The sequence below is a fragment of the Vigna umbellata genome, chromosome 5 (assembly GCF_029865625.1).
Source record: "Vigna umbellata cultivar VRB3 chromosome 5, Vumbellata_1.0, whole genome shotgun sequence".
NCBI lineage: Eukaryota > Viridiplantae > Streptophyta > Magnoliopsida > Fabales > Fabaceae > Vigna > Vigna umbellata.
This window is the reverse complement of record NC_142169.1, coordinates 24,995,246-25,056,078: the sequence shown is the minus strand read 5'-3', so window position 1 is coordinate 25,056,078 and position 60,833 is coordinate 24,995,246. Positions and strand designations below refer to the sequence as shown.

At 29.1% G+C, this 60,833-nt stretch overlaps 3 protein-coding genes across 3 annotated transcripts; 1 reads left to right on the top strand and 2 right to left on the bottom strand.

Moving 5' to 3' along the window:
- The first annotated feature begins 18,371 nt into the window (after positions 1 to 18,371).
- On the top strand, positions 18,372 to 20,858 carry LOC124823907 (protein LIFEGUARD 2-like). Its single transcript, XM_047296230.2, has 4 exons — positions 18,372 to 18,648; positions 18,769 to 18,882; positions 19,828 to 19,985; positions 20,228 to 20,858. The coding sequence occupies exons 1-4, from the start codon at positions 18,402 to 18,404 to the stop codon at positions 20,432 to 20,434; spliced, it is 726 nt and encodes a 241-aa protein (XP_047152186.2). The 5' UTR covers positions 18,372 to 18,401; the 3' UTR covers positions 20,435 to 20,858.
- On the bottom strand, positions 20,818 to 24,709 carry LOC124823906 (VAN3-binding protein-like). Its single transcript, XM_047296228.2, has 7 exons — positions 24,091 to 24,709; positions 23,854 to 23,979; positions 22,274 to 22,706; positions 21,732 to 21,974; positions 21,591 to 21,640; positions 21,449 to 21,506; positions 20,818 to 21,355 (listed from the first exon to the last, which is right to left on the bottom strand). The coding sequence occupies exons 1-7, from the start codon at positions 24,430 to 24,432 to the stop codon at positions 21,141 to 21,143; spliced, it is 1,467 nt and encodes a 488-aa protein (XP_047152184.1). The 5' UTR covers positions 24,433 to 24,709; the 3' UTR covers positions 20,818 to 21,140.
- A 10,162-nt stretch (positions 24,710 to 34,871) lies between these two features.
- On the bottom strand, positions 34,872 to 42,031 carry LOC148197989 (serine/threonine-protein kinase Nek4-like). The gene is made up of 15 exons (XM_088116819.1): positions 41,879 to 42,031; positions 40,701 to 40,835; positions 40,464 to 40,530; positions 40,182 to 40,247; positions 39,824 to 39,870; positions 39,666 to 39,711; positions 39,474 to 39,554; positions 39,318 to 39,360; positions 39,160 to 39,209; positions 38,989 to 39,070; positions 38,794 to 38,843; positions 38,240 to 38,313; positions 37,776 to 37,827; positions 36,112 to 36,567; positions 34,872 to 35,573 (listed from the first exon to the last, which is right to left on the bottom strand). Exons 2-15 carry the CDS (start codon positions 40,784 to 40,786, stop codon positions 34,974 to 34,976), a joined length of 1,800 nt encoding a protein of 599 aa, XP_087972945.1. The 5' UTR covers positions 40,787 to 40,835; positions 41,879 to 42,031; the 3' UTR covers positions 34,872 to 34,973.
- Between the last annotated feature and the right edge of the window lie 18,802 nt (positions 42,032 to 60,833).

Below are 60,833 nucleotides of genomic sequence, written 5' to 3'. Positions count from 1 at the left end.
GTAGATTTTTTTTTCGTTTACCTATATCTCGATTCAGAAACTGCTCTTTATATACGAAAATAATTGTTATCATGTTTCCTAACTGCACGTAAATGTCTTTAATCTAAAAGGAATACCTATTTATGTTTTTTATTTTTTCATCACCGCTAATACAAAAATAATTATTTACATAGTTTAATTTGCAACATAAAAAAAAATGAAGTAACATTTTTGAAACAAGTGTACATCGGACGTTTTATTGTTCGATATAATTTGTTTTGTGTATTAGAAGTAGGTTTTCTCTTCATTCTTCATTGTAAAAAATAGTGAAAACCCTTTTCTGAATTAGCATTTATATTCGACAATGGTGTTCGAAGATTCATTTCTACATTTTTCTTGCTTTGTCATTAAAGTTTGTTTGTTAATTTTTATATTTTTATTTGTGATCATAATTATGTATTGGAAACTTAGTTAAGGATTTGTGTCAATATTCATTTTGTTTTGTTTGCTGCATTTGTTTGTAAAAATATGTTATAGTGGTAATATCCTTAATCATCTACAGGTTCAATCTTCTTTTGGTGTTTCCGAAACTCTTTAAGTTTGGTTTCTATGTATAATTATTTTTTAACTTTATCAAAATTCTTCGTTTAATATGTAAAATAAACTAAAAAATATTTATTTTACAATAACACTTTTTAGTGAAAACAAACTATTTTACATCACATTTGATAGTATCTAACGTAAATTGACGAATTTATGTTGATTTATAGTAGTGTCGAATATAAATTTATATTGTGTGTTTTTCATGAAACATAAATTTACGAGTCTGTAAAATTACGTCAAACATATCTCTAACATAAAAAGTCTAAAATAATTAACGTGAAAAAAAGCCTTCGTTGTGTTTATACGGTTATATATTATTGTATTAACATGTGATTTTGTTTTAATTTTTTTAAATATTTATTAATGAAAAACTTAAGAGAAAATGAACATTTTTTACATATATTTGATATTTTAAAAAAAATATGCAATTCAAAAGTCACTTTTCAAAAAGATAAAATGGTCATTTTTGGAAATTTTAGGATGTGCACGAAGAAATTGGGAGATGCAAGAAGTAAAAGCCTAACCTTAATTTCTTATCCTCGTCTAAGAGACCCAATGAAATCATAAAAATATTAAACTGGTGGCTATCTCAATAAAGAAAATATTGAGATATTGGGCTTGATTAATTTAACTTGTATTAATGAATAGACAAAAAGTATGTCTTTTTTTCCATAAAACAAAATAGTTTAAGTGTGGCCTCTCATTATCTTCTCTTACGTATCTCTATTGGTTTTCTGGAAATATTCATTTTGTCCTTTTGTGATTTAAATGTCCTTGAAGCTCCCAACCTTCATTTAGTGTTTGCAAAATCTAAAACCTACCAAAAACTAAAAAAAATGTTGATTGAAGGATTTGTAATATTTTAAATTATACCATCAAAAAGTCATTTATTAATAAATCACCCTAATTAGATAGAAAATCAATATAAAAATAAGAGGAACCTTGAACAACAATGAAAGAAAACTTTTATACTGTATCACTACTAAAGGTGACTTATTGATTAATGAATGTTTTAATAAAGAGATGAAATAACGATTTTCTTGTAATATTATTGTCTCTGTTCAATCGATTGCATCTTTTTTATGTGTAAGTATTTTAATCTTCTTTAGTTTCGTTTTGGTTGCCTTATTCGATCGATTATCTTTCAAAGATATTCTTACACTCATGTTAGTATTTTATTAATTAAAAATTCAATAAATATGATAAATATCAAAATATTAAATATCTTACTTACACTTCATATTTATAAGTATCTTTGTAGGTCTTTTACATAAATGACGACCTAATATCGACCAAATTACCTTTTTAATCTTATTTACTACTACAATTTTATAGTTAATTATCAAATTTATACTTTTATGAAATCGATTGACCTCATGACATAATATTGGACAACATGTCAACTAATAGAGTGGATTAATATAATATTTACATATGAAAAATAAAATAATATCTAGTTAAGTTTATATTTTATTTAAAATAATTTTACCTTTTACAGCATCATATATAATTAAGATGTAGAAAATAGTTATATAAACTTATAAATAGAGCATCATATATAATTAAGATGTAGAAAATAGTTATATAAACTTATAAATAGAGGCACCTCACCTAATTATATAAGTATCTCGTAATCAATAAAATATATAATTCATCATACTAACTAAATCTACAATTATTTTACAACAATTTAAGGAATTTATCAATTGACTTATCACTAGTGTAGAAAGGGCTTTAGATGTCTGTTATTTTGGGCTTTTAATGTCTGATCTCTGTCCGACATCTATATGGGTGACGTTAATGAGACATCAGACCCACTAGGTCAGACTATAGACGTCCGATCCATACAGGTCAGACGTCTATATAGACGTTTGCCACTATAGATCAGACATCTAAAACGTAACCGTATTTGATTGGATCTTTTTCCTCTTGAGGCCTCTTGGGTTGCTCCTGACTCATGGTGATTCGAGTTTACAACTTTATATTTTAGTTGAAGAGAATGTATTGTACGCTTTTTTTGTATTTGATGATTTTAAAAACATAGTGGAGAGAATTGGAGGAGTGCAAAATGCAAGAAATCGCCACCCAAGAACGCCTCCCAAGGACACGAGCAAAACTGCACCAAAACCCAACGAAAACGCATTTTAATCAGTTCAAATGAAAGATAATGCATCAAAGAGTGATGTAATCGGAGTAAAATTAATTTAAAATGTTGCAAAAGTGAGAAAACGAACCTGAAAAGTGTAACTCATAGAGAGAAAACGCGAGGAAGATTATGATTAAGTGCGTGTAATTGCTATCTCGCGTTCGCGGTGTTTTAATGCAGCCATATAGAAGTCGGTTTCCCCCACATCAGAAGTCTATATGGCTGGAGAAGTCGGATTGACAGGATCATACGTCTAAATGGAGTTAAAAAATGACTTTTTAGATTTAAAAAATGAGTATATAGAGTCGGTTCCCCCCACATTGGACGTCTATATGGCTGTAGAAGTTGGATTGGCGGGATCAGACGTCTAAATGGAGGTAAAAAGTAACTTTTTAGATTTAAAAAATTAGTATATATAAGTCGGTTCCCCCACATCAGACGTCTATTTGGCTGTAGAAGTCGGATTGGCGGGATCAGACGTCTAAATGAAGTTAAAAAGTGACTTTTTAGATTTCAATAATGAGTATATAGAAGTCGGTTCCCCCCACATCGAACGTCTATATAGCTGTAGAAGTCGGATTGGAGGGATCTGACGTCTAAATGAAGTCAAATAGTGACTTTTTAGATTTTAAAAATGAGTATATAGAAGTTTGTTCCCCCACATCAAACGTCTATATGGCTTTAGACGTTGTTCCCTCCAGAACAGACATCTATATGGTTGTTTTATTTACAGAAAATGCCGCCGGTCATTTTTTACGTTGGATATTTGAGGGTCGGACGTTTAAAGGGTAACGTTAAAGGTTTTGTTTTGTATAATAGGGAGAGTGGCGGAGGAACTTAATTTTTACATAAACAAAAATTAATATACAAATAAAAGTATCTTTTTCCTAATTTTATTAAATTCCATATTTTTAACCCCTTCAAATTTATATACATTTATATAAAAAAAAAGATCTCCAATATATTTTCTCATGATCCGCCATTGAATATAGATGTTCACTCGTTGAACTATGTACGGTTTGAATATACTAATTACTTTATTCACCAAAAGAAAATAACGAGTTGGGTATAACTTATACATACATACATATATACATATATACATACATATATATACATATATACATACATATATACATATATACATACATATATATATATATATATATATATATATATATATATATATATATATATTAAACTAAATTCAATGTAACCCACTCTTTAGCATATGGAATTCAGTTGGATTATTTTTATCAATATTTTAAAAGACTTTCTTTTATAAAAAAAATTGTAATTTGGAAGATTCAACCTAATTAAAAAAAACACAAATTTTACATTAATTAATTCAAAGCTTGAATTAAGTCAATAAGTTAAATCATAATAAGTTTGTCCAAATTGAAAACATAAAAATAAAATATAACACATTGTGTATGATATAACTATTAGAGTAGGTCTTAGATTGTGTTTCAAATTACTCATGCTAAACTTCTCACAAAAATCGTTTAAAATTGAATTAGTTTGAGTTTTCTCGATTTTGTTTCTATCATAAATTAAATTTAATTCAATTTAATTAGGTTGAATTGGATTATCGACTAATTCAATCTAATAAACACCCTTAACTTCTTAACTTATAGTTCAATTGTTATTTGAATGCCATACAATATCATTTAAGTGTTATATATATTTATATATATATATATATATATATATATATATATATATATATATATATATATATAATAAAAGTAAAACTATATATTACCACAAACTGATCACAATAGCTTGATCAAATTAAACCCAATTCGAAGTATATAGTTTATAAATATCACATGTATTTCTGTGAAAATAATAAAGTTAAGAACTTATACTTATAGTGTAATTAGTGGCCAAATTGATTTAAATACTTGGTGTTTTCTTTCTATTAAATTGCAATACTAAGAAATCGAAAAAAAAACAAAATTAATGTTTTATTCATAATAATATAAAAGATAATGCACGTTTTATCTGATAATTTCAAAATAAAACGAACAAGTTATCATTGATATTCATATCTCACACTCATAAAGTTGACAACGAAACACTCAAGTTTAAGGAAAAAAAAACATTTAAAAAAAAAAAAACTACATTGAGAAACATAATGTCGACCACCATTGACTAGCCGTAGCCATCACCCAACAAATGTTATTGATTTAGTGTAAACAGTGACCATTAAGGAAGCACTATGAGTGGTTGTGCCTTTAGGTTTAACATATTTTCATTCGTACATAAAATCTACAGACACTTTATACTACCACCTTTCTACTTACGGAACCCTTTTTCTAAAAACTGGAAAACAAAATAGTAATTTGTAAGAAAATATATTTCAAGTGGAAAATAATTTTTTTATGAACTATAATTGATTTAAATATTTATTTATTGAAGACATGATAGAATATATAAACAATTGTCCCCACATGATGCTGATATTTGAAAATCGGAAGTCAAATCTTCTTTCATCTTTTTAACTAGAATGAAATGCTTAAAACATTGTGATATGGTTTATCATCATAATTATGTGTGTATTTATAGAAAATATAAAATTAACTATAATATTAAATTAATCACCTGTTTCCAAAAACTAGTAAATCAGATTTAATATAATAAAAATCGTATTATATAGTAGGTGTTTAAAGTAGTGCATAATATTTTTTAAGGACATAAGTACTCACATTACAAACTATATATTAAAATTTAGGAACCACACATCTTTAAGTCATTGTTAAATTTCAACTTCATTCAACAGTGAACAATTTTGCAATTGCAAATTTATGGTGAATATCAAGTGTGCATATGAGTTGATATATCCCATTGGACAAGAAATTAGTGATATAAGTGGTCCGAACCAGTTACTGGATTAGAGATGTGATCGAATCAGAATAATGAACTTGGTATGAATAGACCAATTTTCTCATAAAATTTATAATAAATTGGTGTGGTTGAAACTGAACCTTGATCATATACTATTTAAAATAATAAAAAAGCAACAGGAATTAAAAAGAATCTACATAATGTAGGTTTTCATTTTTTTAAGCTAGTTTTTCAACTGTGAGACATTTTAAATTTTTTAAAGCTTTTTGTAGATTGATTGATAGTAACCTCTTTGTGCTAGGTTGAGCCAAAGTTAAGAGATATGTATGGAGAAGTGTTTCCTTGGATGGATGATGAAGAAAAGTGATAATAAATTGTTTAAGAACGATGAGTTAAGGTATGAATGGTAAAAGTTCACGGCCTCTAGGAGAAATTGTGGTGTTGGAGTAGTGTTTGGTGGTTCCAAGAGAGGTGGGGTCAACCCAAAGAGGAAGGTGACTAGAGGAACCTCTAAGATTGCTCTAGTCTTGATCCAGAAAATGTATGGTCAAATTTTGACAACATAATATTAATAAATTTCCAAAATAATTACAAGGGCAGAGACACCTCTTTATATAGGGAATGATGTCTCCTAAAATCCTAAAAGCAAAGGAAAATCCTAAAGCACACACCTCTAGGATAAGTGTCACAAATCATCTCTAGTGGTAGAGGGACATGTTGTCACTACCAAAAGGAAAATTTCTTCAATCCTAGAGTGTAATGTGACTACTACAAAAGATAAATCATTTCCAATAGAAGCATGACACATAACACACACTTTACACTTGGTTTGGGTGCCTAGTTTAAGAAAAACCCTACACTAATTAGGCTTTAATACAAACTTAAGAAAATTCTAATCTAAATTGCCAAATACATGACCTTAAATCCTATGCTACTCCTTCATCTTCCATGATGGTTAAAGTGAAGCAAAACTTTATTTTTTCTTCTAATAATGGTTCTTCTTGTAAGAACTTAATTATACTTATAGTGATAAGACCTACTATTATGAGTTTTCCATTACTTATATTCTAATTTTTTAATATATTTTTTTTACCTTTAACTCAAACTTCTAGCAACTTGAAAAATACACATTATGATTGTTGAAAACAAATTGTTTATATTGAAAATTAATTACCCATAGGTATGGAGATCTGTGAAATTATTGCATTAACAATCACCAAAACCATGAAAAGAAGGGAAGAACGTTGTTGACAACAAGCTCCCAAAGAAAATTATGAGAACCTCCTTATCAAAACAAAGCATTAATTATATCTAAATGAGTATTTTTAATATTTCATTTCCATCATTTTCTATAAATCAAGCCTTTACCAAAACTTAGTCACAATATTTCAATTATCTCACGAAATATTATCCTTTTAGAACTAATATTATGTCCCTCCATGTTCTTGCATTACTTTAATTATGACACTCTATCACACTAAAGATTGCACCACATGTTCCCTTGTCAACTCAAAGCCTAGTCATAAGAGAAGAATAAAAGATAAACGAAAACGTAATGTAGGATTTGGGGTTGCATAAATTTATTAATTTTTCAATTCTTTACAAAAAAATTTCCTTTAACTCTATGCAAATAAATTGAATCATGAAAAAGCTTTTAACTTACGACCACTCAGTTTGAAGAGAAGAATAATAAGTAATAGTGACGTAGGCCACAGTGTGTGCATGTTATTGAAGATGATTTTAGTGGAGGGTCCTTCTATAAAGCATGCGCTGCCATAACCTTATAATTCAATTATTGTTCTAAATGGATTTCAGCCATAACTCAGGGTCCCAGCTGCAGCAACATTTCAATGCCCTCATGAGGACATCATATGATCCTTAGTCAATGTGTTACATTCTTATAACAGCCTAAATTTATGTTCTTCTGCTATGTCTAGCTTCTCTTTATAACAAAATGGATATTGATGTCGGTGCCACCATGATTACATGCATTTTTCTATGTTACCCAAAATAGTAGTCTAGCAATAATAATGCTGACAAACGGAATCAAATCCATATTCATCAAGTCAACGCACACGCATAACTCACAGTGCAATGTATGTTTGTATGAAAAATAAATTTAAAACAGAGAAAAGTAACTTGGTTTGGATGATAAAAATATTTAGCATCCCCGTATAAAATGGCGTGAAACAGATATGAAACATATATATACAGTGTTAAACGTATAGAAACAGTGTTTAACAATGATGAGAATTGAACGTAATTAACTTGGGGGTGATAAGGTATACATGCAGTGCAGAAACTGATCAAACGCGGTTACACTTCGAATGGTTATATATGTATTAACCTGTAGCGAGTATTATATTACTTTCATATTAACATTCAATGTGATCAAAATAATAAAAATATAATTAGATAATAATCCTTATTATAATGTCAACTAGGGTTTTTGAGATTATATTGTTAGGATAAAAGAAAGTCTTATATAGGCAATAAAACAAAATATATGAATATGAATTTATATACAAAATATTTTTTTAATAAGAGAGTTTTTAAAGTAATATTAAAAACAAATTCATGAAGATTTGATTTAAAATGAAAAATATATTACCATTATATATATATATATAATATATATATATATATACATGTATGTATTTATTTACTCAAATTCTAAAATATGTCTTTACATGATATTAATATGGTTTTATATAGTTAAGAATCTCTTGAAAAAGTGATACATGCAGTCAAATATTGATTTTAAATTCATTTAAATAAATAAAATAAGATGGGATGTGAAAACGTTTTTTTTTTCTTTTATAAAAGTATATTCGTTTTAGAAAAAGTGATGAAATTAGTCATTTTTCACCCCTTACGAAATTAACATGTTGATTTGAATTTCCATAAGACATAAAATCCTAATTTTTTAGTATATTAAAACTATGTCGTAAAGTCGTTATTTATTTGATGAATTTATCTAATCTAATTTTTTTATTATATTACGATTTGCATGACGTTGTTGTTGTGAAATCTGATGTTGTTACCATAGACATCTTTAGTGTGCCTAGATGAAACTTAAAGTCATCACTCATTGGACAACTTCTTTTTCATCCTCAACTATAAGCTTAAAGTCGTTTTTCACTTTATGTTTCCACCTTTGTTAAACTTTTTATTGACTTGACTTCTTTTATGCAAGGCCACATATGAGTCATGTCATATGTAACAACTTGCATTGGATTCTACTGGTTTTATCTTCTTCACTTATTAAAACTTCTTACTGATTCCTTCATTGTACCTTTAAATTGTTTCTTTGAATTATGGAAATGACAAGATAAAAACTATTATTTACGATTATATATTTTAGATTATTAGATGTTTTAGATATTTTATATTTTCAGTTATTTATTTTTTGTTGTTTTATTGTTATTTTTTAGTTTGTATTTTAGGTCTAATTATTTCATTCATTAAATAAATTATTTTATGTGTATTTTTTATACAAAGGAAATTATCTTTGCACAAGTCCGTTTTTATGTTCAAATTTTTCTTGAACGAAGTTTGACTATCAATACATGTAATCTTTTTTTCATTTTATACATGTATATTGATTAACTACCTAGGTATAATTTTTTTCATTCGTTTTAATAATTAGTTTCGTGTTTTCCTTCATAGGCGCGTCATGCTGTATATATAAAATGCCAAAAATTATACTACATTTGTTGTTTTTCTACTTTTTCAGGTTTTGTAGAGTTGTAAAAATGAATCACTATTAATTAAAAAAAACAAAAAGAGTTGATTGACGTTGAAAAATGACAAAAAATTGAAAATTGTCATTTTTCGATGTTAATTAACGTAAAAAATTGTCTTATTTTCAATTACATAAAAAAATAATAATTTTTGACGTCAATTAATGTCATAATTTGTTGCTTCTAATGTCAATTTAACATTTCCCTATATGACATCGATACTTTTTGGACGTTAAAAGGCAAAAAAACAGAGACCTCAAAATCCTTTTTGCACTAGTAATATATATACATACATATATACATACATACGTACATACATATATACATACGTACATACATATATACATACGTACATACATATATACATACGCTACATACATATATACATACGTACATACATATATACATACGTACATACATACATACGTACATACGTACATACATATATACATACGTACATACATATATACATACGTACATACATATCTACATACGTACATACATATATACATACGTACATACATATATACATACGTACATACATATATATATACATACGTATATATATATATATATGTACGTATATATATATATATATATATATATATTATATATATATATATATATATATATATATAATATATATATATATATATATATATATATATATATATATATATATATATATAAGTGGGTGTAAACTTTATCTTACAAGCCAATTTTGAGAGTTGAGTTAAGCTTAAAGTCCACATATAAAAGTCATAGTTTAAAGTCTATGATAGCAAAATTTTTGTTTGTTGGACATAATTTTTTACCCATTATCTGACCTGTATCGGATCATCCATTAATGTTTGGTATCATACACGAGACATATGTATATATGTAGGTGAAAATCTCACCTTATAAGCCAATTCTTTAAGATTGATTCAAGCTTAAAATCTACTTATTAACATTAGTGGAAGTTTCGTATCAACTAATAATAAAATCATTTAAAAGTATATAAGTTAGTACAAATCTTACTTTACAAACCACTTCTAAATATAGGAAATCCGAAATTGTCATGCATATTAACTCTTTGCATCAAACTTCCATCATGTATGCATTAATAAAGGCAAAAAAATTTCCTTAAGAAATTGCACCAAATTGCCACATGAATTTGTTAATAAAAGTTATCAAATCTTTGTATTTCAATTTTAATGGGCTTTTTGATGCAAATAAACAATGTAACCCTAAAGAATTATTAATATTTCTTTTTTTAGTCTTCTCGTATCTTTCATATGTTTTAAAATTTTAGAATTTTATTAAACTATCCAATTATGAGATTGTTTGATTTATAAGAGAATACTTTTAAGAAACTATATAAACTAAAAAAGCATAAATGGAAGAATATATATATATATATATATATATATATATATATATTATATAATATATATATATATATATATATATATATATATATATTATATAATATATATATATAGGGGTATGCTAACGCACGTATCCCTGTTTTTCAGTTGGTACATTTTAGCAATGTGAAAATAATTTTCATTCTCAAAACAAAAAAAAAAATAAAAACCCTCAAACCCTTACTCACCTTCCTCGTTCCTCTCAACTCTTTCTCTTTCATCTCTCTCACTCCAACCTTTTCTCTCTCATCCCTATTGTATCCCCAATTGAAAAAAATCATAAACACTTGTCGTTACACAATTTGCCTTTGCCTTTGTAAAGAGTTGAGTTATTAACATATTCACCTTCAGCAAAGGTTCATTCAAGATCTCTTCAATTTCACCATCTTCACTAACCTCTCTAATTTCATCATCTGCATATGCTGAATCATCATCTCTAAAAAAAACCCTCCGGCCAATTAACAATTCCTTCAGATGTCATTATGCTTGTGAAAATTAGATAAAATTATATACTACAAAAATTATAAAAGTAAAGATGAGTCATCTTAGTCGAAGGTTGAGAAGGTTCAACTTAGATTGGAAGTAAAGATGTAGCAACTTGGGTCAAATATTTACTATCTTTTATATTTAAAATAAAAGTCATGATATGCTCATGAGATAACCTACAGGGCCACAAAGCTTCTGTAAGTATTTTGATCTTGTAAAGTTTTTCAATGGAAAGTGTCTTTTATCTTCCGAGCTTTTTCTTACCTGAATGCACATATGTCAAGATCAAGTTCTAGTAAGTTGGATCAAATTGACAGCTCTAATTATTAATGTAAGATGAATTATATATCTATACTTATTAAAATTTAATTTGAATTAGTAATTTGATTGAAAATACACAATTTTTGGTTAAAAAAAACTAACGAATTGAAAATGGATGTGAAGACTTTTATTTGTTCGTGAGAAACAAAAGTACCTCTTTCTATAGTAATTTGATGAAATTGGTGGTTTGGAGCATGAGAAAACTTGAACCAGTTAAGCACGTTGAATGGGAGGAAACAAAAAAATTGAAAGGAATGAGTAGGAAGCAAAAGAGTGGTTTGCGATTGCTGAGTGCGAAAAAGAAACAAATGTCAAAGGATTATACATTGATTTGTAAGAGTAAGAAGATTGATAAGTCCACGTGGTGAGAAACTGAACCATATAAAGTGGTGGGCCCAAACCCACCCACACCATTGCAATGGATTAATCAACAACCTCCACATTCACAAACTGCCTTTAGGAAACAAGGATTTGGTACGACATAGTATCACACAAGAGATGCCACTGTAATTACAATTTCTTGTGATTAAAACAAAAGTGGCACATTGCTAATCAGAGACTTTTGGAGAAAAAACAGATACACATTTGGTGTCGGTGTAGATAGATTCTCCCAATTGAGTCAGGTTTTGCCTCCTCACTATTTTCAAAAGCCTATCATACCACCCTAAACCAATTCTTCTCGCACGATTCAGCTCAACGCCGAAAGTATAAAGTAATGTAACATAGATTTAACTACTTTCTGTAGAAATTCCTTCCATCAAAGTAGACTGATAAAATAGTATTAAATTTATTAGCCAATTTGGTTTATCATCATTCGAGTTAGGTTAAGTTCAAATTTTTTGTTTAGTATTTTTAGATGTGTGTTAAACCGAACTCAATTAATTTGGGAAGTGGGTTGAATCATAATTTATCAATAATATTTTTTTATAATTTTAGTTTTACCATTTTCTCATCACTTTTTATTGTAATTATTATTACTTCTAATTATTTATAGATTGAAAATTTGATATTTTAAAGACTATGATATTGTTTTATAATATTTAAATGGTTTGTATGTTTAATTTATCTGTTTGTCTAATTATATAAATTAACACTTTAATTTTCAATTATTATTATTATTATTATAATAATAATTGAAAAAAATAAGTGAACCCTTTAATTATAATTTATAATTAGATCACTCAAGTCCACTGCCTTTATTGTATTTAAAAAATATATAAAATAATTAAAAAAAAACAAAACATTAATTGAGTCAACTCATCAATTCAACTATAATGGGTCAACCAAAATAGTAAAAATTCTGACTCACATATAAATCGGATTAAAATACTTTATTATTAACTTAACTTGCGATAAATCAACTCATAAGTCAGCTTTAACATCCGTACATAAAAGTATTAATATATAAAGTATTTTTTTTCTAATTTATCTTACCCAAAGAAAATTCTTTTGTCAAAACAAAATCGTCAATTCAAGTAAGAGTTTTTGTTGGAAGTTCATTAGAGATAAAGTCAAATTATAATATATAAAGTAGGGTGCAAACCTCACCGTAGAAGCTGATTTTGTAGGATTGAATTAGACTTAAATCCACTTTCTAATATGGTATTAGAGTCATAAGTGAGCATTTATGTTTCCACCCATTATGTAAGACCAAATTATAATATATATATATATATATATATATATATAAATCAAAGACGTTTTTTTTCATGGGTAGATATTTGTTAAATGATTCTACTTAATAAAATAACTTATTTAAACTATACACTGAAAAAAAAAGAGAGAATGTAAAGCAACCAAAGCAAATATTTGTGTTGAAGATACTTTTAAGAATTATATTATACACTACAATGGAAGTGATAGTGTTAGGAGTTTGAAATAGCCAAATGTGATCAATTAAATCTTTTCCCATTAACACATGCATTTGGCATCCATTAGATGTGAGTTTCTAGACACCCATAAATTCCAGCTAAGTAACTTATACATCTGTCAATTCTGTTCACGATCTGAGACACTTCGTTCTTATTACTATTTTTCTATTTTTTAAATAACCTTCACACTTTTTTATTGTTTTTTAGATAACAATAATATTAAATATTCAACCATTTTTTGTTTTCATAGAGACATTGATTTTATTCAATCCTATCATATTCCTCCCTATCCTTCCCTCTTTGTCGTACTGATCGTCTTATCCATTACAATAATTTAAACATCTCACTGTACCATAAGCGCGTATACTGTATTTTTAAATAATGATAGGAGTCTGAGAAAAAATATATTAATTTTAATGTCTCATAAGATTATTGCTTTGTTTTTCATAATTGCATTACATGCATATTTAAAATTATGTTTGGATATTGTAAAAGTTTACGATATACAAAATAGATGAAATAAACAATGTGATTGAAATTAAATATTAAAAAAAATTATGAGTATATTATTATTTTTCGATATGTTTTCTTCATTTGTGGATAAATTCGTCTTTATTCTTTTTTATTACAAATTATTTTTATTTCTTAAATTTTTAAATTTTATTTTTAATATCTAAAATCAAAATACATGCACTCATCACTTTAATTAACACTTGTAACTTTGAGAACTAATATTGTATTTTTTAACATTTAAGATATTAAAATATTCTTTCTTTTTAATATTTACAGATTTCGTTATAAAAAACACGATTAATTACGTATAAAACATAATTATTTTTTAAATCAAATATCGACTATTGATAAGAACCGAAGTCAAGTAACGAGTCCAATATGTACAGTGAACTTGAAAGCTCGTCTCTTTTTTCAATATTAAAGATAAATAAATAAATAAAATTAGATCTGCACCTAGTTTGCAGTGTATTAACTTGTAATGTTTGATTTTTCTAATCTAAGTAGAACCAACATTTAATATATTGATCAATAACTACCCTTGATCTAAAATAAGTAATATTTTTAAAAGAAAAGAAAGTTAAACTATTATTATGATGGTAATTTAACTCTATTGTGCATGCATGTAGCCTAACAATTTGCATATAGTGCTAAACTAATTATAATTAATTTGAAGGGTATATCCAATCATATTACATATTACAATATATAAAAATTCTAATAACAAATTAATTAATTGTTCTTTCGTAGATGCTGGTTACACTGTGACGGTGTGAATCACGGGATCTGTTTCGTAAACTCTGCAATGAATGAGTATTGCGGCACGTATTCACATTACCCAAGTCTAATTAAAAAAATAAAATATTATCATTATTTCATCAATTATTTAAACATTAGTTTTTCAGTTTCCTTTTCCTTCGCATTACAAAACTTAAATCACAATTCCTTTCAAATAACAACTTCTATAATTTTCATTTTTTTTTCTTCAACTTGTCATGTTGGTCACGTGATCTTGTTTTATTAGCTTTCTGATCAAAACTGGTAGTGGAACTGCCTTACAATCCAACTAAATTTAATTGTAAAGAGTACTTTCAATCTAAATACAATAATAAACACAACAGTAACCGAAATAAATGTGTGTTTAACACGGGCAATGGATTAACAAAGTGGTCATAGACAATTGTTTTGTTTAATTATACAGAAAAGGCTAAATTAATTTTCTTTAGTTTTACATTCTATATAATTATTATAAAATACTGTTTTAAGATACAGATAAAAGAGAAAGATAAACAAATAGAAAATATTCTTATAGGATGGTATCTTGGAAAAGACGTCTTTTTTTCATGATTTTTTCTACATTTTTTGGTATTGTCTTCCTTCGTGCTTACAAAAGATAAACACATGAACACTTAGATAAGAGAATTTAGATTCAAGTTTACATTAAATGTCAAAAGTGAAAATCAAATTATTATTAATACATTATTTATAGGATTATCTTGTGGGTCATGTATAATGGGTCATAGTTTAAGGATCTATTGACCCAGAAGTCTAATAACCAACTTATGAAATAAACTTCATTTTTGGTAAGTTCTGTAATATTGAAGCCTCTTCAACATGCATTACGAAATATCGGTAGCAGTGCTCGTATCCGGCATCCAGACCGGTCTTTCTTAAAGTATCTTAGGATTCTCATGTTGATTGTAAACTTTCTAATACTAGGTTTTCGGCAATCGACCTCTAATATATCTAAGTTGTAAACTTTTCAACGGTGTATAATACAGAAAATATAATGAATGAATTATAACAAAATAATTTTTATGTAACTATATATATTATATTTCGTGAAAATAAGTCATTCACGAACACGTGGCATCTTTTATGAACTATATAAATATAATAGTTAATTTACAAAAAAAAACTACATAAATACCATAATAATTCCTGTGCAGAAATATATTTTTTATGAGATGTGGCATCCTTTTAAATTTCTAAGTGTCTAGGTATTATTATGTTTTTTTTTCCACTTAAATACTTTGTTTAGGGAACGCTTAAATTTATTTGCATATGTGTTGTATAAAATACTTTCTTCCGAGTGATATTATATGTGGATGTGACGAAGTTTCACGCTTTAATCTCTGCCAAGAAAAACTCGAGTATCTATATATTTAACTCAAAATAACATTATCTTTTAAAGCTCAACACAAGTTTTTATTTTTATCACCAGTAAAAAGCGACAAAATGTAGGTAGCCGAAGCTATAAGAAGTGAAAAAGAAAAAGAAAAAAAAATAGAGATAATGATATTGGTAACACGATCCTGGTGACAAGGGAAAAGGTAGATTCAATGATCATAGTGTCGAGAGTATCAGAAGATGAGATAGGGAGTGAAGTCATAAGTCATTACCCATAACCATAACCTTACAAAGAAGAAGATGCGTGTGAGCTTCCTTCCTCTTTCTTCTAACCTTTGTTAGACAATAATCACATATATATATATCCTAATGCACCTGGTGGCCAACTTCAGCTAACACAACATTAATTAATGTTTTTCTCACACATTAATTGGCTAATTAGCATGTCGACCTTCTGAACTGTTCAGGCTCTTTAGTGGGTCTCTTTCAAACCTTAAAAAAAAACAGAAAATCTTACAGTGAATTGGCGCTGAGAGAGTTAACTAGATAGATATTTTTNGATACCAACCTTAACCCTTCTCAAAATGATGCATATCATCCAATGTTTTATGAATTCAAAAAATTCTTAAGAAATGAGAAAAACCTTATTAATATAATGATCACAATATATATCTTCATCTTCTATCTTTATATGCGTGATTATAGGAAGAAAACTAAAACATATTAAACAAAAAAAATTCTTTACAAGACAAATTTTTTGGATGACAAAAAGACATAAGATGAACAAAATACATATGTGATAATGATTCACTTAAATTTTAAAAAAATGCTATAAAAATGAATATTCTAATTAATTTATTATATAAGCATCCTTGTATATAAATGCCATTGAAAGAGATAGTTAAAAAAAAAGTAAGTATCTTCCAATGAACTAAATCAAATAACAAAACGTGTCTTCATTTTCAGTTTTTGAAATGGAACATCAAGGGTTCAATAAATCGAAAATTTAATATGTTATGGAAAGAGAGGACGTACATTATAATATTGTATCTTTAACTAGACTTTAATGAAAAGTAATAGAAGAGTGTAAATTACTATAAAATATATAATTTATTTTTCGTTAACATTGTTAGATAATATTTTAATAAATAGATTTTACAATATATTTGTAACTAATTAATATACAATAATTAAATTGCAATAAAGATTTTTAAAACACGTAACTAAATTACGATAATTGTTTTTTATTAAAACAACAAATAAAAAAAGTTAAGCGAAACATTATATATTATTAAATATTTTTTAAAAGGCCTGTATGTTTTATACAATTTATGGAAGTAACCTTTTTTTATGGTATGATTGTTGGGCCTTTGTGGTGCCCTTTCTTTTTTGTTGACTCTTGGTATGCATTATATAGTAGTTTGAAGGATATATTCGTTGACGGGAATTGAAATTTGGAACTTGAATGTTCTTCTTACTCCTTAAAGCGTTAGCTATGCTTGGGATTTTATAATATAACTCTTCTATAAACCTTTGTTAAATTATTTTTATATAAAAAGCAACAACTAAACATAATTACATAGAGACAAAAGCTAACCATTTCTCTTAAGAGCTAAAATGAAACTTTTATTTAAGAAAAAATATTATTTGACACACTACCTTTTCTATCTACCTTCATTTGACGATTGTTTTGTATAATAAAATATTATATATTAACATAATAAAAATAAATTTAAATAGAATATTATAATAAAAAATAATTTATGAAGTTGTGAAATAAGTGTACTAGAAAAATGAAAGTATAAAAATAGTATGGCCGTTTATTTAAAGTTGTAAAAATCTATGTTTAAGATTTTTAATAGATTTTTTAACCATATTTTTTGTTAAGCGAATGACTAACAAAAACCATAGAACTGAAAAACAGAGAACCTAAACATACGGACAATACACACCGACTTTGTTTTCCAACTAGTAACGACAAAGAAAAAAAAAGAAAAATATACTTTTACACATAAATCTTTTATATTCGTTTAATATTTATACTGTGTATAAAATTAAGGTGAAAGTGTATCATCGTTCTCAATCACTGTATCAAAAGTTGCAGAGTGTGAGAGTGTATTAACCGGTGAAAATAAAACGTAGTTGGCAAGAATGACGTGGGAAGGTGGTAGAGTCGAGTAGGAGGAAAGGCTAGAAGGTGCATGTACCGTACGACACACGGACACGTGTCATCCTTTCCTCACTGCAAGGGTAAGAATATGTTTCTTCATAGTATAAAACCGAAGACATAACCAACACGCACACGTCTACAAAAAGCCTTTGTTGCAGAGAAACGAGAAAGAGAGAGGGAAAAATGTTCATGAAAAGAGACGTTGAGAGCGGTGGTGGAGGTGACAGACCCCTCTACCCCAACATGCTCGAGAATCCTCAATTTCGTTGGTCCTTCATACGCAAGGTTTACTGCATCCTCACCTTCCAATTGCTTCTCACCGTCGCCGTCGCCGCCGTTGTTGTCTTCGTCCGCCCCATCCCCCACTTCATCGTTTCCACCACCCCAGGCCTTGTTCTCTACTGTGTCCTCATCTTCATTCCTTTTATCAGTACGTCTCCTTCTATTCTACCTATTCCTACATGCATGCCTTCAATCTTTTCTTTTATTTCTCACAGAAAAATTATATTTTCTAACTCTGCCATGTTATTGATATTAACATATGTTGCAGCGTTGTGCCCTCTTTACTATTACCACCAGAAACACCCTCTCAATTATTTCCTTCTCTTCATTTTTACCGTTACCATGGCCTTTGCCGTTGGACTGACTTGCGCTTTTACTAGCGGTAATCACCGAATTCTCTATCGTTTTAAATTCTTTTTACCAATGTTGATTATTTGCTTTTGTCATTTATGATTTGTGTTATATTGTTTGCTTTCACTGTGGGTGAATTCGTTCAAAATTAAACGTTAAAATGGAATGACAAAAAGGATGTTTCTTTTGTAACCTTTCTTTGTTGGGTGTAATAGTTGAAATGTTTCGATGCCGAAAAGATATCACAATATAAGAAAGAGGTAAAAATAATTATGCAGTGTGTTTCCTAAAATGTTTACTTTTTTAATTGGGGTAATAAAATTGATCATGAATCGATGGAAGCGCTTAAAGTTTGTGTTTGATTAATGTGAAACGCGTATTTATAGTAGAATGTGTGTTTTCATTGGAAAGAGCCAGTATTCAGCCTTTGTTTTAATTTACGATTTCAAAGTCTGTGTTACTTGGTATTTGTATTATTCTACTTACTGAATTCTGACATGCATACAAAAAATAATGTATTCTCCATTTTTATTATTTTCTTGAGATTAAGATAGGAACTTTATTAAGATAAAACAGCAAGAACATCATTAGTTTAGCATCAGAAAACTAGAACTTATTTAAACAAAGAAAAAGCAGAAATACTAAGAAGTTGCTGGTCGTTTAACCTCCATCGGTATGCAGCAAAGTGAAAATTTGGAACCTAGTGTTAAATTTCTTTAGTCCTTGACAACAAGATTTAATTCTGGATTCCCTCCATCTTTTAGCACTCAATTAACAACCCTTCGAGAATCAGTTTCCACTATTAAGAAATTGTGCAGGCACAATAATTGATTTCCTATATAGAAGCAAGGAAGCATTTCAATCATGGCAAGGGAGTTGAATATGTTTTCAAAATGACAAACTTTTGTCTATTGTAATGAGCATTTTCAGTGAGAACAACCAATTATTTTCTAACGAGACTAGAAACTGGATACAGGGAAAATTATTCTGGAGTCTGTGATATTGACTGCAGTGGTGGTGATCAGCCTAACTATCTACACCTTTATTGCCGCAAGGAGAGGCCATGATTTCAACTTTTTGGGCCCATTCTTGTTTGGAGCCTTGCTAATTCTTATTGCCTTTTCCCTGATACAGGTATTTTGCTCATGAAGTCTTTTATGTTTGGGGTGTTTCTTCCTGTACCGGATAAATTTTTTTCATATCTCCCTTTCATTCTGAAATGTGCTTTCTGCCGCAAAAGTCCATATCATACCGGAAAATCTATTCCAGAATAAGATGGAGGTGTCCAATATTTTTATAAAGACACAGAAAGAAAAAGTCTTCTGCTTGATAAGGTTAAGGGTTTCAGATATAATTTGTTGTTTCTTTCCTTGCAGATTCTATTTCCATTGGGTAAGCTTTCATTGATGATCTACGGGGGCCTGGCATCACTTATATTTTGTGGCTACATCATATATGACACAGACAACCTCATAAAGAGGTTCTCTTACGATCAGTACATATGGGCTTCGGTATCCTTGTATTTAGACGTCATCAACCTCTTCCTTTCTCTGCTTACTCTCGGTAGAGCTGCTTCTAGCTAAGGAGATAATTCTAGAAGCATATATTCCTTGCCTAGGTACATGTGTTTGCTTTAAGGAACTATAGTTATTCGAAAAGATAGTTCTTATCAAGAATTCCATGTGGATGGAATTTTGCACTGAATGTTGATAAACTATCTAAAAGCCCAAATTAGTTCTACTTCAGAGGAAACTAAAATAAAGAGGGCAGAAATGCTAGCAATTTTCTTTACTGTTGGCTGTACTCTATTGTATTATGTTGCATCTTTGAATATTCAACCCAAAGTTCGCAAACATCTTATTGTTGTGAACTAATTATCCACCTACCTTTTTAGAATAATAAGGTAAGAAGGAGATCAAACTCTTAACCATATCGGATGTCTATTCAGGAAACAATTCTCAAAAGCTTATGTTGAATGAAAACACGTGAATCATTTTATGTTTTTAAGTTATCCTTGACAACGTATGGAAACATTGGAGCGATTCTTGATCCTAGGGACTTGGCACATGCATTATCGCTTGGAAAAAACAATTCCTACGATTCTACATTTCTAGACGTAATCTTTTTTGTTTTTTTGCGGAAATCACCTAGTCCATTTGAGTCTTGCCGATGATGATTGTTTGAGGCTAAACACATGCAAATTACATCTCAAAACATATGTAGTTTGAATCGAGTTCAGTAGTCAGTGATAGCTAGCGACTCTGTTGGTAAGTATTAAAGATGACAGGTTTAATTTCCATATCTGTTTTGCCTCTGTGCTACAATGGAGAGTAGTCTCGAAACCCCTTGTGTCCAGATGTCATATTCTCGTTGATTTCGACACTCAAACTCCACAATCCCCCTTTGGTCCGTCTTCAATCCAAAGTAGCGTCTCTTTTCACCATCATCAAACAGATGTCTCCCTGGCCATGCTGGTAAATCCATGCAGATATCTAACACAACATCTGCATAATTTAGAGGACAAGTTATGAGCTATTGTTTATGGCTGCCTCTGACAGCAAAACAAAGTTCTAATCTAATGGCTGCTCTGTGCTTACTCTTTTTCTTTTTGGTAATTGTTCCTGCCACATGTCTGCTCTTCATTTTCAGCATTACCTGAAATGTTTGCAAGCCTTGTGAATTGTGATTGAATGGACTTTAAGGCAACCTCATACTGCAAATTCCCGAAAGGAAAATTACCTGGCCGGTTCTATGTATATAGACAGACACTATTTTCCAGTGAAGATCACCTGCATTTGTCACCAAAATGGAGTTTACTCATTTTTGCAAATGAGAGAAAGAATGAGTTAGTGCTAGCAGCATATTGGTGATTGATGTTACCTTTACGGGTGCGCTTGAGTAATTCACTGCCCTTAGCAATAAGCTCTTGGCTGCAGGCACCTAGAAAATTTTCTCCATTGAAAACTTCCCCGCTATCACTGGTGCTGGTGTTGCTAGTATTGCTGTTAATACTTTTACCACATAGTCCAATCCCCCCTATGCCTCGCTCCAGTGGCGTAACTGTGGCTATATTCCATACCTCCTTCAAAGCTCTTGCTTTCAAGGTTGCCGCTCCTCGTAGAGCTGCACATGAAAGAAAAAAAAAATACAAAAGCTGTGAATATAAAGAAGCCAAAACATGAACATCAGACACATTCTATCCTTACGGTACCAAGAGACTAATTAACAAAGAAAAATCTGGTTGATACTTGACCGTTCAGACAGCATAATTAGTCATTTTTTTATGGTTAAGCTACCACAACATATTGGTAGATCTTTCAAATGCATTTTGGTGTGTAGAACCTAATGGTCTTAATAATTTCTTGTTCTGAAAAAGTATCCATTATTAAGAAATAGATGCTTAATGAGTGCAAAAGCTCTACCTGTGGCAGCTGCAGCTGTAAGAGTAGTAATATCATCATGGGAACGGACATTCACAGCAGAGCTGATGACAGAAGCAAGGTGGTCACGCTCGGCCCCCATAGCTTCTGCAGCCTCTACACACTGTGCAGCAACTAATGTAGCTGCAGAAGCAACAGCCATGTCAGTCTTTGCCATCTTCTCATCCTTGCTGGGAGCAGACGAGCCTGCTGTTGCAGCCGCAATAGCTGCAACGGCAGCAGCCACTGCAGCCACTGAAATAGTGGCATGCAGCTGAGCAGTATGGGTTCTGTTTTCTTCTTTCTTCTTCTCTCTTCGGTCCTTTAACCATCTTCCAACAGTTTTTGGTCCTGAGCATGCTGTGCCGTTGCCAATGGTTGCACTGGCTCGTCCACCATTGAACAAAGGGTGAATTGAATTATTTGCCCGAAAGAACTGCATACACATTGAGAAGGATAACCATGACCGTTACTTGGTGCTTTACAAGGTAAAAACATATTACCTATGACTAATTTCAAACGCAACTTGCTTTTGATTTTTCCTTTTAAGAATGAAAAAACATCTAAGCCTCTCATGTTGTACTTGTATTGATAAAACATTATAGTGATGTTTCCTCTTTCATTTCGAAGTTACATATCATAGGACTGCTGACAACATTCACGGCTGTCCCTCCAGTCACTGGCACACGTCTTTTCCTCTCCACATTATGTTAGTTTTCATGGATTAGTTTCAGAAGTACAGAAAAACAAAACAAAATCACAGGTACGATAATACATCCTGTATAGTATCTCCGACTTAAATATAAACAAAACAATACCCTTCCTTTATTCTGGCCAAATTAAAACAAGTTTGCCTTCCAAGGCTAAAAGGTGAAATTGTTGCGTGAATGTATGGAAAAAGAGTCACTGCGCTGGCAATTTCTTGTCCTTTCACGAGGCAAAGCCAGGGCAAGGTGACTTGAAAAAAAATAACATCATTTACACACAATACACACCCTTTAATCATTGATTTTCCTTATTTGACACTTCAGCACTAAGCATTTTGCCGGTTTCAAAATGTTAAAGGTCATTGAGACATGACCTTCATTAATTCATCCATTTTTTTCCCTTTTCTTTCCACTCCATTTTCCGTGCTGAGTGTGAGAAAATAAAGTTGATCCCAAGTCATTGAACTCTCCCCTCAAGCAGCAAGCACCAAGTTCCAACGAATTATTTTTTGTGAACAGAGGCCTACCTTTCTTCCATGCATCCACACACACATACAGTAGGAGCTACATAACCTATAAGCGGCACAGAATCACCACCTATAGGGACACAGATGGGTCCCTCAATTCTGTTTTTGAAAAATCTTTTACATTTTTTATTATTCCCTTTGGGTGGCTTTTAAGACGAGAATCTTCTCCCATGTCTTGTATTCTAAGACTAATCAGAAAAGACAAGACAAATGCTGTATTCTCCCTATTTCAAAAACAAATTAAAATACTAAAAAGAAAAATGGATAAACCCTTCAAAGTTAAATCAAACAAAAACTATTGCAGCTGTGAAAACGAAGAAAAGGGAAAGAGAGTAGAGTTAGACAATACCTTAACAACGTCATCAAACTCATCCGAAGGTGAAATCGGAGGGCTATCTGTTCCGGTTAAGGAACCACCGCCATTCAAAGGCTCGCTGCTGTGAGATAATCTACCCGACGTTAACGGAGACACTTCCTGTGACACAGTCAACAACAATAAAACGACTTCAGAAAACCGACACCAACACTACAAACAATGTATATATTCAAAACAACGTAGACACTTTCTTAAAACATTTTACAGCACCTCTCTTGTGGATTGTGACATAATGCGTTCAAGGACAAGCTGAGAGGTGGCAGAGGAGGCAAAAGAGAACTGATTCTTAGACATGGTGGAGAAATCTTCAGAAAGAAAGGCGGTGGTGTTGGTGTTGTTGGGAACAGTTTCCTCCGGAATGGAAGTGTTGTTTGAATTAGGCATGCAAGAAGAGGAGAGAGAGGAGTGGTGATGTGAAAGAGCTTTGGAAACCTCAAGAGCAGAGGCACTCCATGAGCGTGACAGAAACTCCATGGGCACTCGAGGACTCTCCGGCAGAGGGGTCGGAACGAACTCCGAGCGGCGACAGTTTATGGTGCACTTTGGCTCCATTTGTGAAGTGGGAAGCAGTGTTATTGTGTTTTTGGGGAGTGTTGAAATGTTTGTAGAAGCGGTGACAGCATGAAGGAGCGCATGTTTATATAGTATAGTAATGGTGACAACAATGGAGAATGGAGAATGTTTAAATGGTAATGAAGCTCACAATGACGTGTCAGAAAATGATAAAGTAAGCCAAGGAATGGTCAAAGTGAAGATGTGAAGTACTTTTTGTCGTCACCATTAATGCCTAATTATCATCATATACCACTCACTTTACCGTGTCAAACCAAAAACCTTTCCAAATCTCACTCTTCCTTTTCTTCCTTGGCTAACAATATTAGTGCTTCTAGTTCTACATTTATATATTAGAATTTCTTATTTTATTTTCCGACAATTATACCATGACTTAAGAATTTTAATAATTTTTTAATACTATAATCATTTCATAATTTTTTAATAATAATTAAAGTAACCATTTTTACATAAGAACTATCAAATATTCACGTTAATAATCAATACAATTATATATATAATTCTTAAAAATATCGTTATTTGTTCCCGATGCATTTTTCATTTTCACTATACAATCTATTTTATTACTTTTATATTCAAAAATTTAATTTACATTTTAATTAAATAATTTAATATAATATATTATTACTATTATTATGGCTTAATTAGTCGGATGTGAAAAGTGTGTCAAGTTGGTTTTTGTTTTTAGAAAGGTTTCAATTACATTTAAACTTTTGAAAAAATATTTCAATTAGGTTCTTTTAAAAAATATTATTAACCGTATTAACTGTGATTATTTTTAATGAAAAGCTTCAAACTCTAAACGGAGAATGCCACAAAAGACTTATTCTTCAAACTGACAAACAGTAAAGAGAAAGGATATCTAAGTATTGTAATAAAACATGTTTTAACAAAGCCCGTCATTGAATGTCTAAATACTCAATGAATCGTACAATTTGTTACATTCGGGAAGACTTGTATATGGGAAGGTTTTTGACACTCTTATTAAAATATCTTATTGAAGATTAATCTCAATATCAATTGGAAGAGCACCACAATGGCATATGTGGCTTACAGTGGATGGTGTAAAGCATGGAAAGCCCAAATTTTACGAGCAGGTTATTACTGGTCTATGCTTGAAGCAGACTAAAAGAAAAGAAATTTGTTGATAGTATTGGATATTCAAGTATGAGTCTAGTCCTAGTCCTACATATGAGAAAGTAGAGCAATATATAAAAAATCCATTAACTCATTATTTTAAAGTTTTAGGTAAAGAGTGGTGTCGATTCCTTATATAGTTGGCTCTAATGTTATTGGGGTTTGTGTAATCTACAGAGAAACCTCCTCCTTGATAGACCCAACAGTATATAAAGATGAAAGACTCATTGTTTCTTTGCAATTCTATCATGTTCTTGTCTCAAACTTTGTCTACTACCACAGCTGAAAATGCTACAAATTCCTCATCTATAGTATCTAAAGTTGGAGGAGTTTCCTCCACGGTCACGGATAAAGTTAGGGCCTCTAGTGGACACTTGAAAATAGTTAGTCAACCCTTATCTTCCTCCATGTCTCATGCGTGTGGAGCTTTTGAAGAAGTGATCGTGCTGGGTAAAGAATTTACGATGACTTTAAAAATTGATTAGATAAAGTTGTACAAACAATGTTATTGAATTTTAATGTTTGAATGCACTAGATGGTTTTATGCATAGATTAAATAAAGTTGTACAGGAATGTTACTAATTTTTAATGTTTGAAAAAATACATATTATTGATTACACATAGAATTAGTTCTCTAACAAAATAAAATGTTACAAAAATTTATTCTTTAGCAAACCACAAAGTACAGTCTTATTTAAATAATTACAAATGCAATTAAGTTCATTAAAAAAATATTTATTTTATATTAAAAAATACGCTCACTTCGTCACATATAAAATTACATAGTGCATGATGGGATGATTTTATTTTAAATATTTGAGAGGTTGAGTTGTCTAATCAGTGCAACTTATTTTTAATGAAGTAACTAAAGATGTTAAATTTTGAATATTTAAACCTAACTAACCTACAGATTCATAAATGTCATATTTATTTAAGTAAATATATTTAAGAGTAATCATCCTAACATATTCTTAGAAAGTATAAACGTGAGAAATGTATAGCGAAATAAAATCATATTTGAGTATTCAAATTGAAAAGCAGGTGTGAGCATTACATAAAACTATCAAAAAACATATTTTTGACTATCACAAACAGTTGATTATGTGAAATAATATATATATATATATATATATATATATATATATATATAGCTATTTGAATTGAATAGTTTTAATTGATCTAATTTAACCTATATTTTTTAATATTTTTTTTACAGTTAAAGAGATTAAATACACACTCTTAGTTATTTTAAATTACTGAAAAACAAATATTAATATTCTTAAACATCACAAACATTTTTTATTACTGAAATATATTTTAATCATTATAAAATGAGTAAATTTATATTTTTTTATACTTATAAGAACATTATATTTTCAAACTCTAAAATAAAAATAATTATTTTAAAATGAGTTGATATTTATTTATAGTTAATCCGTTAACAAAGGTCGAATCACTATAACAAATAACATTATTAGTATCTCATAAAATGCTCATATGTGATTCCTCAAAGTTTTCGAAATTTCTAAACAAAAGTTCTATTTATCTTTAAATAAATGTTAGAGACAAAAAATGTAATTTTAATTTTCTTATAAACAATATAATACAAATTTACAGAGACTACAATTAAAATGTACTTATTTTTATTAGAATGTGTGATTTCAAATTTAGAAGAATAAAAGCAAAAAAAGTTAAATAAAAAATAAATTTGACATAAATTAAAAATATATATAAATTTATTTTTATTTACATTACTCATTCACTTGATGGTGGAGAACTTTTTTTAATAAATTATTTTTTATGACAAACGTGAAAACCCTTGAATCATGTTTACAACAAAAGTTTATAGGTGACGACATTTTAAACTTGCTAAAATACGGTATTAAATGTTGTTGCAAATTAATCAATAATTTTAAATGACTTTAAACTCCACCACAATATTTTACACCTATTTAAATAAATTATTTTCTCGTTACGAATATATTTTATCCTCATACTCATTAGATTAATTTATTATAATATCCTCCCCACTAAAATTTTTAAAATATACAATTTAATTTAAGGTATACTTTCTGCTAGTTATTTGTAATTTTCTTTCACCATGTAATCCTCTGGTGATATATATATATTAATTGTAGTTTGCTTATAATGCTTCGTGTTTACTGTAATAGAGCAGGTTGTAAATTACATATTTATATTTCATACTTTTGTCATTTGATCATAATTGATTTCATCAAAAGAGTTCTATGCATCAACGTTAACAAAGTTCAAAACGATCAGAATTTGGTCTATCACAATGCAGACAAGGTTTTCGTTCGAAATTAATTAATTATACTATAATCTGATTATTAAAGCAAACAACTGACACTTATGCATGCATGATTCAGATGTTGTTTTCTATCAGAGTTGACAGTGTAGTATGATGGAGCCATTAGTGAGTGATTGTGGTGACTGAGGAGTTTGAGAGTATAAATACATGATGTCATGTCATGTGATAGATAAAGAGAAGGGAATCTAACATAATTTATTTACGTTACTCGCATCCCAAAGGATTCATGAAGAAATCTGAGTTTGAGTTGAAAGCCAACATAATTATGCGCAAGAGACAAAAACATAATGCCAGACAGCCGAATGACATAACCCAACTACCTCATCTACCCTTTAACCAAACATCTCATGCTTCTTAACATACTTCAATTCCTAAACATAATCAAGTGTTAAGGAAAAACGGATACACTTGTTTCACACTGAGATTGAAGCATTTCAAGTATTTTATCTTATCTTAGAGGTTTATTATTTTTATGTATACATCCTATCTGTGATTATATTATTTTATTTTTGTTTAAAAGTGACAAATAATTTATCACAAGTGTCAACATACCAAATTTGTAAAAACATTATAAAACAAAACCTAACGGGCTAACATGTTTAATCGCCTTTTCTATCAATACAATGCATTGTTATGCCCTTCCGTTTATCAATTATTTAACCAACAAGAAAGTAACATGTCTATTCTCCTTTTCTATATATGCTTTTATGGTCTTTTTAAAAGTTAATGGATTATATCAATATATAACATACAACATTATTAATAAGGAAGAAAAATAGAAAACTTTTCCTTGATAAAACTTCTTATAAAAGATTTTTAAGGTTATCTTACGCATGGTAGAATCACATTAATATGAAATAAAATATTAGAAATCTTACATTGATTAAATATAAAATTAATTTATAATGTGTAAGTAAAAATAAATTTAATTAAAAAAGTTAATAACGAAAAGCAATAATTTTAAATATAAATTGAGATAAATTTTGAATGAATGATTTTAATATCATGTTAAAATAATAAAATTAAAATTAAGATAAGATTTGTGTCCAAATTTGGCCATGAAAGAAAGAACACATGCTCTTTCTTCTTCTTTCCAATAGAGGTTATCAAATGTTTTTATAATAAAAGTTTAAAATTTTGAGGTAGCATAGGATCCATGAATATCCTCATGATTCCATCTCTCACCTTAGGTTAACATTTTTAAAGAAAGTATTAACTTTCAACTTACATATCTAACATGGGATTAAAGCAACCAATTTTTAGTGGATTACTGATGGCACAAGATAAAATAGATAAGTTTTACCACCTTTAACTAAAAAAATACTGAAGATTTTTCTTGTAAAAAATCATAAACAATGTTTCTTTATATTAAATGCATTTCAATATTAGAATGATGTTTGAAAACAATATAAATATATATATTGATGTGAAAATATATCTAAGAGTTAAATATGTTTTTAGTAACTTAATTTTGATGTCAAATTTGTTTAAAATTTTGATATATTTTAGTTCCTAAATTTTAAAATGAATGAATATAAATTTTTTAATTCTGTTAAAAGAGATTGACATGTGAAACACATTTTATGATAGGATTTGAATTGTTTATACCATTTAATATATTTTCGTTTCAATATTAGTTGAAAAACATATTTGATATATAAAAAATATTTACAGTAATTGGATTAAATGGAGTATATCTATTCATTTTTTAAAGATTGAGGTCTAAAATGTATCAAAGTTTGTTTGAAATATGAAGGAATTATAATTTTACATTAAAATTTTGAGGATTAAAACCATATTTAAGTCTAACTTTAATTGCTAAAATATTTTAATTTTTAATTAAATTTAAAAATATATTTCCCTTATTAATATTCATGTTTATGCACATTGCTCCTTTCAATTTCAACTTTTTACTTTGTTGTGATACTTTACACCTTGTTACTCATTCAAGACAATATATTTAAATATTTATGATCATATTTACCATAAAATAAAAGTATGATATATTTAAGTGAAGACCATGTTAATTTCAATATGTTGTTAATTAATGTAATGTAATATTTATGATCATATTTAATAAAGGTATGATATATTTAAGTGAACATCATATTTTCAATATGCTGTTAATGAATGTAATGGTTATAAAGTAGGGTGATATAACATAAAAATAATAAAATAAAAATTATATTAATATTTATAATTATTAATAACAACTGAAAAAAAAACTTATATATCTAAATGATGAAAAATAAAAAATAAACTTAATTAAGATTATAAATTATAATGAAAGCAATACAAATCAATCGTTGCTCTACAATGATGTATCTTTATTAATAAAGTTCACATTTTTTTTCTTTTTAATTTGTAGAGACAAATCACGAAACACAATAACATTCAGGTTACCTATATCATGAAAGATAAAATAACAATAACTCAATCGAAAATATATGAACTTTAAATATTCAAAAAAAGAAATATGAACTTTAAATATTCAATAAAAAACATTAATGAGATCAACTGAAAATACCTAAATTTACGAGGGATTTAAAATATAATTAAGAAAAAATATACATTATAAAATCTTAACTTATGCAGAAAAGATTACAGAGGGTAATTTTATAAATAATTTAAATTTAAAAAGAAAAATGATAATATAAAAGCTAATTTTTTAAAAAAAAAATAACAAATGCAAGTGTTTGGATGGAAGGAATGTAGGGATGCGTGCTTAATGTATATTAGAAAAGCTTCATACAACTCAAACAATGTGCCTTTGAGAATGTGGACATGTGAAAAGAATAGTATAAGAGTCTACTTAGTAAATCAATATATATGTTGTGTACAAGATTGAACTGAACCTGAACCTGTTTAAAAAATGTCACAAAACTATCAACAAATAGTCACAACAAAACCCATTGGTAAAAGTTTAAAATTGGGATTAGCATATATAAGATATGAGAAATAATGATGTATTCCATTTAAATATAACCATAACTCTTATATAATAATATAATAATATTAAACAAGATAAATAATTAAGCGGGCTAGATTCATTCCCTTGAATCTGTGTATTTTCTATCTGCTTTTTTTTCTTTCTGTCTGATGACACCATCCTATCCATCAAAAACGGGTCGGATTTATTGATTTTCCTTTAAAGTGTGATGACAGGACACTTGAAAGAATTTGCAAGACTAAAGAATGTAAGATGATGTTTCCTCGGAGAATGTTGGTGAGGCCGTTATATAACAAATCGTCACTCATTGCAAACACGGGAGAACTTTAAAAGAATCTAACATAAACAGTTCTACAATTATTACTTCCAATCCAACAGAAAGGGGTATAACTAGCTTCAAAGAGTTCAAATGTAATTTGAAATGCTGATGTCAATTTTCAGCACAGTACAAAGTAGTTCAAGTAAAGCTAATTAGATATATCAAATTATTGGGAAAACAAGGATATCTATCTGTAGGTAGAGAGTATGTGTTTGCTTTGGCCATATCCACCTGAAAAAGAATCTATTCAAAGTACTTTTAACTTGAATATGAATGCATTACTAAACATGCAATAATGTTGCAGCATAATAAGTTTTGGTTTGCTCTTAATAAGTGTTGCAACATTAATGCTAAGGCTTGTTTTCCCATTCCCCTATGTAGGTTGAAGCATTGGAGTACGTATAGATGCTGCGGCTCTGACATATACAACTGGAAAATGTCAGGGTTTGATGGTGAGATAAATAGTGATGGTGTTTCTTCTTGTTATAGGTGTTGGCTATGTCCAAGACCAACATGTTAGGAAGTGCAAACAATGCCATACTCTATATATATATATATCAGAAAATTATCTATATATCTATGTCTCTATATCACACTGTGATGTTGGACACAAAAGCTGTGTTCCAGAAAGAGGGGGACCTAAGCTAAAATGCGCGTGCCTAGAGACGTCATCACCTCCTTGAGCTTTTTCAAAATTTTCAGCCATCACTATGAACATAATCTCATCATTTTCTGAAAGGCTATGACAAACAAACCACAGCCTTTGCTTTTGGATGGTATTTTGTTCTGTCCTTCAAAATAATAATTTTCTGACAAAAGACATAACCTTTATTCCTTTTGCCTCATTTTATCAATAATAATTGCTCCCTTTCGATCTCAATAGCCATTCAAATGTGCTTTCTTGATTTTTTCAAGAGAAAAAAAAAGAAGGGTCTCTTTAATTTTTCTTTTCCATCCAATGAGTTTACTTTCGGGGTCAATTTTGCCACCCTTTTGGACCACTAAGGAATGACAAAGCGCGACCTATTACAACCTAATGGCACTTCATTGTACAGAAAGAATATGGACATTTTTGTTTCTTCTATATCACAACCCCACTTTTTTTTTTGCTTTTCTTTCAAACTTTATTTACTCAAGAAAGTAGACTTCTTCATTCGAATTTGCAAACCCCATATGCACCCTTTGCAGGTGAGCTATTTATGGCCACACTATTAAAGAGTCAGAAGAAGTATCATCAAGGAGGAAAATGACATTTAAATGTCATAATTATGGGTCTTGTTGCTAAAAATAGATGATGGTAATAAATGTTCCTCTTAAGTTACGTGTTCAGGTTTGGAGTGTTAGCCAAAGCTTGGGTGAATGGCGACAAAACACAGGAGGCACAAACCTAACTTGCCCGACATATATCTCCTGACACGACCAAAGTATGAACAGCAGGCAATGTTGACCGAAAACCACATCACAGAGAAGGAATCAAATGCATGTCCATTCTTTATTGGCCTGTACAGGAGGGAAACCTTGTTACTTCTATACTTACATTATTAATATATGAGGTATGATGAGTTCTTCTTTTTTATTTATTCAAAGATCTCTTTTGATATATATTGATTTTTAATATTTTCAAGTGCAAAACAAGGTTTTAAACTGTAGTCCGTGACACTTAAAAGAGTTAAATTTCAACTCCTTTAAAGTGTACCAAATTACTCCCATATTTAACTTTTCATGGCAAAGTAGATTCCTTCATGCATAAAATAAAGGATGGCTACGTGAAGGAGGTACATTCATAAAAAAAAAGTGCAGTAGTAGTTTGTGTTGGAGGCACAAAGACAAATATGATTGCGTTAGGAAGAGATAAGTTTTGTACTTTGTAGGAAGTAGTGGGCAACAATTTGAGCAGATAGCGTTAGGGTTGCCAAGTGTTAAAGTCTAGTTTAGCTGTTTCGATGGTGTATGCATGATGCAGATTGGCTACAGTGGAGAGAGTTTAAGATGGTGAAAGAGAAGTAATTATAATGCTTGTGGGTCTAGTCATCATAGATCTCATTTGACGGTGACTTACAAAGTCCCATGCAAAGTGTCCAAACTAGCATTATAGCCATGTAGATAGTCTTCATTCAGCTTGGCTAGGGTTTATAGGTTCGAGACAGAAAGGATTTAAGGTTTTTTCTTTGGTTTGGTTTATAAAGGAGTTCTCAGAAATTTTTTTTATCAAATAACCCTTTTATAAAGTTAAGATTTTTGTAGTCCTTCCTTCAATTGAAATGATGTTTATGGGACCAATTTGAGTTATTAGATTTTTGAACTAAACTAAATTCACTTTTTAGGGACTAATTATTTGTTTAAAATAGAAAAAAAAAATGGGGTTGCATACTTTGTTTTTTAAGGATCGAATTAGGGGCTTACTTAATTTTTATTCAAGGCCAAGGTTGGGTATGTAAGTGAAAGTTCAAGCACATTTGAATGGTGAGGATTGAAGTTCCTGTATATAAGAGAAAATCGTTTGGATTCACTGGGACATTTTTTGCAAGAATGGAGTAAAGATTGTGAAATCCCCTTTTTGTTCAAAAGTTGAGTGGGAATAGTGATTGAAAGAAACAGAAGTTGTCGTACATTTCTAAAAGATAGCAACTGAGTTGTTCACGATCCAAACAAGTCACAATCACAAGGACAATTTTAGAAAAAGTAACAGTCATATGCTTATTAAGTGATGCATCTCCTTAAATATTTAACAAGAAAAATAATGAAACCAGTAATAATAATGATAATAAAGTTAAACATGTTAAACTATGTCTATTCAATAATGCAGTGTAAAATTACTTTGACTCTAGAAATAATGTTCTTAAAGGAAGGTGAGTGGTAACAGTTATATGAAGGATGAGTAGACTCTGTTGTCTTGGGTTGAGTGAAGGCCTCTTTTGAGATTATGTCAGCAGATTCTCCACAATTTAACTGTGAGGAAATGGGAGGCTTTACAAAAGAACAATTCTCTCCTTGGGATCATACATTTCTACAAACATGTATGCCCAGTTGGAGTTACTGATACTCATCAACTTTCGTTACTCCCAAGTCATAACATTGTGCACTAAATGCATACTTTTCTTTTTTTTCATTGTCACTGAAAAAAATGCCAAAAGAAACACGCCAAATCTATTATTACTTTTACAACAGTCAATTGATATAGCATTTATTTAAATATTTTTGAATCCCATAGAAGCTGCTTTGTTTTTTCAGAAAGTGGTTGCTATAATATTATTTGTACCCTTCCAATTCTGGAGCTTGATGATTTTGGTATTTAGATAAATGAAGCCATTGGAAGGAGAGAACAGTAGGGGGCTTCTCTGGACAGATTGATTTCTCTATCTTCCCAATAGTTGATGCCCATGGGTTTGATTTCTTGGGCCTCCAGTTCACAATAAATGGCCTATCTTCCTCATTATTCTGAGGGCTCGTTCTTCATGCACCTCTTTTTTCTTCCTGCACTTCCATCTTAATATTATGGACAAGGGATGGTTACTCCTTATAGACTAGTCTCGTTTTTTCAAGTTGTCTTTCTAAATGATAGGCCATAGTTCAACGTTTATAATCTTCAGAAAACTTCATAAATGAAAGTTAATATGTGAGTATTATTTTATATGATGCATGCCTGTTGTGCACTAGTCCCTGCATCTCAAGGAAAATGCTAATGCCAATAATAAAAGCCACTCTTCATTATTCTACCGTCAACATACACAACATTATGTACACTATCCGTTAGCAATGATCAGAAAGTGCATTAAAAGAAAACCTTAGACCACAGTTTCCTTAAAGCTCTTGGTCAACCAAATAGCTGTTTCCCTAGGAGAAACCTTCTCAGGCCCGAACGGCTTCAGCAACACCCCTAGCTCATCAAACCTTTGTTGTTGAAGGAGTCTGGCACTGAACTCCAGCAAACCCTCCAAAGCCTCTGCACGTTGCTGGTATGATGACGTGTCAAAGCGGCGCTGATCCACCTCAGCAGAGGAGCGAATAGAAACGCAAGCTTTTACATGCTCAGAAGGGCATTGAGTTGCCTTTGGACCAGGGCAAGCATCACTGATAATGTTGGGGACAGTAACTTTGTCCTCCTGAATTGTACACTTGACCATTGTGATGGAGCAATCAGCAGTACTCCGTGTTGAGCTTGAAGAGAAGCGAGCTGAAGTTGATGATGGTCCACGAACAGGGAAAAAAGGATCCTCACTGTAAGCCAGTGGGTATTCAGCCATCTTGTCGATTCGTGGTGCATTAACAGAGACATTAGGAGAGTCCACACTTCCAAGGACACAGAAATTGGTGTACAAGTTTGTCGTCGCTCTGGCTCTTGTTGGTGAGGAAAACCTTCCAGATGGTCCCTTAGATGCTGGAAGCTGAAATCAAAAGAAGAAACTTAAGTATATAGCCGGGATTCCATGGCAACAAGTGAACTCTCTTCACCAAATCAAACATTGCTAACTACATCACCGGTTAGGCTCTTGTGCACTCTTGGCTCGGCTTATTTTGTGACAATCATTTATGATTATCAGTTCTATAAGAAAACTTTTACAAAATAAGAGAATGTTTAGTTTAATTCCTATACTCTACCACTAGAAAAAAATATATTGTCAACTAATTAAAAGCCATTGGTGATATAACTTTTAAATAGTTATTGTAAAACCAGCAGACTTAATACACGTGAGTTTGTGATTTCATAATAGTGCAAAAATGTCATCAAAATTATTATCTTTTGCTACATAGGACGTGGACATGCTCACTTATGCATGTAGAATGAGCATACTGCCTAATTCTCCACTCACACCATTGGCAATAAAAGAGAAATTAATTCAAATAGTTTAGCACGAATTCATTTTTTTCCAAATGGACATCAAGAGAAATGGAAATAATGGGTCATGCCGAGGATGTACTTACTGAATCTCGGTCTGGACCAGGATAGGTTGTCTTTGATGGTGCCATTGTTTGCCTTTTGGCAGTGGCAGAAACTGTAACTGCCCTCAATCTTGGTGTTCTTTCAACTGTTGAGAACTTCGTACCAGGATTGTATTTGTTACCAACACAACCTACAGATAATTCATAGATTTTCTCTTCTGAACAAGTGGATAATCCATGTGCTCTTTGAGTAGAACACTGAGAAACTTGTTCAGTTCCAGAAATGCTAGGATTCAGTGCCCTGTCCTTGCTAAATGACAAGCATTTATCTTGGTCAGAAAGAGTAGAAACAGATTCTGGCTCCACGAACCGAGTTCTCCTTACATAATTTGGCTCCGGCCATTGAAAAGGAAAAGTACTTCTTCTGGGGCTATTTAATTTAAGGTGAATCTTTTGAATGTAAGGCTGAAGATGCGGATGATTTAGTAATTCTGAAGCCTGTCAAAACAATCTGTGGTTAATTTGTTTTGAAGAAGTCCACCAAAATAAAGTTAGCCAAGAGCCAATGCCATACAAATTTTTCCTACACTAGTTATATCATGGATGAAAAAAAAAATATGAAATCAAAATTTGGAAATTTAGTAATATCTCTCATGAATGTTATTGTGGCCGCCCATTTACTTAAAACTTTTACAACAACTTTCAAGGTTGCTTCATAAGATCGAAGTGAAACTTAAACTAAAGATGATGACAAGGGTAATAACAAATTAAAACCATATATTATATATGATCAGAACAACAATAGATGAAGATATCAAAGGAAAAGTGTGATTAATAATTTTACTGCACCCAAAATTATGGTGAAAATCGAAACGCAATGCCTAGGTTAAAGGTCTAAACAAATAATCCTCTAACTAGTCTTCTGGCTTTTGACGTGCATGTTGATGTACATGCCAAATGCTTTTGCTTAAATACTTATTTGTATAGTATTTTGTATATTATGCATGCTCAGAAGTTTCTTCTGCCTTGCTAACTGCATACATATCTCCTTAAAAAGTGATGAACGTGGAACCCTAACTTTCTATAGTTTTACTCCAATCATGTAAAGGTTTATGTATTATTTTAAAATTTAAATCTATCAATCTCTACCTTTCTGTATATCTCTACAGATTAATGCTCTAGATCTCTCTTCACATTGCCCACCTTGACCCCAATCTATATATTTTCAATTGTACTTGACTCTGAATTTCTCTTGCATAATCAAACAAGTATGTCAAGTAGAAGTGTAAAACTAGAATTCTGTATATTTATGCTTTTCCCGTTACACATTTTTCGCTACCCAACTCTCAAGTGACCCAAACAACAAGAAATAGCTCATTGCAGCACTTATGAACTTGAATAGAAATGTCTTAAGAATAGGGCCCCAGAAATGAAGGCTTGGGAAATAAAGTCAAATAATCTAGAAGAATTGCTCTGCCTAACTACGCATAAGGTGGTAATTAAAAATTAAAATTATTTATAAAAAAAGAAAATAAGAGCACAAATACAAATCTGCATTTGTCGGACTTATAACATTTGTGTTGTACTTATTTAATGACAATTGACAATGGCATATGCATGTCATTTTTCTTTTAGAAACTAGTTTTAATCTATATACCAATAGCACCTTAATAAAGGTAATGAAATTCCCAAAAGATAAAACTTACAGTTGGCCTCAGCTCTGGATTTTTCCGCAGCATACTTTTGACGAGCCCTCGACTGAAAGAAGAAGTATGTATGTCAAACAAGTGACACAAATAAAAGTCGCTGAAGGAGGTTCATCACTTAAAGGGGGAATAATGAAGAGGAGAATCAATGAGATAAAATATATACCGGAAAGGGCATATACACAGAATAGGATTGCTCCCTGTTACGTTACCATTGCAAAATGTAAAATGGTAAACCAATTCTGATGACTGAATTACACGTCATCCTTGTACTTCTACCATAATGTTTTGTCCTTGTGTAAATCAAGTATGTTGAAAAACGGAGTAAAATTTTAAATGATGTGGCACTTAACAATTAACATGGATAACTCAACAACGTTAAGAGTTAAGTTTCATATATTTATCAGTTAGATAAAGCGGCTAAAACAGACAAGTCAAAGATTCTCACGAAACAGAGGACTCACAAAGCAGCAGTATACATAGTTGGCAGGGGAGCTACTATACACTTGTTTATTTTGTTAATCAATGATTGTATGTCCTGCTCAAATGAAGACAACACACACAAAAAAATTAAAAGGGTACAGTCGATGATTTAATGTTGAGATATATGGAAATGTGAAATACTGAGTTAGTATGACATCATAAATGAATGAGAAGCATTCCAAAATGATACAATTTAAGTCTTAAACATGGACACGAAAGCTTAAAATCGAACAACATACTTTCAAGTGTTTTAAACAAAATGTTGCACCCTTACAAAAATTTCATTAAGACTACAAATTTCCTGGCATTTCATTAAAAAATTGAATACAAAAGATTATTAGACTCAACAAAGATTAGGATAGTCACTTTAGAAATGTGGAATATTGAAAGTCAGATACGCTTATAATCCAACAGCATAATTTTACTTTAACCGAATTATTGTATTCCTAGTACATTCTCCTACACAAGATTAACAAGTTTTGTAAATAACATTTCATGAGAAAAATGAATACAAATGCTTTGGATCGTAACTTACAAGTGCTTTAAATGCTGGCTTGTGAGCAGCCATTTCATAGATACAGCATCCTGTCAAATGTTAACATAATATATACATCTGATTATTTTGTCAATCAAAACAAATGACAAATATGGTTAAAAGATACGGTAAAAGAGGGATCAACAAAGAATAATCAAGATTAGGCAATAGGAGTACAACTTCAATGTATCCTACCCAAAGACCAGATATCTGACTTAGAGCCATAGGGTATATCAGCAAGAAGCTCTGGGCACATATAACTGGGAGTCCCAACGACCTAAGTTTAGAGCAAGAACAGACAGAAATTAATTCAGACAAAAAATGTTGAAACAGTGAACAAAAAAATAGTTTGGCAATATCACTCACTGAGGAAGCAAGATCATCAGATGTCAACATTTTAGCAAGACCAAAGTCCCCTGCATCCACAATTTTTAGCATGCGGATAGTATACAACACACCAAAATCCCAACTTAGAGATCAAATCAAAAGAGCAGTGTGAGGATAAAATGAGTAAGGCTATTTACCTAGACGTATATCTCGATCTTTTGTCAAAAATATATTTGAACACTGAAACAGATGAAAATCACACATCGGCATAAGGCTGTTCCTCAAAATTCTCTAAGATATTAGATACATAACATCAATTGTTGTTTAGCTTTTAAACAAGTCCTGTCCGTTACCTTGACGTCACGATGAAGGATATGATTTCCATGCAAGTAATCAAGAGCCATCAGCAATTGAACGAGCCACTTGCAAAGTTTCTGCATGCACAAGGTTGACCTATAACAATTATTTTACATAGTTCAAAAGATCTTGGAGCTGGAAATTGGAAAGGCTCAGTTGCGAATGGAGTTTTTGTGAAAGTGATCAACCTCTTCAGAAAAGTTGACACCCTTAGCCTTTTTGATAGCTTCAGCCCTGTTCAACAGAGCCAAACTATTAAAAAATTACATAATTTGGCTAGTAAAAGACAATGTGTTAACAAATGCTCTAACTCAAATATTTGAATACAGAGTAAATTATAACTTACATATCCCCTCCTTCACAATAGCCAATGATGATACATACAAAACAACCCTGCAAGTAAAGGTACCAACTTGGCTAAATTCAGTATCTGAAATCAATCAAATTTATAAACCAATAAAATGGAGCACAATACAGGTTCTTCTCTCAATATTTCTGTTACTATGATAAAAAATAACACGTCTGTAAACAAATAAGTAAAGACCAAAATACTAAATTTGAAGAACCCAAAATAAGGTTTACTTTTGGCAAAACATTTAAAGGAAAAAGGATTCTTGACAACCTTAGTCGATAACAAATACACAGGCACACACAAACATGAAAATCAACAGAGTTAGAAAACTGTGCTTGAAAATAATGCTAACCTTTTCCACCCAGGAATCTTTATACTCCACAATAAATGGATTTCGAACTTTAGATATAAGCTCCATCTGCATGACAGAACCAATGAAGCATCTCATAATCTAATTAATGAAAAACCTAGGCTTAGAGATCAACTTCAAATTTCAAGGTGCAAAAACTAGCACAACAATAGAAAATATACAAGAATGAATATTTGATTTTCTACACGAAAACGTCTGGCCTTCGCTAATCCCTTCCAGAAAAATGATAATCATTCAATAAATCCAACGCTAAGAGTGGGTTACCTCCTGGTGGGCAGATCTGCGGGTTCTGTCAGTTTGACGAGCAAGACGAATCTTTTTAAGAACATACCTAAAATATAAATGTCACAACTCAAAAAAAGTAGACCATATACATGATATAACAGGCTGTCGATATTAGCAACAACGATAAATTCACAAATAAATACTTAACAAATTAACCTGCAAAAGGATATATAATATCTTAAAGCACATTTCAACAAGATATTGGATGATACTCACATTTTCTTTTCGTGCCTATGCCTCACAAGCAGAGCAGAACCAAATGCACCCTTGCCAATTTGTTCTAGAATTTCGTACTGCTCCATTTGAATTGAAATCACTTTACCACCCACTATCAGTGATAGAGTGAAATTCCTGGAAATGATAGCAAATAGAAACACTAAACTTCTCATAAATAAATAATAACAGCCACACCCATAATGTGACATAAATCATTGCCACTACAAATATGCTGAACTATTTCCAATAACATACGATGAACAGATTGAGAACAAGACATCCACAAGAAATAATTCTGCGGTGATAACTGACAACTCTACCAGATTCTTACAGAACAAGATCTGAAATCTGGACACAGGAATAGAACACGGCTAAAGTCAGGTAAGTATTTACCACTTTCTACAGACAAGAGCCTTTCTCGTCAAGGGACTAATCATTTCCAAATTATAGTTGTATAAGAAACATAAAAAGCTGTCATACAATAGAAGAGCTGTGTAATAAAGAGCACCATATGTGACCAATCAGTTCTGGTTTGGTTATTTACTTTCTTTAATTGTTCAAGGCCAAGACCAGCAATTATGTGGTTAGGCTTTAACGGCAATCATTCAATACTGCTGAATAGGCTGCCCATAGTATCTTCAGTTCCAAGGATTTATCATTATCGTCTCCCTCTACTCATTAATCTCACCCAGGACGAAAAACATGTTTATGTTTATAACTTTGCAAAACCACGCGACCACCCAAAAATTAGATTCTTTTAGAATAAAAAATTCAAACTTGCCAACTAAAAAGTGGAACAAAACACAGAAATTAAGTCCATAAAAACTCAGTTACATTAAACATGGTTTTCATTTCATCACATCGTAATTTCAAATAACAAGTGCATAATTCAGATTATCTAGTCGTCAGCCAATCATAGACTCCCCATATCCTCCATAAGCTGTGAAACTTGACAATTAATAACAAAAAATGAAAAAAAAATTACAAATAAGTGTTTCACATCTAACAGGTTAGTTTCCCAGTGATGAATGAAACTGAAAACATAGAAGAGGGGGAAATACAGAATTCCCATTAACATACATAAGCACAGCAGCAAGTAATATTAGAAGGCAAAAAGTATATACAGATAACAAACAAGAGCAGAATTTGCAATGAACAGTTATTACAAGGAAAAGAACCTGAATTCGTGAAATTGAAAAGCAATTCGGCCAATGGTACAGAGAAATTTGCAATTGCAGCTTTGTGAAGTTAGCACCGAGCAGCCCCTGCTAATACTTTAAGCCAGCATAAACCATATCATACAAAAATATTACTAAACTATGATTTTATAATGTTGTTGCTTTTATTCTATTTTGAAATCGAGCAATCAATATTAGAAAGAGAGAGAGCGCCAAAACCATAAAGAAGTAAAGTGCACGCAAAAGCGACTTGTGATTCCAAAACGTGAAATCATTATACTATACATTTTTTTTTTCATGCAAAGATTTGTACTATGATACAAGAAAAGAAAACAAAAATAATATATATGTATATATATATATATACACACACACATGATAAAGTGATTAAATGGTGAAACTAATTAAAATATATATGAAAAAAATATTTATAAATAATGTAACTCTTAGAAAAACAGTAAGAGGATGAGAAAGTGTGGAAAGTGTAGAAGCTTTTTGGTGGAAAATGCGAGCACTTGACGACAAAAGAGGTGCACGGGTGGTCTGGCAGTAAGGTACAATTTTTAAATCTTTTCAAGTTAACTTATATTTCTTCTCATATTTATTTTAATTTCCTTTTTATCTTTTTTTTCTCTCATTCAAAAACATGTTCCTTTATTTTTTTTTATCAAATTATTGATTTTAACTATAAAAGTTTACTGTTATTACAAATATTACTCTTAATTTTATAATAATAATAATAAAAAAAAGTAAACTTACCATACCCTAGTCTTGTCTTTATTTAAAAAATTAACAACCGTGTTTAACACGTTTAACAGTCCTTCCATCTACTTTTGATGCCATCAAACAAAACATTAATGTTGATAAATGAACCACGCTTAAAATTAGAAGAGATAAAAAGTTTAATTAAGCAAATAAAAATAAAAATGAAACTTTAAATAAGTACGAAAAATATAGTTAAGTATTTATTTAATAATCTTTTTTATCAAAGAAGAGTTTTATTTTATGTAAACTTAATAGTAAATGTAATAAAATCAGTTTATAAAAGCTTATGTTAAACCAAGAGTAATATTTGTAAAGGAATGCTTGAGTGCAAAAGGAATATTTGGAAAAAATATTTTACCAAAAATAAGTCAAAAATATATTTGTATGTGTCCTAAAGACTTCTGTTAATTACATTAGTAATTATAACATTTTAATTTGATAGTGAAATTATCAGTAGACTATCGTAATCTTGTTATAAATGTATTTATTTTTCTCTTCACGCATCATTACTGTTTTAATGACCTAGTCAAGGAAAAGAAAAGCATACACTTCATTACTAAAAAATGGATCACTGTCATACGTTTTCCATAAATAATTCGAAAAAAATAAAAGACAACTTAACCTTCGTTGCTAGGTTTCACAGATTTTTATATATATATATATATATATATATATATATATATATATATATATATATATATATATATATATATATATATATATAAATCCTTAAAATAATACGTTTAACAATATTATAAAATTCTTTGATCAATCTAAATAATTTTTTCTAAATATTTCCTATAAATTGAAAAATCTTCTTCCAAATTATTGACACTTTTATATTTAAAATTTTCTTATAAATCTAAAATATAAATATTAAACAAGTTTGTCCTTCTGTCTACCTGAAAATGATAAAACTACCATAAACAGAAGTTAGGACTTGAAAAAAACAAAACAAAAGAAATACCGTATCATTCCAAAATAATATTTATTTTCTATCTGTTTTTATTTATTTTCTATCCGTTTTTATTTTTAATCATTATGCAAATGCATTAAAAAAAGTTAGTTAAATAACAATTACCAAATAAAGTAATATCTTATATTTATATCCATATTATATAAATGAGATTCTACTTTTTTTTATATCTGCATTTTCTGTCTCAAAACTTACTCTTTAAATGATCTTTTAAAATTAAAATAATCATTTCACCTTTCCTATGTTTTACTTTTAATTATACTTTCAAATTAAAAAAAACTATAATAATATATAAAGGAATACATGTTGAAGATATTTACTTTAGTTTTAATTATGTTTTAAAATTAAAAAATAAAATAATATTCAAACACTAAAAATGACTGTAATTAATTATGTATTATTTGTTTATACAAGCATCCTTATAAATATTAGGGTTAACTTGAAATTAAAATTTATCATTGTCCAAAACTTTAACATATTTTAATTCTCAAATTTTAAAAAATAATGGATATAACTTTTTTAATTTAATCATTTAAATTTTTTAAACTTATTAAATGATGTAGATAACATTTGAGCAGTTATTTACACTTATCTAATATGGTTTAACAAGTTTAAAAAATTTAAATATATACATTAAAATGATTACATTTTTTTATTTATAAAATTCGACAATTAAAATATATTAAAGTTTGTAATTACGAATTCTTTGCGTGTAAATTTATAGATTAAAAATATATTTAATCTTTAATATTATATAGAGACATATATGTTTATATATTATATTTGAATATACTTTTTTAAAACTAAATGTAATAAAAGAAAAAATTGTAGACATTTTAAATTTTTTTATACGAACTCTGGTTAATACCAACATACTCACCTTGGCTATTATATATATATATACTTTCTCTTCAACTTTATATGAGAACGTTTTCCCTTGTAGTTAGGTTTTTAGTTGATTCAGTGTCAATTCTAAGTTAAATATTTAAGTTGGGTAGTCCATGTCTTCTTTTAAGGAAATTAATGACTGTCTTTATTATTTTTAATTTTTATATCAATTACTCATATTTCCACTTTTTTTATTAGAGCATGTTTCGTATTTGTATTACATCAGTATTATAATATATATTAGTTAAATAAAAAATTTACTCTTTTATATATCGGTTGTAAACCGAAGTAAAAAAGTGTAGATTTTTTTTTCGTTTACCTATATCTCGATTCAGAAACTGCTCTTTATATACGAAAATAATTGTTATCATGTTTCCTAACTGCACGTAAATGTCTTTAATCTAAAAGGAATACCTATTTATGTTTTTTATTTTTTCATCACCGCTAATACAAAAATAATTATTTACATAGTTTAATTTGCAACATAAAAAAAAATGAAGTAACATTTTTGAAACAAGTGTACATCGGACGTTTTATTGTTCGATATAATTTGTTTTGTGTATTAGAAGTAGGTTTTCTCTTCATTCTTCATTGTAAAAAATAGTGAAAACCCTTTTCTGAATTAGCATTTATATTCGACAATGGTGTTCGAAGATTCATTTCTACATTTTTCTTGCTTTGTCATTAAAGTTTGTTTGTTAATTTTTATATTTTTATTTGTGATCATAATTATGTATTGGAAACTTAGTTAAGGATTTGTGTCAATATTCATTTTGTTTTGTTTGCTGCATTTGTTTGTAAAAATATGTTATAGTGGTAATATCCTTAATCATCTACAGGTTCAATCTTCTTTTGGTGTTTCCGAAACTCTTTAAGTTTGGTTTCTATGTATAATTATTTTTTAACTTTATCAAAATTCTTCGTTTAATATGTAAAATAAACTAAAAAATATTTATTTTACAATAACACTTTTTAGTGAAAACAAACTATTTTACATCACATTTGATAGTATCTAACGTAAATTGACGAATTTATGTTGATTTATAGTAGTGTCGAATATAAATTTATATTGTGTGTTTTTCATGAAACATAAATTTACGAGTCTGTAAAATTACGTCAAACATATCTCTAACATAAAAAGTCTAAAATAATTAACGTGAAAAAAAGCCTTCGTTGTGTTTATACGGTTATATATTATTGTATTAACATGTGATTTTGTTTTAATTTTTTTAAATATTTATTAATGAAAAACTTAAGAGAAAATGAACATTTTTTACATATATTTGATATTTTAAAAAAAATATGCAATTCAAAAGTCACTTTTCAAAAAGATAAAATGGTCATTTTTGGAAATTTTAGGATGTGCACGAAGAAATTGGGAGATGCAAGAAGTAAAAGCCTAACCTTAATTTCTTATCCTCGTCTAAGAGACCCAATGAAATCATAAAAATATTAAACTGGTGGCTATCTCAATAAAGAAAATATTGAGATATTGGGCTTGATTAATTTAACTTGTATTAATGAATAGACAAAAAGTATGTCTTTTTTTCCATAAAACAAAATAGTTTAAGTGTGGCCTCTCATTATCTTCTCTTACGTATCTCTATTGGTTTTCTGGAAATATTCATTTTGTCCTTTTGTGATTTAAATGTCCTTGAAGCTCCCAACCTTCATTTAGTGTTTGCAAAATCTAAAACCTACCAAAAACTAAAAAAAATGTTGATTGAAGGATTTGTAATATTTTAAATTATACCATCAAAAAGTCATTTATTAATAAATCACCCTAATTAGATAGAAAATCAATATAAAAATAAGAGGAACCTTGAACAACAATGAAAGAAAACTTTTATACTGTATCACTACTAAAGGTGACTTATTGATTAATGAATGTTTTAATAAAGAGATGAAATAACGATTTTCTTGTAATATTATTGTCTCTGTTCAATCGATTGCATCTTTTTTATGTGTAAGTATTTTAATCTTCTTTAGTTTCGTTTTGGTTGCCTTATTCGATCGATTATCTTTCAAAGATATTCTTACACTCATGTTAGTATTTTATTAATTAAAAATTCAATAAATATGATAAATATCAAAATATTAAATATCTTACTTACACTTCATATTTATAAGTATCTTTGTAGGTCTTTTACATAAATGACGACCTAATATCGACCAAATTACCTTTTTAATCTTATTTACTACTACAATTTTATAGTTAATTATCAAATTTATACTTTTATGAAATCGATTGACCTCATGACATAATATTGGACAACATGTCAACTAATAGAGTGGATTAATATAATATTTACATATGAAAAATAAAATAATATCTAGTTAAGTTTATATTTTATTTAAAATAATTTTACCTTTTACAGCATCATATATAATTAAGATGTAGAAAATAGTTATATAAACTTATAAATAGAGCATCATATATAATTAAGATGTAGAAAATAGTTATATAAACTTATAAATAGAGGCACCTCACCTAATTATATAAGTATCTCGTAATCAATAAAATATATAATTCATCATACTAACTAAATCTACAATTATTTTACAACAATTTAAGGAATTTATCAATTGACTTATCACTAGTGTAGAAAGGGCTTTAGATGTCTGTTATTTTGGGCTTTTAATGTCTGATCTCTGTCCGACATCTATATGGGTGACGTTAATGAGACATCAGACCCACTAGGTCAGACTATAGACGTCCGATCCATACAGGTCAGACGTCTATATAGACGTTTGCCACTATAGATCAGACATCTAAAACGTAACCGTATTTGATTGGATCTTTTTCCTCTTGAGGCCTCTTGGGTTGCTCCTGACTCATGGTGATTCGAGTTTACAACTTTATATTTTAGTTGAAGAGAATGTATTGTACGCTTTTTTTGTATTTGATGATTTTAAAAACATAGTGGAGAGAATTGGAGGAGTGCAAAATGCAAGAAATCGCCACCCAAGAACGCCTCCCAAGGACACGAGCAAAACTGCACCAAAACCCAACGAAAACGCATTTTAATCAGTTCAAATGAAAGATAATGCATCAAAGAGTGATGTAATCGGAGTAAAATTAATTTAAAATGTTGCAAAAGTGAGAAAACGAACCTGAAAAGTGTAACTCATAGAGAGAAAACGCGAGGAAGATTATGATTAAGTGCGTGTAATTGCTATCTCGCGTTCGCGGTGTTTTAATGCAACCATATAGAAGTCGGTTTCCCCCACATCAGAAGTCTATATGGCTGGAGAAGTCGGATTGACAGGATCATACGTCTAAATGGAGTTAAAAAATGACTTTTTAGATTTAAAAAATGAGTATATAGAGTCGGTTCCCCCCACATTGGACGTCTATATGGCTGTAGAAGTTGGATTGGCGGGATCAGACGTCTAAATGGAGGTAAAAAGTAACTTTTTAGATTTAAAAAATTAGTATATATAAGTCGGTTCCCCCACATCAGACGTCTATTTGGCTGTAGAAGTCGGATTGGCGGGATCAGACGTCTAAATGAAGTTAAAAAGTGACTTTTTAGATTTCAATAATGAGTATATAGAAGTCGGTTCCCCCCACATCGAACGTCTATATAGCTGTAGAAGTCGGATTGGAGGGATCTGACGTCTAAATGAAGTCAAATAGTGACTTTTTAGATTTTAAAAATGAGTATATAGAAGTTTGTTCCCCCACATCAAACGTCTATATGGCTTTAGACGTTTGTTCCCTCCAGAACAGACATCTATATGGTTGTTTTATTTACAGAAAATGCCGCCGGTCATTTTTTACGTTGGATATTTGAGGGTCGGACGTTTAAAGGGTAACGTTAAAGGTTTTGTTTTGTATAATAGGGAGAGTGGCGGAGGAACTTAATTTTTACATAAACAAAAATTAATATACAAATAAAAGTATCTTTTTCCTAATTTTATTAAATTCCATATTTTTAACCCCTTCAAATTTATATACATTTATATAAAAAAAAAGATCTCCAATATATTTTCTCATGATCCGCCATTGAATATAGATGTTCACTCGTTGAACTATGTACGGTTTGAATATACTAATTACTTTATTCACCAAAAGAAAATAACGAGTTGGGTATAACTTATACATACATACATATATACATATATACATACATATATATACATATATACATACATATATACATATATACATACATATATATATATATATATATATATATATATATATATATATTAAACTAAATTCAATGTAACCCACTCTTTAGCATATGGAATTCAGTTGGATTATTTTTATCAATATTTTAAAAGACTTTCTTTTATAAAAAAAATTGTAATTTGGAAGATTCAACCTAATTAAAAAAAAACACAAATTTTACATTAATTAATTCAAAGCTTGAATTAAGTCAATAAGTTAAATCATAATAAGTTTGTCCAAATTGAAAACATAAAAATAAAATATAACACATTGTGTATGATATAACTATTAGAGTAGGTCTTAGATTGTGTTTCAAATTACTCATGCTAAACTTCTCACAAAAATCGTTTAAAATTGAATTAGTTTGAGTTTTCTCGATTTTGTTTCTATCATAAATTAAATTTAATTCAATTTAATTAGGTTGAATTGGATTATCGACTAATTCAATCTAATAAACACCCTTAACTTCTTAACTTATAGTTCAATTGTTATTTGAATGCCATACAATATCATTTAAGTGTTATATATATATTTATATATATATATATATATATATATATATATATATATATATATATATATATATATATATATATATAAAGTAAAACTATATATTACCACAAACTGATCACAATAGCTTGATCAAATTAAACCCAATTCGAAGTATATAGTTTATAAATATCACATGTATTTCTGTGAAAATAATAAAGTTAAGAACTTATACTTATAGTGTAATTAGTGGCCAAATTGATTTAAATACTTGGTGTTTTCTTTCTATTAAATTGCAATACTAAGAAATCGAAAAAAAAAACAAAATTAATGTTTTATTCATAATAATATAAAAGATAATGCACGTTTTATCTGATAATTTCAAAATAAAACGAACAAGTTATCATTGATATTCATATCTCACACTCATAAAGTTGACAACGAAACACTCAAGTTTAAGGAAAAAAAAACATTTAAAAAAAAAAAAACTACATTGAGAAACATAATGTCGACCACCATTGACTAGCCGTAGCCATCACCCAACAAATGTTATTGATTTAGTGTAAACAGTGACCATTAAGGAAGCACTATGAGTGGTTGTGCCTTTAGGTTTAACATATTTTCATTCGTACATAAAATCTACAGACACTTTATACTACCACCTTTCTACTTACGGAACCCTTTTTCTAAAAACTGGAAAACAAAATAGTAATTTGTAAGAAAATATATTTCAAGTGGAAAATAATTTTTTTATGAACTATAATTGATTTAAATATTTATTTATTGAAGACATGATAGAATATATAAACAATTGTCCCCACATGATGCTGATATTTGAAAATCGGAAGTCAAATCTTCTTTCATCTTTTTAACTAGAATGAAATGCTTAAAACATTGTGATATGGTTTATCATCATAATTATGTGTGTATTTATAGAAAATATAAAATTAACTATAATATTAAATTAATCACCTGTTTCCAAAAACTAGTAAATCAGATTTAATATAATAAAAATCGTATTATATAGTAGGTGTTTAAAGTAGTGCATAATATTTTTTAAGGACATAAGTACTCACATTACAAACTATATATTAAAATTTAGGAACCACACATCTTTAAGTCATTGTTAAATTTCAACTTCATTCAACAGTGAACAATTTTGCAATTGCAAATTTATGGTGAATATCAAGTGTGCATATGAGTTGATATATCCCATTGGACAAGAAATTAGTGATATAAGTGGTCCGAACCAGTTACTGGATTAGAGATGTGATCGAATCAGAATAATGAACTTGGTATGAATAGACCAATTTTCTCATAAAATTTATAATAAATTGGTGTGGTTGAAACTGAACCTTGATCATATACTATTTAAAATAATAAAAAAGCAACAGGAATTAAAAAGAATCTACATAATGTAGGTTTTCATTTTTTTAAGCTAGTTTTTCAACTGTGAGACATTTTAAATTTTTTAAAGCTTTTTGTAGATTGATTGATAGTAACCTCTTTGTGCTAGGTTGAGCCAAAGTTAAGAGATATGTATGGAGAAGTGTTTCCTTGGATGGATGATGAAGAAAAGTGATAATAAATTGTTTAAGAACGATGAGTTAAGGTATGAATGGTAAAAGTTCACGGCCTCTAGGAGAAATTGTGGTGTTGGAGTAGTGTTTGGTGGTTCCAAGAGAGGTGGGGTCAACCCAAAGAGGAAGGTGACTAGAGGAACCTCTAAGATTGCTCTAGTCTTGATCCAGAAAATGTATGGTCAAATTTTGACAACATAATATTAATAAATTTCCAAAATAATTACAAGGGCAGAGACACCTCTTTATATAGGGAATGATGTCTCCTAAAATCCTAAAAGCAAAGGAAAATCCTAAAGCACACACCTCTAGGATAAGTGTCACAAATCATCTCTAGTGGTAGAGGGACATGTTGTCACTACCAAAAGGAAAATTTCTTCAATCCTAGAGTGTAATGTGACTACTACAAAAGATAAATCATTTCCAATAGAAGCATGACACATAACACACACTTTACACTTGGTTTGGGTGCCTAGTTTAAGAAAAACCCTACACTAATTAGGCTTTAATACAAACTTAAGAAAATTCTAATCTAAATTGCCAAATACATGACCTTAAATCCTATGCTACTCCTTCATCTTCCATGATGGTTAAAGTGAAGCAAAACTTTATTTTTTCTTCTAATAATGGTTCTTCTTGTAAGAACTTAATTATACTTATAGTGATAAGACCTACTATTATGAGTTTTCCATTACTTATATTCTAATTTTTTAATATATTTTTTTTACCTTTAACTCAAACTTCTAGCAACTTGAAAAATACACATTATGATTGTTGAAAACAAATTGTTTATATTGAAAATTAATTACCCATAGGTATGGAGATCTGTGAAATTATTGCATTAACAATCACCAAAACCATGAAAAGAAGGGAAGAACGTTGTTGACAACAAGCTCCCAAAGAAAATTATGAGAACCTCCTTATCAAAACAAAGCATTAATTATATCTAAATGAGTATTTTTAATATTTCATTTCCATCATTTTCTATAAATCAAGCCTTTACCAAAACTTAGTCACAATATTTCAATTATCTCACGAAATATTATCCTTTTAGAACTAATATTATGTCCCTCCATGTTCTTGCATTACTTTAATTATGACACTCTATCACACTAAAGATTGCACCACATGTTCCCTTGTCAACTCAAAGCCTAGTCATAAGAGAAGAATAAAAGATAAACGAAAACGTAATGTAGGATTTGGGGTTGCATAAATTTATTAATTTTTCAATTCTTTACAAAAAAATTTCCTTTAACTCTATGCAAATAAATTGAATCATGAAAAAGCTTTTAACTTACGACCACTCAGTTTGAAGAGAAGAATAATAAGTAATAGTGACGTAGGCCACAGTGTGTGCATGTTATTGAAGATGATTTTAGTGGAGGGTCCTTCTATAAAGCATGCGCTGCCATAACCTTATAATTCAATTATTGTTCTAAATGGATTTCAGCCATAACTCAGGGTCCCAGCTGCAGCAACATTTCAATGCCCTCATGAGGACATCATATGATCCTTAGTCAATGTGTTACATTCTTATAACAGCCTAAATTTATGTTCTTCTGCTATGTCTAGCTTCTCTTTATAACAAAATGGATATTGATGTCGGTGCCACCATGATTACATGCATTTTTCTATGTTACCCAAAATAGTAGTCTAGCAATAATAATGCTGACAAACGGAATCAAATCCATATTCATCAAGTCAACGCACACGCATAACTCACAGTGCAATGTATGTTTGTATGAAAAATAAATTTAAAACAGAGAAAAGTAACTTGGTTTGGATGATAAAAATATTTAGCATCCCCGTATAAAATGGCGTGAAACAGATATGAAACATATATATACAGTGTTAAACGTATAGAAACAGTGTTTAACAATGATGAGAATTGAACGTAATTAACTTGGGGGTGATAAGGTATACATGCAGTGCAGAAACTGATCAAACGCGGTTACACTTCGAATGGTTATATATGTATTAACCTGTAGCGAGTATTATATTACTTTCATATTAACATTCAATGTGATCAAAATAATAAAAATATAATTAGATAATAATCCTTATTATAATGTCAACTAGGGTTTTTGAGATTATATTGTTAGGATAAAAGAAAGTCTTATATAGGCAATAAAACAAAATATATGAATATGAATTTATATACAAAATATTTTTTTAATAAGAGAGTTTTTAAAGTAATATTAAAAACAAATTCATGAAGATTTGATTTAAAATGAAAAATATATTACCATTATATATATATATATATATATATATATATATATATATATACATGTATGTATTTATTTACTCAAATTCTAAAATATGTCTTTACATGATATTAATATGGTTTTATATAGTTAAGAATCTCTTGAAAAAGTGATACATGCAGTCAAATATTGATTTTAAATTCATTTAAATAAATAAAATAAGATGGGATGTGAAAACGTTTTTTTTTTCTTTTATAAAAGTATATTCGTTTTAGAAAAAGTGATGAAATTAGTCATTTTTCACCCCTTACGAAATTAACATGTTGATTTGAATTTCCATAAGACATAAAATCCTAATTTTTTAGTATATTAAAACTATGTCGTAAAGTCGTTATTTATTTGATGAATTTATCTAATCTAATTTTTTTATTATATTACGATTTGCATGACGTTGTTGTTGTGAAATCTGATGTTGTTACCATAGACATCTTTAGTGTGCCTAGATGAAACTTAAAGTCATCACTCATTGGACAACTTCTTTTTCATCCTCAACTATAAGCTTAAAGTCGTTTTTCACTTTATGTTTCCACCTTTGTTAAACTTTTTATTGACTTGACTTCTTTTATGCAAGGCCACATATGAGTCATGTCATATGTAACAACTTGCATTGGATTCTACTGGTTTTATCTTCTTCACTTATTAAAACTTCTTACTGATTCCTTCATTGTACCTTTAAATTGTTTCTTTGAATTATGGAAATGACAAGATAAAAACTATTATTTACGATTATATATTTTAGATTATTAGATGTTTTAGATATTTTATATTTTCAGTTATTTATTTTTTGTTGTTTTATTGTTATTTTTTAGTTTGTATTTTAGGTCTAATTATTTCATTCATTAAATAAATTATTTTATGTGTATTTTTTATACAAAGGAAATTATCTTTGCACAAGTCCGTTTTTATGTTCAAATTTTTCTTGAACGAAGTTTGACTATCAATACATGTAATCTTTTTTTCATTTTATACATGTATATTGATTAACTACCTAGGTATAATTTTTTTCATTCGTTTTAATAATTAGTTTCGTGTTTTCCTTCATAGGCGCGTCATGCTGTATATATAAAATGCCAAAAATTATACTACATTTGTTGTTTTTCTACTTTTTCAGGTTTTGTAGAGTTGTAAAAATGAATCACTATTAATTAAAAAAAACAAAAAGAGTTGATTGACGTTGAAAAATGACAAAAAATTGAAAATTGTCATTTTTCGATGTTAATTAACGTAAAAAATTGTCTTATTTTCAATTACATAAAAAAATAATAATTTTTGACGTCAATTAATGTCATAATTTGTTGCTTCTAATGTCAATTTAACATTTCCCTATATGACATCGATACTTTTTGGACGTTAAAAGGCAAAAAAACAGAGACCTCAAAATCCTTTTTGCACTAGTAATATATATACATACATATATACATACATACGTACATACATATATACATACGTACATACATATATACATACGTACATACATATATACATACGCTACATACATATATACATACGTACATACATATATACATACGTACATACGTACATACATACGTACATACGTACATACATATATACATACGTACATACATATATACATACGTACATACATATCTACATACGTACATACATATATACATACGTACATACATATATACATACGTACATACATATATATATACATACGTATATATATATATATATGTACGTATATATATATATATATATATATATATATATATATATATATATATATATATATATATATATATATATATATATATATATATATATATATATATATATATATATATATATAAGTGGGTGTAAACTTTATCTTACAAGCCAATTTTGAGAGTTGAGTTAAGCTTAAAGTCCACATATAAAAGTCATAGTTTAAAGTCTATGATAGCAAAATTTTTGTTTGTTGGACATAATTTTTTACCCATTATCTGACCTGTATCGGATCATCCATTAATGTTTGGTATCATACACGAGACATATGTATATATGTAGGTGAAAATCTCACCTTATAAGCCAATTCTTTAAGATTGATTCAAGCTTAAAATCTACTTATTAACATTAGTGGAAGTTTCGTATCAACTAATAATAAAATCATTTAAAAGTATATAAGTTAGTACAAATCTTACTTTACAAACCACTTCTAAATATAGGAAATCCGAAATTGTCATGCATATTAACTCTTTGCATCAAACTTCCATCATGTATGCATTAATAAAGGCAAAAAAATTTCCTTAAGAAATTGCACCAAATTGCCACATGAATTTGTTAATAAAAGTTATCAAATCTTTGTATTTCAATTTTAATGGGCTTTTTGATGCAAATAAACAATGTAACCCTAAAGAATTATTAATATTTCTTTTTTTAGTCTTCTCGTATCTTTCATATGTTTTAAAATTTTAGAATTTTATTAAACTATCCAATTATGAGATTGTTTGATTTATAAGAGAATACTTTTAAGAAACTATATAAACTAAAAAAGCATAAATGGAAGAATATATATATATATATATATATATATATATATATATATATATATATATATATATATATATATATATATATATATATATATATATATATATATATATATATATAGGGGTATGCTAACGCACGTATCCCTGTTTTTCAGTTGGTACATTTTAGCAATGTGAAAATAATTTTCATTCTCAAAACTAAAAAAAAAAATAAAAACCCTCAAACCCTTACTCACCTTCCTCGTTCCTCTCAACTCTTTCTCTTTCATCTCTCTCACTCCAACCTTTTCTCTCTCATCCCTATTGTATCCCCAATTGAAAAAAATCATAAACACTTGTCGTTACACAATTTGCCTTTGCCTTTGTAAAGAGTTGAGTTATTAACATATTCACCTTCAGCAAAGGTTCATTCAAGATCTCTTCAATTTCACCATCTTCACTAACCTCTCTAATTTCATCATCTGCATATGCTGAATCATCATCTCTAAAAAAAACCCTCCGGCCAATTAACAATTCCTTCAGATGTCATTATGCTTGTGAAAATTAGATAAAATTATATACTACAAAAATTATAAAAGTAAAGATGAGTCATCTTAGTCGAAGGTTGAGAAGGTTCAACTTAGATTGGAAGTAAAGATGTAGCAACTTGGGTCAAATATTTACTATCTTTTATATTTAAAATAAAAGTCATGATATGCTCATGAGATAACCTACAGGGCCACAAAGCTTCTGTAAGTATTTTGATCTTGTAAAGTTTTTCAATGGAAAGTGTCTTTTATCTTCCGAGCTTTTTCTTACCTGAATGCACATATGTCAAGATCAAGTTCTAGTAAGTTGGATCAAATTGACAGCTCTAATTATTAATGTAAGATGAATTATATATCTATACTTATTAAAATTTAATTTGAATTAGTAATTTGATTGAAAATACACAATTTTTGGTTAAAAAAAACTAACGAATTGAAAATGGATGTGAAGACTTTTATTTGTTCGTGAGAAACAAAAGTACCTCTTTCTATAGTAATTTGATGAAATTGGTGGTTTGGAGCATGAGAAAACTTGAACCAGTTAAGCACGTTGAATGGGAGGAAACAAAAAAATTGAAAGGAATGAGTAGGAAGCAAAAGAGTGGTTTGCGATTGCTGAGTGCGAAAAAGAAACAAATGTCAAAGGATTATACATTGATTTGTAAGAGTAAGAAGATTGATAAGTCCACGTGGTGAGAAACTGAACCATATAAAGTGGTGGGCCCAAACCCACCCACACCATTGCAATGGATTAATCAACAACCTCCACATTCACAAACTGCCTTTAGGAAACAAGGATTTGGTACGACATAGTATCACACAAGAGATGCCACTGTAATTACAATTTCTTGTGATTAAAACAAAAGTGGCACATTGCTAATCAGAGACTTTTGGAGAAAAAACAGATACACATTTGGTGTCGGTGTAGATAGATTCTCCCAATTGAGTCAGGTTTTGCCTCCTCACTATTTTCAAAAGCCTATCATACCACCCTAAACCAATTCTTCTCGCACGATTCAGCTCAACGCCGAAAGTATAAAGTAATGTAACATAGATTTAACTACTTTCTGTAGAAATTCCTTCCATCAAAGTAGACTGATAAAATAGTATTAAATTTATTAGCCAATTTGGTTTATCATCATTCGAGTTAGGTTAAGTTCAAATTTTTTGTTTAGTATTTTTAGATGTGTGTTAAACCGAACTCAATTAATTTGGGAAGTGGGTTGAATCATAATTTATCAATAATATTTTTTTATAATTTTAGTTTTACCATTTTCTCATCACTTTTTATTGTAATTATTATTACTTCTAATTATTTATAGATTGAAAATTTGATATTTTAAAGACTATGATATTGTTTTATAATATTTAAATGGTTTGTATGTTTAATTTATCTGTTTGTCTAATTATATAAATTAACACTTTAATTTTCAATTATTATTATTATTATTATAATAATAATTGAAAAAAATAAGTGAACCCTTTAATTATAATTTATAATTAGATCACTCAAGTCCACTGCCTTTATTGTATTTAAAAAATATATAAAATAATTAAAAAAAAACAAAACATTAATTGAGTCAACTCATCAATTCAACTATAATGGGTCAACCAAAATAGTAAAAATTCTGACTCACATATAAATCGGATTAAAATACTTTATTATTAACTTAACTTGCGATAAATCAACTCATAAGTCAGCTTTAACATCCGTACATAAAAGTATTAATATATAAAGTATTTTTTTTCTAATTTATCTTACCCAAAGAAAATTCTTTTGTCAAAACAAAATCGTCAATTCAAGTAAGAGTTTTTGTTGGAAGTTCATTAGAGATAAAGTCAAATTATAATATATAAAGTAGGGTGCAAACCTCACCGTAGAAGCTGATTTTGTAGGATTGAATTAGACTTAAATCCACTTTCTAATATGGTATTAGAGTCATAAGTGAGCATTTATGTTTCCACCCATTATGTAAGACCAAATTATAATATATATATATATATATATATATATATATATATAAATCAAAGACGTTTTTTTTCATGGGTAGATATTTGTTAAATGATTCTACTTAATAAAATAACTTATTTAAACTATACACTGAAAAAAAAAGAGAGAATGTAAAGCAACCAAAGCAAATATTTGTGTTGAAGATACTTTTAAGAATTATATTATACACTACAATGGAAGTGATAGTGTTAGGAGTTTGAAATAGCCAAATGTGATCAATTAAATCTTTTCCCATTAACACATGCATTTGGCATCCATTAGATGTGAGTTTCTAGACACCCATAAATTCCAGCTAAGTAACTTATACATCTGTCAATTCTGTTCACGATCTGAGACACTTCGTTCTTATTACTATTTTTCTATTTTTTAAATAACCTTCACACTTTTTTATTGTTTTTTAGATAACAATAATATTAAATATTCAACCATTTTTTGTTTTCATAGAGACATTGATTTTATTCAATCCTATCATATTCCTCCCTATCCTTCCCTCTTTGTCGTACTGATCGTCTTATCCATTACAATAATTTAAACATCTCACTGTACCATAAGCGCGTATACTGTATTTTTAAATAATGATAGGAGTCTGAGAAAAAATATATTAATTTTAATGTCTCATAAGATTATTGCTTTGTTTTTCATAATTGCATTACATGCATATTTAAAATTATGTTTGGATATTGTAAAAGTTTACGATATACAAAATAGATGAAATAAACAATGTGATTGAAATTAAATATTAAAAAAAATTATGAGTATATTATTATTTTTCGATATGTTTTCTTCATTTGTGGATAAATTCGTCTTTATTCTTTTTTATTACAAATTATTTTTATTTCTTAAATTTTTAAATTTTATTTTTAATATCTAAAATCAAAATACATGCACTCATCACTTTAATTAACACTTGTAACTTTGAGAACTAATATTGTATTTTTTAACATTTAAGATATTAAAATATTCTTTCTTTTTAATATTTACAGATTTCGTTATAAAAAACACGATTAATTACGTATAAAACATAATTATTTTTTAAATCAAATATCGACTATTGATAAGAACCGAAGTCAAGTAACGAGTCCAATATGTACAGTGAACTTGAAAGCTCGTCTCTTTTTTCAATATTAAAGATAAATAAATAAATAAAATTAGATCTGCACCTAGTTTGCAGTGTATTAACTTGTAATGTTTGATTTTTCTAATCTAAGTAGAACCAACATTTAATATATTGATCAATAACTACCCTTGATCTAAAATAAGTAATATTTTTAAAAGAAAAGAAAGTTAAACTATTATTATGATGGTAATTTAACTCTATTGTGCATGCATGTAGCCTAACAATTTGCATATAGTGCTAAACTAATTATAATTAATTTGAAGGGTATATCCAATCATATTACATATTACAATATATAAAAATTCTAATAACATGAAATTAATTAATTGTTCTTTCGTAGATGCTGGTTACACTGTGACGGTGTGAATCACGGGATCTGTTTCGTAAACTCTGCAATGAATGAGTATTGCGGCACGTATTCACATTACCCAAGTCTAATTAAAAAAATAAAATATTATCATTATTTCATCAATTATTTAAACATTAGTTTTTCAGTTTCCTTTTCCTTCGCATTACAAAACTTAAATCACAATTCCTTTCAAATAACAACTTCTATAATTTTCATTTTTTTTTCTTCAACTTGTCATGTTGGTCACGTGATCTTGTTTTATTAGCTTTCTGATCAAAACTGGTAGTGGAACTGCCTTACAATCCAACTAAATTTAATTGTAAAGAGTACTTTCAATCTAAATACAATAATAAACACAACAGTAACCGAAATAAATGTGTGTTTAACACGGGCAATGGATTAACAAAGTGGTCATAGACAATTGTTTTGTTTAATTATACAGAAAAGGCTAAATTAATTTTCTTTAGTTTTACATTCTATATAATTATTATAAAATACTGTTTTAAGATACAGATAAAAGAGAAAGATAAACAAATAGAAAATATTCTTATAGGATGGTATCTTGGAAAAGACGTCTTTTTTTCATGATTTTTTCTACATTTTTTGGTATTGTCTTCCTTCGTGCTTACAAAAGATAAACACATGAACACTTAGATAAGAGAATTTAGATTCAAGTTTACATTAAATGTCAAAAGTGAAAATCAAATTATTATTAATACATTATTTATAGGATTATCTTGTGGGTCATGTATAATGGGTCATAGTTTAAGGATCTATTGACCCAGAAGTCTAATAACCAACTTATGAAATAAACTTCATTTTTGGTAAGTTCTGTAATATTGAAGCCTCTTCAACATGCATTACGAAATATCGGTAGCAGTGCTCGTATCCGGCATCCAGACCGGTCTTTCTTAAAGTATCTTAGGATTCTCATGTTGATTGTAAACTTTCTAATACTAGGTTTTCGGCAATCGACCTCTAATATATCTAAGTTGTAAACTTTTCAACGGTGTATAATACAGAAAATATAATGAATGAATTATAACAAAATAATTTTTATGTAACTATATATATTATATTTCGTGAAAATAAGTCATTCACGAACACGTGGCATCTTTTATGAACTATATAAATATAATAGTTAATTTACAAAAAAAAACTACATAAATACCATAATAATTCCTGTGCAGAAATATATTTTTTATGAGATGTGGCATCCTTTTAAATTTCTAAGTGTCTAGGTATTATTATGTTTTTTTTTCCACTTAAATACTTTGTTTAGGGAACGCTTAAATTTATTTGCATATGTGTTGTATA

What these genes read in the sequence shown, in the direction of transcription:
- LOC124823907 (XM_047296230.2), top strand. Translation starts at nt 18,402, where the DNA reads ATGTTCATGAAAAGAGACGTTGAGAGCGGTGGTGGAGGTGACAGACCC. An exon ending in CATCTTCATTCCTTTTATCA is followed by an intron (nt 18,649 to 18,768) that starts GTACGTCTCCTT and finishes CATATGTTGCAG; the next exon opens with CGTTGTGCCCTCTTTACTAT. An exon ending in TTGCCTTTTCCCTGATACAG is followed by an intron (nt 19,986 to 20,227) that starts GTATTTTGCTCA and finishes CTTTCCTTGCAG; the next exon opens with ATTCTATTTCCATTGGGTAA.
- LOC124823906 (XM_047296228.2), bottom strand. Translation starts at nt 24,432, where the DNA reads ATGGAGCCAAAGTGCACCATAAACTGTCGCCGCTCGGAGTTCGTTCCG. An exon ending in TGTCACAATCCACAAGAGAG is followed by an intron (nt 23,980 to 24,090) that starts GTGCTGTAAAAT and finishes ACTGTGTCACAG; the next exon opens with GAAGTGTCTCCGTTAACGTC. An exon ending in AGTTTGATGACGTTGTTAAG is followed by an intron (nt 22,707 to 23,853) that starts GTATTGTCTAAC and finishes ATGTGTATGCAG; the next exon opens with TTCTTTCGGGCAAATAATTC.
- LOC148197989 (XM_088116819.1), bottom strand. Translation starts at nt 40,786, where the DNA reads ATGGAGCAGTACGAAATTCTAGAACAAATTGGCAAGGGTGCATTTGGT. An exon ending in GCAGATCTGCCCACCAGGAG is followed by an intron (nt 40,248 to 40,463) that starts GTAACCCACTCT and finishes TCTGTCATGCAG; the next exon opens with ATGGAGCTTATATCTAAAGT. An exon ending in ATCCAGAGCTGAGGCCAACT is followed by an intron (nt 36,568 to 37,775) that starts GTAAGTTTTATC and finishes TTGTTTTGACAG; the next exon opens with GCTTCAGAATTACTAAATCA.